The 72,089-nt window shown below is 43.5% G+C and overlaps 1 protein-coding gene across 1 annotated transcript; it reads right to left on the bottom strand.

The window, feature by feature from the left end:
- Window positions 1-15,892: 15,892 nt before the first annotated feature.
- LOC125448584 (sialic acid-binding Ig-like lectin 10) lies at window positions 15,893-50,422 on the bottom strand. Its single transcript, XM_059641421.1, has 11 exons — window positions 50,328-50,422; window positions 49,255-49,336; window positions 45,992-46,357; window positions 33,611-33,904; window positions 32,346-32,627; window positions 25,829-26,110; window positions 20,951-21,226; window positions 20,024-20,317; window positions 18,491-18,587; window positions 18,094-18,175; window positions 15,893-16,192 (listed from the first exon to the last, which is right to left on the bottom strand). The coding sequence occupies exons 2-11, from the start codon at window positions 49,292-49,294 to the stop codon at window positions 15,950-15,952; spliced, it is 2,256 nt and encodes a 751-aa protein (XP_059497404.1). The 5' UTR covers window positions 49,295-49,336; window positions 50,328-50,422; the 3' UTR covers window positions 15,893-15,949.
- Between the last annotated feature and the right edge of the window lie 21,667 nt (window positions 50,423-72,089).

The following is a 72,089-nucleotide window of genomic DNA, read 5'->3' as shown; positions in this document are numbered from 1 at the left end:
TGACCCACATAGCTTGTTTGTATTGATGCTAACTGCGAGATAGAAGCTTGCTGCAGGACACTTGTCCCCTGCTCCTTTTTCAAGTACGGCCATGAAATCTTTCATGTCCATGTCAGTAGCATTCCCTCAGTACTGACCACCCAACAGTGTGGCATTCCCTCAGCATCAACCCTCTGACAATGCAGCACTGCCTCAATACTGACATTGTGAAAATGCAGAACTCATTCAAAACTCACCTTCCAAAAGCACAGCACTCTGTTAGTACTGACCCTCTGACTGTGCTACACTCCCTTAGCACTGACTGTCCAACAGTGCAGCATTCCCTCACAACTGATCCTAAGGCAGCGCAAAGCTCCCTGAGTACTGACAATTTGATAGTGCAGCATACATTCTGTGCAACACTGATGGGTCAACTAGATTAATTTTGATAGATAATGCACTATTTAATTGTATTTGGATGTTTTGTAAATATGAGTTGCTGCTGCTGCATTTGAGTCAATTTTCATTCTGTTCTTCACTATGAATGTTTACAGAGTGCTCTTTGCAAAACATATACTCCAAGGAGAGCAGGACCAGAGCAGAATTAGACCATGCCAATATAATATTCTCACCACTTTACAGTCCAGCAGTCTTACCATATTCCCATCTGATAATTCCCATTTTGTATTGTCAGCCTTGTTTACAGAGCCAAACAAACAATAATCTAGAAGAAGGGAGATGGCATTGGTTGTGGAATTGGGACACTCCCTGCAGCATAGACTGCTTCAATACAGTGTGGAGCTGGAGGAACTCAGCTGGTCAGACTGCACCAGAGGAGCTGGAATGCCAACATTTTGGGTTTACACCCTTCAGCAGAAACCAGGAAAGCCGGTAGGGAGCTTGGAAATAAATAGACGGCAGGGTGATGGGGCCGGGGGAAGGTAGGTTGGATGGTGATAGGTAGATGTAGGTGGGGGGTTGTGGAGATAGGTCAAAGGCAGAGCGGGGCAGATGGTTGAGAAAGAAAATGGGCAGGTTGCGTCTGGTCAAGGGAGTGGTGATGAGCGGAGGGAGGACATGGGATGAAGCGGGTGATGGGAGATTTTGAAACTAGTGAATTCTACATTGAGGCCATCGGAGTGTAGGCTCCCGAGGCGGAATATGAGGTGTTGTTCCTCCAGTTTGTATGTAGCAGAGGAGGAGGCCGAGGATGGACACGTCACCCAGGGAGAGTTTACACTGGTTGGCAACCGGAAGGTGTTGTTAATTATAGCGTACAGAGCACAGATGCTCCGTGAATCAGTCACTGAGTCTGCGCTTGGTCTCACCGATGTAGAGGAGGCCACATTGTGCGCAAAGGATACAGCAGACCAGTTTGGAGGACAAACAGGTGAATCCCTGTTAGATTTGGAAAGATTGCTCAGGGCCTTAAACAGAGGAGAGAGGGGAGGTATGGGGGAGGTGCAGAACTTCCTGCAGTTACAGAGAAAGGTGCTGGCTGTGGTGGAGTTGGTGGGGAGTGTGGAGCCAAGTGAGCAGTCCCTGCAAAAGGCAGAGAGGGGTGGAGAGGGAAGAATATCTTTGGTGGTACAGTTGGATTGTAAGTGGCAGAAATGACAAAGGATGATATGCTGGATGCAGAGGTTGATGTGGTGATATGAGGACCAAAGGCACTCTGTCCTTATTTTTGTTTGGGGGAAGGGAGTTCAACGACAAATATGCAGGAAGTGCAGGAAGTGGAGTTGAAGGCATTATGAATCATTATGTGAGTGTAGTGATAGCTTTGCGTGTGTGTTTGTGTGCGTGTGTGTGTATGTGTGTGTGTGTCTGTGAGAGTAGTGTGTATGTATCTTGTATATGTGTGTGTGTGTGTGTTTAGTGGTATCTTCTGTGTGTGTGTGTGTGTGTGTGAGAGTATGTTTTGTTTGTGTGTGTGTGCGTGTGCACATGTGTGCAGTGGTATCTTCTGTGTGTGTGTATTGTGTGTGTGCGTGTGCACATGTGTGTAGTGGTATCTTTTATGTGTGTGTATAGTGTGTGTCTGTGTGTGTGCAGTGTGTATGTGTGTGTTTTGTGTGTGTGTGCACACATGCATGTGTGTAGTGGTATCTTTTGTGTGTGTGTGTTTGTGTGTGTGTGTGTGTATGTGTGCACGTGTGTGTAGTGGTATCTTTTGTGTGTGTGTATTGTGTGTGTGTGTGTGTGTGTGGGTAGTGTGTGCTTGTGTGTGTGTGTGTGTGCGCGCTCGAGTGTGTTGTGTGTGTGTGTTTTGTGTCTGTGTGTAGTGGTATCATTTGTGTGTGTATAGTGTGTGGGTAGTGTGAGCTTGTGTGTGTGTGTGTGTGTGTGTGTGTGTGTGTTTTTGTGTGTGCCTGTGTTTGTCTGTGTGTGTGTATACGGTTTGTATGTGCGTACAGTGTGTGTATGTGATGTGTGTGTAGTGAGTGTGTGTCTATGTGTGAGAGTGCGTGTAGTTGTGTGTGTAGTGTGCATGTGTGCATTGTGTGTGTGTGTGTGTGTGTGTGTGTGTGTGTGCGCGTGTGTGTGTGTGTAGTGGTATCTTTTGTGCGTGTGTGTAGTGTGTGTAGCATGTGTAGTGTGTGCATGTGTCTGTGTGTGTGTGTCTATGTTTGTGCGAGTGTGAGTGTCTGTGTGTGTGTGTGAGTGTGGGTGACCCAAGGATTAGAGAGATAAATGGACTGTTATTTGAGTGAGTGGGGATGTAAGTGTGATGGGGGAATGTCAGTGGGTGGGGAATGAGAAGGGGGATATTGAGGCCTAGGGACTGTGAGGGGAATGGGGCTGTGATAGGAGTGGGATGAGGGGAGTGAGCAGATGGGGAATGCATAGGAAATGTTAGAGGACAAGTAGGAGGAGGATAACGTGGTTAAGGTAAGCAAGGAGGGTTGTTGACCTTTTAATAAGGGAGGACATAACAACAGTGCTTATAGAGGGTATTCTATGTGGGTCGTCAAATGAGGCCGTACAGTTAGAACGTAGAAACAAGAAGGGGATGGTCATTCTATTGGGACAGTATTATAGATCCCCAAATAGCCACGGGTACTAGAGGAGCACATGTGTACAGAGATTGCAGGTACCTGTAGGAATAACAGAGTAGTGTTGATTGAATATTTTAATTTCCCTGGTATTGACTGGCCCACCCAGAGGGTAAAAGGCCCAGATGGGATTGAATTTGTCAAATGTGTCCAAGAAAGTTTTCTAAATCAGGATGTAGAGGGCCCTGCTTGAGAAGGTGCAACACTGGACATCCTCCGAGGAATCAAGGTCAGGCAAGTGTCTGAAGTGTCAGCTGGAGAGCACTTTGGGTCTAGTTACCTTAACTCTCTTAGCTTTAACATAGTTATGGAAAAAGGTAGGACATGTCCACACGCCAAGGTGCTGAACTGAAGCAGTGCCAATTTTGAGGACATTAGGCAGGATCTAGCAGCGGTCGATTGAGTGGGTCGATTTTTGCTTCATTTTAACTCACTGGTGAATGTTCCAGAAGTCTGGAGGGCAGCTAATGGTGCTTTATTTTTTAAGAAGTGTAGCAAAGACAAGCCAGGGAACCACAGACCTGTGAGTCTGGCATCAGTGGTAGGCATGTTAGTGGGGATAATGCTGAGGGACAGGATCAACCAAAGGAACAACTGGCATATGGAAGGTTTTTAGAACTGTGATATCAAGAGTCCAGGGACAGTATGCCCCTGTTAGGGCGAAGGTAAAAGCTGGCAAGTTTAGGGATCCCTGGCTGACGAGTGACCTTGAGGCGCTGGTCGGGAAAAAGAAGAACGCACACATTGCGTTTAAGCTATCGGGTTCAAGTGAATTCCTAGATAGACATAAAAAGTGCAGAAGCACATTCCAAAGGAAAATCAGAGGAGCAAAAAGAGGATATGAAATAGATCTGGCAGATAAGGTTAAAGATTATCCCAAGAGGTCCAATAGCTATGTTAAGAGTAAGAGGGTGTCTAGGGAGAAAATAGGTCCCCTTAAAGATCAGCATGGCCATTTATGTGTGGAGACACAGGAGCTGGGGGAGATTTTTAATGAATATTTCACCTCAGTGTTTACTGAGGAGAGAATAATAGATGCTAAGGAAATAAGGGAAACAAGTGGGGAAATTTTAGACTGCATACACATTACCAGAGAGGAGATGTTTGCAGCCTGAAAGCGCATTAGGGTGGATAAATCCCCTTGGTCTGATCAAGTCCGTCCTCGGGCCTCACAGGAGGTTAGGGAAGAAATTGCAGAGGGCCTTGCAAAGATTTTTGCTTCATTTTAACCACTGGTGAATGTTGCAGAAGTCTGGAGGGTGGCTAATGGTGCTTTATTTTTTAAGAAATGTAGCAAAGACAAGCCAGGGAACCAAAGACCTGTGATTCTGACATCAGTGGTAGGCATGTTATTGGGGACAATGCTGAGGGACAGGATAAACCAACTTTTGGTTAGAAAATGTTTGATCAGGGATAGTCAGCATGGGTTTGTGCATGGGAAGTGATGTCTGACAAATCTTTTTTAAGTTTTTCGAAGAAGTAACCTAGAGGGTGGATGAGGTTAGGGCAGTGGATGTTGTCTATAGGAGTTTAGTAAGGCCTTTGACAAGGTCCCGCATGGCAGGCTCATCATGAAGGCTAGTTTGCATGGGATCCAGGGAAAGCTAGCTAACTGGGTTCAAAATTAGCTCAATGGTAGGAAGCAGAGGGTAATGTTTATAGATTATTTCTTGGCCTGGAGGCCAGTGACTAGTGGTGTGCCACAGGGGTTGGTGCTGGGATCTTTGTCATTTGTTATTCACATAAATGATCTGGATGTGATGGTACAAGGCATGATTAATAAGTTTGCGGATGATACAAGAAAAGGAGGTGTTGTTGATAATGAAGAAGGTTATCAAAAATTACAAAGGGATCTTGATCAGATGGGGAAGTGGGCTGAGGATTGACGAATGCAATTCAGAACAGATAAGTGTGAGGTATTGCACTTTAGAAAGTCAAACCAAGGAAGGACTTACACTGTAAATGGTAAGGTCTTGGGGATTGTTGTGGAACAGAGAGACCGAAGAGTACAAGCGCATAGTTTGTTGAAAACAGCGTCACACGTGGACAGAATGGCGAAGAAGACATTCAGCATTCTGGCTTCATTGATCAAGGCACTGAGTATAGGAGCTGGGATGTTATGTTACAGTTGGTGTATAAGTCATTGGTGAAGCCACACTTGGAATATTGTGTACGGTTTTGGTCATCCTGTTATAAGAAAGACATAGTTGAACTGGAAAGCATGCAAAGAAGGTGGCTCTGGTTGCCATGGCGTAATGGTAAACAAAATAGTTTCTGAACCCTGTGATCCGAGTTCAAATCTAGGTGTAGCCTTCTTCCTGGTGAAGGGAGTGATGAGACTTGGAAAGTCTTGCTTTCAGGGTGGCACAATGGCTCAGTGGTTAGCAGTGCTACCTCACAGCACCAGAGACCCGGGTTCAATTCCACCCTCGAGCGACTGTCTATGTAGAGTTTGCACATTGTCCCTATGTCTGCGTGGGTTTCCTTTGGGTACTCCAGTTTCCTCCCACAATCCAATGATGTGCAGGTTAGGTGGATTGGCTAAACTAAATTACCAGTAGTTTTCAGGGGTCTGTAGATTAGGTGGGTTATAGGGGAATGGGTCTGAATGGGATGCTCCAAGGGTTGGTGTGGACTTGTTGGGCTGAAGGCCGTGTTTTCACACTGTATGGATTCTATGAAGATTTATGAGGATGTTGCCAAGTGGGCCTGAGTTATAGGAGGATGTTAGACAGGATAAGACTTTACTCCTTGGAACATAGGAGAATGAGGGGTGACCTTATTGAGGTGTACAAAATCATGGGGGCAAAGCCAGGATGAATGCATACAGTCTTTTTCCTAGGAATGGGGAATTGAAACCTAGATGACATTGGTTTAAGGTGAGAGGGCAAAGATTTAAGAAGGACCTGAGAGGCAACTTCTTCAGAGAGTGGTGCGTATATGGCATGGGCTGCCAGAGAAAGTGGTTGTGGCAAGTACAATTGTGACATTCAAAAAAAGCATTTGGATACATACATGGATGGGAAGGGTTTAGAGGGATATGGACAAAATATGGGCAATTGGAACCAAGCTGAATGGACACTATGGTCACCATGGACCAGGTTGGGCTGAAGGCCTGTTTCCATGTTGTATTACTCTCTGACTCTCTGACTCGGTGTCTTTGAGGGGATGGGGCTGAAAGGGAGGGTGCTGTGAGGTGTATGAGGTCGGGTGAGGGGGAAAAGAGGTTTGCGAGGATTAAGCTTATTGAGGGCTGGGTGCTGTTACTTGGGACGACTATGTGAGGGCGAAGGGGCTGTTTGAGGGGCAGGTGCTCTGTGAGGGGGCTGTGGCTTAATGATGGATTAGGGGCTGTGTGAGGGAGTAGGGTCTCTTTGAGGGGCTGGGGGCCCTGTGAGGGAGTAGGGACTCTGTGAGGGGGATGGAGGCCCTGGAAAGGGTGGTAGTCCTCCAAGAGTTAGGGGGCTGAGTGAGGAGCTAGATGTGTGTGAGGGTAGGAGATGGCAAATTACCTTTTTTTGAAACCGAAGTGTTACGGAAGAGGTAACTGTTCCCTGGCATTTTCTCTGTGGCAACATTTCAACGAGAGTAAAGTTGCCAACCAATCTGTCCCTGTTTCTCATGCAGTATAAATTGTTGTTCACTTTGAAATTTTGTATTCCTGCATTTGTCCTGTTGATAAACTCAATGCTTGTCACTTTTTTCAGCCAAGGAATATTGGGAATAGCTTTTGCTGGATGCAAGACTGTAGTAAAGAGAGAGCGCACTATGCGGCTTACAGTTAAGGCTCCTTTTTTAATTTGTCACTGTCCAGGCAGCATTTATTGCCCATCCCTAATTGCTCAGAGGGCAGTTCAGAGTCAACCATATTGCTGTGTGTCTGGAGTCACGTGTAGGCCAGACCAGATAAGGATGGCAGTTTCCTTCCCTAAAGGACAGTGAACTAGATGGGTTTTCCTGACAATCGATAATGGATTTATGGTCATCATTAGATTCTTAATTTTAAACATTTATTGGCTTCAATTTCGACCATTTGCCACATTGGGATTCGAATCTCAGTCCCCAGAACATCTCCGGATTAACAGTTCCGCAAGAAAACCACTAGACCATTGCCTCCCTCCTCCTTGGTGAAGTCCACTCAGCCTGGATTTATGAAGCTTTCCTTTTGCATTTGGAGGGTTTAATTATTAATTTGTATATGCTTCCGTATCCATAGTGATAAAATAATTTTGGAAAGAGTCTTGAAGAACTCATGGGTTTTTGCTTACATTGGGAAGTTTCGTGAGCGAGAAAAATATGGAGTGCATTTGATAGGGCTTGAGAATGGGACTAGCTGGGTATCTCTTTCAGGAACAGGTACACACACTTTTGGGTTGAATGACCTCCTTCTGTCCTGTAAAATTCTATGATTTGGTTTTCTTGTAGAAGATTTTAGATGTGTTTTTAAAAGAGTGTTCTTGGGTTTTGTAAAGTAGTGTTTTAGGGATTAATGGGATCATGCTTTAACTGTATTTATTGGATTTCAGAACCTTAAAAGACATGCTGTGTGTGATTAATAAACTTGTTAACACAAATCTGTAACATTGCATGCTTGTCTTTTACGAAGGCAAAATGTGGTCTGTCAAGCCAAGTTTCAAACTGAGATCTTGTGTTGAGTAATAACATCAGTTGGTATCATAAAAGCTTAGAGTTGAGACGTGGGTGTGATATCTTGGTGAATCCCATGGGGAAGGGACCGTTCAACTACCACTGAGAGGTTTCCCCAGTTCCTCTGTCTGTGCTTGAATAAAACTTTACTTTTTGGGACAACTCTAGGAATAGTGAGGTGTGATTTCCAGCCCTCCACTCCAGTAGGGCATAACACTTGGTTTTCATTTACTTCTTCATTGTAAAAAAGCTTCTGTTTTTAAGGCCAATCTGCAGTATTGTGTGAATAAGCACCACATTAATATACAATTTATCAACCCAGAGTGAAAGCTGGAATTGTCACATCAGTTGAGATCATAACAAGTTGGAGCTGTTTAACTAGTTCTGGATTTATTGTATTTAGAAGGAGTTTGTGCCCATCTTAGAGAAGCAGCTATGTGGAGGCTTTTAATGTAATAGGAGTGTTGTGGCGCAGTTTATTGCATGAATTGAACTTTTAAACTGACTTTGAATAATGCTAAAAATTTTTTTGAGAATATGAGCCTAACCCCTGTGCCACCACTTTCTTCTTTATTAATGTATGGCTTCACACTGGGCTAGAGTGTGACCCCTTCACCCCTATTCTACGTGCATGTACTCCCTTTATTCCTCCTTCATCCTCAAAGGGTATATTGCTCTTCAATGCAATGAGTATAATAGTTGCTGCAATTTGCTGTTCACATTCTTTCGCAGAATGTCGGTGTCATTGACAAAAGCAGTATGTGTTACTAATTGCCCATTGAGAAGTTGTTTGTGGCTGGAATTTCTAGTAGTGGTTGAGTAGAGCTAAATAGCTTGCTCGGCCATAGCAGAGGGCAGTATCAATGATATTGCACTGGGTCTGGGGGCATGTGCAGTCCAGCCAGGTAAGGGCAGCAGATTTCCTTCCCCAAGAGATATGAGTGAACCTGATGCATGTTTCTTGTAATGAATGATTATGGCCATCATCACAGAGATGAGCTTTCAATTCCAATTTGTTTGATTGAATTTAAATTCCAGTAGCTGGTTTGGTGGGATTAAACCCATGCCGTCAGAGAAGTAGCCTGATACTCTGAAATACATGTCCCATGATATACCATTACACCATTGTCCTGAGCCCCGATTGTACAGTTCTGAGTCATTCATGTCATGGATAATAGGAACTGCAGATGCTGGAGAATCTGAGATTACAAGGTAAAGAGCTGGATGAACACAGCAGACCAAGCAGCATCTTAGGAGCAGGAAAGCTGACATTTTGGGCCGAGACCCTCGGCCCAAAATGTCAGCTTTCCTGCTCCTAAGATGCTGCTTGGCCTGCTGTATTCATCCAGCTCTACACCTTGTTATCTCTCATTCATATCGTGATCTGGTTATAAATGTGAAGGTGATTCAGTGACCACTCCTCTTAATTTTGATTTCATAGAATCTCTACAGTGTGGAAACAGGACCTTTGATTCAACAAGTCCACACCAACCTTCAGAGCATCCCACCCAGACTCATCTCTCTATAACCCACGTAATCTACACATCCCTGAACACTGGGCAACTTAGCATGGCTAATCCACCTACCTTGCACATCTTGTGGGAGGAAGCTGGAGCACACTCATGCAGGCACGGGGAGCATGTGCAAACTGTACACAGACAGTTGCCTGAGGGTGGAATTAAACCCGGGTCCCTGGTGCTGTGAGGCAACAGTGCTATCCACTGAGCCATTATGCCACCCCATCCCTTGTGCAGATCTTTGCTAAGGTCCCCGTACAGATCCTTGGAACAATCCATTTGTCATAGCCTGTCAATCCTGAAAATGTCCCCTTTATTCATTATCTCAGTTTGTGCCCTTTGGCCAATCTTCAATTGATGGGGCACAGTGGCTCAGTGCTTAGCACAGCTATTTCACAGCACCAGGGACACAGGTTGATTCCACCCTCAGGCTACTGTCTGTGTGGAGTTTGCACATTCCCCTTGTGTCTGTGTGAATTTCCCCCGGCTGTTCTGGTTTCCTCCCGTGGTCCAAAGATGTGCAGGTTAGATGCATTGGCCATGGAAAATATAAGGATAGAGTCGGGTGGGTCTGGATAGGCTGCTGTTCTCAGAATTGGCCAATTGGCCTGTTTTCACACTGTAGGGATTCGATGTTAACAGATTCCTCCAGCCCCAGAGTCTCATGAAACCTTTGAGTGACAATAATGTGTCAAAATCCAAATATCTCACATCCTCTGGAGCAGCCAGTGTTGAAACTGCTAAATACAACCTCAGAAACATCAAGCTGATTTTTCAACAGAGATAGTAGGAACTGCAGATGCTGGAGAATCTGAGATAACAAGGTGTAGAGCTGGATGAACACAGCAGGCCAAGAAGCATCGGAGGATCTTTCGACTGCAGCTTCTCAGAAACCAAGGTGACTCTGTCAAATCAAGTTCTGCTTTTCATGCATAGTGGCAGAAGTGTGCATCATATTTATCAGAAATACAAACAGAAGTTGTTGGAAATACACAACAGGCCTCGTAGCATCTGTGGAGAGAAAACACAGTTAATGCTTCGGGTCCAGTGATCCTTCTTCAGAATTGTTTATAACTAGGAAAAGGTTGGTATGTATGCTGAAGATGGTGTGGGGAAAGTGAAGTGGAGTAAACATTAAATGGAGCCCAGAGAGACAGACAAACGGCTAAGCAGACAAACAAATGGGTAAAGGCCAGCTTTGGAGATTGAATAACTGCTAACAGGGGCCATTAGTAGCCGACAATGGGTTCTTTGTGTTGGAGCCCATGTGGATGGGGATTGAGGTAAAGGCATGACAGAAGGTGCTCAGGTCCCAAAATGGATGAACTGGATATTGAGTCTAAACAGATGAGATGTTGTTCTTCCAGCTTGTGCTGAGTTTCACTAAAACACTGCAGCAAGCCGGAGACAGAAGTGTTGGCCAGGGAGCGCAATGGTGAATTGAAGCAGCAGACAAGATTAAGGTCAGGATCATTTTTTTGCAGACACAAGGTTGGTGTTCTGCAAATGGTCGCCCAATCTGCGTTTCCTCTCACCTGCGAAGAGTAGATCTCATTGTGAGCAATGAATACAGTAGACTTGATTGAGTGAAGTTCAGGTGCACCAGTGCTTCAACTGGAAAGGGGATTTCAGCCTGGGATAACAAGGATGGACAAAGTAAACAGGCAGGTGTTACACCTTTTGGGGAAGGTGCTTTGGAGTCGGGGGTGGTTGGGAGTGAAGGAGGAGGTGGCCAGGGTGTCTCAGGGGAAGGTTTGTGGAGGCTGACAAGGGTGGGGAGCGAAATATATAACTGGTGGTAGCATCCAACTGGAGGTGGCAGAAGTCACAGCTAAAGACCCTTTGGATGTCAGTGGAATGGCAAGTGAGGACCTGGGAGGCCCCATTACTAATGTTATGCTCCAGGCCAAAACCCCTTAAAATGTTTCAAGGAGATAGCCTAGACCGTAACATACTTTAAAGGCAAGTGCTCGGTGTGGTGTTCAAAATGCAATTTGATTGGCCAAACTACCAGATTTCAAGCAAAATACACTTTATTTATACACTATAGTTAAGATCCAAAGAAAGAAAAATTCAAATAACAACTCTATTGGAAAACTTAACAGAATAATAGATTATTTAACAACTAAACAGTAATATACTAATATCCCATAAACACACCATTGGCAAAAGGCAAATTCAGGAAAACACGTTGTGCCTCACATGCAATTCTAGCAGCAGAAGAAGCCCTAGAATTTAGCAGTAACTGAGAGGGGAAAAACAACATCCACATACAGCTTCAAGACCCCAGCAGTCACTACTGAAAAACTAAAACTAAAGATCCTGATTTTGCGGGAGTTTGCTCCTCCCATTCAGGCTGCTTCTACTGTTCCAACATTACAAGAAATAAAGCTCAACACGTCATAAACTATTTACACTGGTGGCTCTGAGTAGGTTGCTCCATACTTCTCTCTCAACTTTTCTTCAGATTAAACAAAAGGACAAAATATACCTCCTAAAGCATAGTATCATCACACCTCCCCCTTAAAAAACACTGAATAACGTTATTAGTACCTTGAAATACTAGTACATTACAGTGACTCTAAGCAGTCAAACATTCACTCCTACAGTCCATTTCAATCCAATTGTTTTCCTCCACCATATGCTGCGTCTTCCTTCATCAAAGTCATGGCAATGCATAGGTAATTACATTCTCTTGTGCTGCCACGTGTATATTTTTCAAATAGAATGGCTGCAATAATAAGCACCATCTAAACAGTCTAGAGTTTTTATCCTTAATTTTTTCCAAAATCGTTTAAGGGGTTATGATCAGTTTATACAAATGTCTCAGATACAGTATTGGCAATATAAATGTTGCAATGCCAACTCAAAGCATAAGATGTCCTTCTCAGTTGTGGAATACTTCTGTTGATGGTCATTCACTTTTCTGGAAAAATACCCAATTGGTTTTTCTGTCTTCCTATTTTCATCTTGCATGAATACAACTCAACACCCACATTACTTGCATCAATAACCACCTTGAACAGCTTTGTGTAATTAGATGTAGCTAAAACTGGGATAGTGGTTAACACAGCTTTCAGGCTGTTAATTGCCTTCTGACATTCCTCAGTCTATTTAAATTTTCCACACTTCTTCAACACGTTCATTCAGTGGATAAGTCAGTCAGTCATAGTATTGTCACATCGTTGTGGGAGTGAAGAGAAGGAGTGATGACAAAAGTGCGGGAGATGAGTCGGATACAGCTGAGGGCGCTGTCAACCACAGTGGTGGGAAATCCTGAGTTGAGGCAGAAGGTGGAGTTCAGAAGCCCCTTTGCAGAAACTGGCATCATTGGAACATATGCAATGGATACAATGAAACTGGGACAATGGAACAGTGTCTTTGCAAGAAGCAACGTGTGAGGATGTATCGGCAAGTTAATTGTGGGAGATGGTAGGTTTGCAACGGAGTTTGGTGGTCAGCCTACCCCCAGAAATCTAGAGGAAGTGATGGGAGGAGCTAGAGATAGACCAAGTGAAGATGAGAACAACATAGAAATTGAAAGCAAAATTGATGAATTTTTCTAATTTAGAATGAGAAACAGAAAGTGTACTGACTGACTCTACCATTGATGTAACAGAGGAAAAAAAATTGTGGGTGGCAGCTCGAGTGGGAATGGGACAAAGAATATTCCAAGTCCCAAGGTGTGGCCATGGGTATCTGCATGACGTACACACCTCAGTTGTGCCTGTCTCTTTGTGGGGTATGTGGAACATTCCCCTCCAAGCCACTCACCATCCTGACTTGGAAGTGTATTGTTCCTTCAGTATCGCTGGGTCAAAGTCCTGGAACACTGTTGCACATTACTCTATGCCAAATAATTGCAGAGGCTCACCTCCACCTTCTCATGGTCTGTTACAGATAAATGATGAACTCTTTCTATGACATCCACATACTCATAATGAATTAAAAAGTCCCAATTCCTTCCTGCATCCTGCAGCATGAACTGATTGGTTTACCTGTATTCCCTGCACTGCTTCCGATGTCCCTTGTCTTGGCTTCTTTTTCTCTCTTTCTCCCCCCTCTTTCTGTTTGTCTCTCTGTCTCTGACTCTGAATCTCTCCCCATGTCTTTCTCTCTGTGTCTTTTGTTTCTTCCTCTTTAATTATTCCTGTCTCTTTCTCGCTGCCTCTTTGTCTCTCCCTCTCTCGTTCAGTTTATCTCGCTCCCACCCCTCCACCTCTCTTTCTCTGCTGGTCTAGCTCTGTCTGTTCTGACTCAATGTGTTGTGTATATTGTGACCCTGCCTGCAGTTAATCAACTGTGGGTCTGCACGAAGAAATCAGTCAATTGATAGTAATGTCTACAACAGATGTTTATAATGTGCTTTGTTGTTTAAATAAGCTAGCACACAGGGTTAATAAATCCTATACAAACAATTAATCATGAGAAGATTCTTGTTAGAATGGCAGGCACGAACAGCAGTAGTATATTGAGACATTAATCCAAGCTCAGTCTAGCCTCTTAGGTCAATATGAATGAACTGACAGTCATTGTTCCATGAAAGATCATGAGAGAGTTCTTCTTGAGACACAAGTTAACGCTGAAGCTTAACACTGAACAACATCAGTCAAAATAAAATGGCTGCACTTGTTGTTACGCTACTACTGCTGGGATCTTGCTATGCATTGTTTGACTGTCATATTTCCCATAATCCACCAGTGACATTTCAAATTTCTGCTTTCAAAACAAATTGTTTTGGATCTCCTAAGTTGTGAAAGTTGCTGTTGATGTGTAGTTTGACATAGAAGCTGAGATAACATTTTCCATGCGATAATTTTGCACATTGATTCTTTTTACAGTTTTGGTGCAGGAAGGATGTTTCGGGAGGCTGCTGCAGCAGCAAAGGTGATGCGGTTAGTTCCTCATGGCCATTGTGGCTGCACCCTGGTGGGTCACGCAATGTGGGTTCTATGTCGGCAGCCATGGTGGCTTCAATGACTTGGTGAGCCTGGCCTGGCATTCCAGCAGCCTGGGTCTGTAGCATCTTCAGGGATGGTGTAGGTTTGGCCTGGGATTCCTTAAGGCAGCTTCTAGGGTGTCTTCTGGCTCTGGATTCTAATGGCCGGTGTGGTGGTCTGCTTCGGTAATGAGGTCGGTCCTTCAGGTTGCTTCTGCAGTGCCCTTGGCAGCATTGGTGTTCTGGCCCGAGATTCGGCAGCTTCGATGTCGTCTTTCTGCAGCGATGATCAATGTGGTTCCTGTTTTTTTTCTCTCAGCCTTGGGAACCCATGGGCCGTGGTTTAAACAAAGATAAACTTTGTTTCAATGTTTTTTTTACATATGATTTCTGTTATAAATATAGGCAACAAAGTCAAACACGTTTCACTGTATTTTTTTGAGAAATGCAAGTGAGGGGAAATTACTATTCTCTAGATGCCAGTGTTGTAGTTGCACTGGAACAGCTTGGCTCAGGGTGCAAGTTTGCAGAATATTGTCAGGCCCATAGCCTTTGCAGTGTCCATTAGTGTCAGCCATTGCTTGATATCAAGTGGAGTAAATCAAAGTGATGTAGAACTGCCATGGTGATGCTGGAGGCCTCAGGGAGACGGAGATGGATCATTCAATTTTCACTGCTGACTGAAGGTTGTTGCACATCCTTCAGTCTTATGTTTCACATTGATATGCAGGGCTTCCCCATAATTCAAGATTGAATATTTGTGGAGCCTTCTCCTCCAGAGAGCTGTTTAATTGTCTACCACCATTCCTGGTTTGACAAGACTGCAACATTTAGACCTGATCTGTTGGTTGTGGAATTGCTAAGCTCTGTCTAATGTTTGCTGCTTATGTCCTATTTCATGCAAATAGCCCCGAGCTGTTGCTTCACCAGGTGAATGCCCATTTTTAGGTATGCCTGGTGCTGCTCCTGGCATGCTCTCCTGCATTCTTCATCAAACCAGGCTTGATCCTTAGCCAGCATCTCTCCAGCATTCTCCAGCATCTGCAGTTCCCATTATCATTGATAATGGCCTGATGTTACTACTAGAATGGGGGATTATGCTGGGCCATATGAGGTTGAAGATGTTATTAGAATACAATTCTGTTGTTGATAGCCCACAGTGCATCATGGTTACCGGTTTGAAGAGCAGTTTGAATTTTAACACAGTCTCTTCGAGGTTGGTTAGGAGGACTCTGCCATTCTTGTTTCCAGATTGGTGTCTGGTAGACTGCCTGATTTTGTTCTTTTTCTGAGTTGTTCTCACGGTTTAATACAACTGAGTAGTTTACTAGGTCATTTCGGAGAATAGTTAAGAATCAACCACATTGCAGTGGTTTTGAGCTTGCATCTATTCCAGTTCATTTCCTTCCCTAAAGGACATGATTGAGCCAGATGGGTTTTTGAGATAACGAAAAGGGTTAAACCACAAGATGATAAGAGAGAAGAGCAGAAGTAAACTTTTCAGTCCATTGCTGTATGGTCATCATTGGACATTTAAGTCATGTCATTTTGTCTGTTGAAGACCACTTTTGTTAGAATAAACCAAAGTTTTCAAATAATGATCACACATTGTGAAGCTTCATCATAACTACTTCTACAAATATCTGTAAAATTATAAATAAACTTCATACAATCTGACAGCATGAAAAAGATAAGATTTTGGAAAGCATATCCAGAACAAACAGCAAGGTTGAGCAATGCTATCTGCCTTTCATTATTATTGAACCACATTGGCTGCACATGACCCTCACACCCCTCTCCCTGTTTCTCTCTCAGTTTGGCTGGAATCTGATCAGTGCATATTCTGTGTTCTCACCCCTGTGCACAACCCCATCACTGCTGGGCAGCTTTGAGAAGTTGATGTTGGCATAGAGAATATCCTCAGTTCTATTGTGGTGTGCAGCATCTCCTCCCACTGGCCACTCGGAGACATCTTGGGGAGCTAGTGTCTCCCCTTCACTAGCTGTATCCCTAGTTGTGTTCTGAGAGTCAGTAACCACGATGTTCTGTGGATCCTGCAGAGAAATGGAAACAGAAGATGCTCTCACATCATTTATCGACAGGGATAGGTTTAAATTATTGCACAGCCTCGTGAAAGCCAGTCATGTTTCTGTGGGTTTAAATTTCTTTCCTTGACCTTGAAGGCTAAAATGATAAGCTCATTGTTCACATAGATTGAATGTCCCAAATTCTCCCCAGCCACTGAAAGACTTTATTTATTGAACTGTAGTCAGTGATGTAATATAGAAAACTCATCAGCAAACTTGCAAACTGCAAATCTCCCAACAGCTGTGTTGGAATAACTCACATCATTACATTTTTTAATGCTGTTTTGCTTGAGGGAGATAATGGTAGGTCCTAGGACAATGAGAACTGCTCTATACTTGTCTTCAAATAGTGGCCACAGGAATTTTAACACACCCCCCAACCCCCCCAGAGGGCAGACTGAGCAGTTCAATGTACCATCTGAAAGGAGGCACCTCCACAGAAGACGTTCTCACAATTTACTGGCATATTTGGGTTAAATTGTTGCATAGCGGTCACTGTCTCTGTCTCTCTTTCTTTGTCTCTCTTGCTCTCTGTATCTTTGTCCCTGTATCTCTCCCTCCGAATGTGTGTGAGTCTCTCTCTCTCTATGTCTCTCTCTGTCAATGTCTCCCTGTCTCTCTCTGTACCTGTCTCTGTCTCCCTCTGACTCTCTATGTGTCTTTCTCTCTCTCTGTTTCTCTTGCTGTCTCCCTCTCTGTCTCTCTCTCTCTCCCTATGTCTTTCTGTCTCTGTCTCGCTGTGTCTGTCTCTCTAATTCTCTCCCTATCTCTCTGTCCGTCTCTCTCCATGTTTCTCTGTGGGTGTCTGTCTCTTTGTCTCACTCTCTCTCTCTGTCTCCCTCTGCCTCTTTCTAAGTGTGTCTCTCTCTATGTATCTCTTTCTCTGTCTCTCTCTCTCTCTCTCCCTCTCTCTCTGTCTCTCTCTCTCTCACTATGTTTCTCTGTCTCTCTCCCTGTATGTGCATGTGTGTGTGTCTGTATCTCTCTCTCTTTCTATGTTTCTCTTCGTGTGTCTCTCTCTCTCTATGTCCCTCTCTGTCAATGTCTCCCTGTCTCTCTCTCTCTGTCTCTCTCTGTCTCTCTCTCTCTCTCTGTCTCTGACTCTGTCCATGTGTGTCTCTTTTTCTCTCTCTGTCTCTTTCTTCCATACCACCTCCCACTTTCTACTCTTTCTTACCTCGAAGTTAGAATAGTAAACGTTGACTCAAATTTAGATTTGAGCTTTCTTCTTTCCTCACTCTGAGCATTCCAAAATACACTCACAGCCAACACCTTCCTAAAGTGTATTTATGACTGTAATGTGGGCCAGGCTGTGGCAGTCTGTGCACAGAAATGTTCCACAAGCAGCAATACAACAATTAGTTGACATCAACCAACTTTGTAACAAGGTGATTGAGGGATAAGTAACAACTTCCTCAGTACTGACCTACAACAGTGTGCCACTCCCTCAATCCTGACCCTCTGACAGTGTACTACTTCCTCAGCACTGACAGCCCGAAGTGGCAGTGCTGTCAAATTATGTTTAAATTTACAGAGTTAGTTATGAAACTTATGACCTTCTGACTCTGAGAAAGGGAAGGTGAGAGTGCATGTCCACTGAGCCATTGCTTACTCCACAGATAGATATCCATGGATAATCTGTCTGGGAGTCTGGGACACATGTTGCCTATTCAACCATGTTGGCTGCACACAACCATCACACAGTCCTCACCTGATGTATGCCTATTCTGGTCCATGCCTCTATGCACAGTCTCATTACTGCTCTGTAGCTTTGGGTAGGTAATGTTAGAGTAGAGAACATCCTCAGGTTTGCTGCTTACAATGTGTGGAAATTGATTGTTTGAAATGAGTATACACAGCTTCTGTACCTGGTGTTTCTCAGACAGTCGACTGTAGATCAATGAAAGGTCACTGGTGTTTGAAACTGCCTCCCCTGTCGCTGTCTTTCTCCTGCAATAACCCAACATCACAATGTGGTTATGGTATATCAGAGAGTCAGTGCAGCATAGATACGGTTACACGTTTGGAAATTCTTGTTGAATCTGCTTTCACATGCCAATCAGGCAGTCTGTTCCTAATCACAATAGCTCGTAGCTATTCATCTGGACACCCATCAATGAAAGGCCCAGCCTGGATCATTGGGACATCAGGACCACTTACAGAAGGAGTGTCTGGTGCCTCACCCCAAGGGAACAGTCACCGACTGGAGGATAGAAAGTGGAAGCAAATATTCAGAGTAAAGTTGACTGAAGCATTCAGACTTACTTTTGCACATAGAGGAAGATTAAAATTCCAGCCAGGAAAACACTGAACAGGATTCCAGCCATGATCAGTCCCACTGTCCATTTATTGGAGTCTCTGTCTGACAAAACAGTCATAAATTACTGTGCTATAGTTTTAGAATGGTGTTCTGATGTATCTTGAGGGACAATATACTCCATTTTTACTCTCGAGCAATGTATTTATTGCCCCTTGAAAAGATGGTGGAACAGTTTCTTCCTGAACCATTGGCTGACACAAACCGAGAGAGGAGTTCAGAGGGACATGAAATGGTAGCCACATTGGAGGTTGAGCTTGGAGTCATCTGTACAGACTGACCAGGATAAAACAGCAGGTTTTCTTCACTGATGGGACATTAGTGACATACTTCATAATCTGTGTTTTTATTTTAATTAAGTTCACAAATAATTGATTATCACCTTATGGTCACATTGCTGTTTCTGGGATCTTGGCATGAACTAATTGACAGTCACAATTCCTATATTTGAGGAATTACCAACCTATGAAGCATAACAATGGCTGTAAACATATTCTGTCACAATCCGAGCAATGTCTTAGCCGATGTCTTCCTTCTGGATGTAATCTATGTATCATTTCTACCTACATTGGCCTGGACAGTTAGTTGTTGGAACATCACAGAATTGTGTGTCAGGACCCTGCAGGATCCAAAGCAGCTGCATCCTTGGGAATTGTCCAAGAAATTACAGATTCCAATCCTCAGTTCTGCTGCCTCTGGAAAGTTCTGACAGAGCCCATTAAAGTTGGAAGCTTTGGAGAAGACCATTTTCTTCATGTTCATAATTACCCAGGAAATGTCAGACAATTAGCAACCTAGTCTAACATGTGCATAGCTAGCAAACTGATTCCCTGACCCTCAACTGACCACACAGACCCCAGTTTCTCCTCAACCAAACCCTTCCATCCCCTGGACATCTGGCAATCACTCCTGCTCTGAGCAGGAATATTTCCACTCCCCAACAAGCCAATGTCATTCTGCTCCCGCCCCTGCTCCCCATCAACCAGAAAGCCCCACTCCACACAACCAGACATGCCTCCAACCTGCCAATGGCCTGAAACTCTGACAACACCCACCCTGTTACCAGCCTGAACATCTGACAGCCAGCCCTGCTCACCAACCTGAAGTACCCTTCTGCTGATGGTTGCGACACACTTATCTACTGGCCCTGATTGAACGACATACAGGGTCAGCATCAGAGCAGAGATATCCAACCTGGGCACCTTCTCCACCCAACACTGCTCTCTTTCACCACCCACATTCACACCAGCCCTTGCTGTGTTGTCTATGTTTGTGTTAAAGTGCCTTCTGATATCCAGATCCCCACCACTGACTGGCCTGACATGAATTGTGTTCAGTTTTGCCATCGTCACATGTGGAGGTATTGGTCCAAGAGGCTGGGTGTAAAAATCATCCTAAAGGAGATGAGAGTGGTGGAGTGGGTGAGGAAGAGGATTCTAGATTTAAGGGTAAAGAAGGCAAGCAGAGAACAATATTCTCACCTTTGACCCAAAGATACACATTGAAAATGGCTGCCCCATGCGGGTTTTGAACAAAGCAGGACGCTCTAACTTCTTCTTCATCCTCATGTCCCATCAGGATCAGTGAACCCTTCACCAGCTGCCCCTCCCTGAGCTGGTGTGACACAAAACCTCTGTGTGTTTGGTTACCGTTGATGATGGCATGGGGAAGGTGCCAGATGAGGTCTCCAGGAGGGTTTGAGTTGGCCACACAGACGCAGGTGATCCCCTCTGCCGTCTGAGCACATTCTGACTCCTGGGAAATCTCCGGACCATCTGCGGAGGGAATGACAGGAAGTGGTCAAGAATGGTAGAGTTACAACCTTAATACTGAAATCTTTGTCAGGACCTTGCTTCACTCCAAACTCAAGTATCTCAATCCTCTCCTTGTTAGTCCCCCATCTCCTACATCCAAAACCTTAGATCTCCCATGTGTGAATTGGCATCACATTGTATTCAGTAATCACACTAACACCATTGTCACTCAGTCTGGGCGCACCACTTCCTCCAGATCCCATACTCTTCATATGTCTGTAACCTCAACCAGCCCCCACTCCTCTCCCTATCCATGTAACGTCTGAAGCCCCTGCTCACCTTCAAGGTATCTACCCTCCTCCAATTCTAGCCTCTTGAACAATCCCCGGTTTCCCTCCCTCCTCTACTGTTGGCCATGACTACAGCTATTTGGGATTCTAAACTCTGAAATTCCCTCCTGAATCCTCCATGGCCCTTTCTCTCTTCTTAGGAATGTTGGCTACCTACCCTGGTATGGGTCTCTGTATTTCAGTGAGGCATAAGTTACAGCAGCAAGAAGGTGGCCCCTCCTTATTCTAAATGACAGTGAGTCAGCTGCCCTCAGACAGACAATTCCTGAGTTTTAAGAAGATACAGACAAAGTAAAATGCTTACATTCCACGTTCAGGTGGATCGTGTCGGAGCTGCTGTTACCCAATGGGTTTGTCACTGTACAGTAGAAACTGGCATCATTCCCACGTGTCACTGGAGTGAAGGAGAGAATCCGGCTGCTTGTGTTTAACCGGGCGCTGGTGTTTCCCTCAATCCTGAACCAAGTGTAATGAGATATCGGTGGGACACCTTCACTGGAGCAGGTTAATGTGACATTGTGTCCTTCTCTGATCCCACCTGAGGGTCCACTGATGGACACTGTAGTCTGCCGTGGGGGATCTGGAACAAGAGAAGAGAAGAATCAGCAGGTAATCCCTGTGGCCTGTAACTCTCTGAGATCTCTGTACTTCTCCAGTTCCAGCCTCTTGAGTATTTCCTGATAGCCATCCCTCAACCTTCAACTACCTGGAGCCGAAGCTCTGGAATTCCCTTCCTCATTTTTCACCTCTTTCAGACAAAACATGATCCTGACCCACATAAGGATATCTTCAGTCACTGACCAGAAGTACAGTCAAAGCGGTTTAACTTAAAAAGCCCCTGAAAAGAGTGTGAAAGTGTTTGTATCTGTGTTTGCACACATCCTCATGCCTGTCCTAGACACCGTAGAGCTGACAGGCTCTTGGGGATATTAATTTGTTTGCAGAGATGTGGCTGTGGAATCTGTTGTGTGCAGATGATGTCACACACAGAACCAGAATAAAAGAGGAGCTGGAGAGTGTGATATTCCCAGACAAAATACACAGAGAGTCATTTGGATTGAACATGAATGAGGCAATGACCAACAAAATGGCCCTAAATGGTAATGAGGATATCAAGATTAGGTGCACGGATGTAGGGCAAGTAGACAAATTCCAATGATAGTGCTCAATGATAAATATCAAAGTTACATCCAGGACTGAACTGTGGCTTAGAAAAACACAGTGTAAGCACAGTGGCCAGTGACTTAAGTCCATGAAGCCGAGAAAACATTGGGGCAGTCACTACTGCTGCATGTTGTACTTGATGGATGTGAGAGTCAGATGCTGAAGAAATTAGATGAGAGGAGGGTAACAGCTTTTGAAATGTATAAATGCCTAAGGATGCTCAGATTCAGCTGCTGGAGACCAAGACAAGCAAGTACCTTATTGAAAGATTAAAAGATCAGGAACCAAAAGTGCTGTTATGTCTCGTTCGAGTGAAATGGACTAATCAGTTCAGACATAGAAATGGAGAACTGTCTTTGTCTCAGCAACAATTGTTGCAGAGTGTCAGATGGTGGACAACAGTGGAGACGCGGAATAAGGAAGTGTTGAAATCCAGAGAGGAAACAAGACAGTGCCAGCAGCTCCTCTAAACATATTGTAACAATGAACAAATGTACCAGCTGTCTCACATTGCACAGTGTGATGGTTATGGAGCCCTCCACTGCTCCATGGCCATTCTCTGCCACACACTGATAGGATCCAGTCTCCCTGGATGTAATGTGAGAAACCTTCAACCACAGCTCATTGTTGGAATTTGTTATGTTCATTGTGGCATTAAGACGTCTCCATGTCAGGTTAGAAGCTGGGAAGCTCTCAACAGAGCAGATTATCACTGCAGCTTTCCCCTCAGTAATATTGACTGATGAATCTTTAATCTCAAAAGAAGTAATTAACAGATTCCGTGGTGTATCTAAAAACAAATAAAGATTAGTCAACACACATTAGCTGTGAAACATTTTGAAAGGCCTGAGAATGTGAAAGGTGTGAAATCTATAGGTTCCTTTGACACAAGCAAATGAACCTGGTAAACACTACAGTTTAGTACCAGAGGGTACAGCAAACTAATTGGGTTAATAATGATGGTGTGCAACACTCAGGGTCAGTACTGGACAAAGACTCACTGTCTGTGGATCAGAATTGGGGCAAGTCCGCACCATCTGTGGGGCAGTACTAAGGGAAGGTAGCACTGTCTGTGGGTACATGTGGTTGTCAGTGCTCCCCAGGGTCCTACAGTTCACTATGCATTCCCTTGACATTTTTATTGTTCAAACACATTACCTCACATTTATCTGTGTTGAATTCTATTTGCCACTGATCAGCCTGTCTATATCATTCTGTAATCTAAAGCTATCCTTCTCACTATTTATTAGCTCACTGATTTTTGTGCCATTTACGACCTGAGCTGACTGATCAACCCTCCTACATTCATGTCTCAATCTTTTATATGCACATCGATCAGTGAGATCCCAAAAGTGATCCCTGTAGAATCCACTAGACACAGGTTTCTGGCCACAAAAACACCCTTTGAAAATCACCCTCTGCTTCCTGCCACTTGTCCAGTTCTGGAATCAATTTGCTAACTTTCCTTGGATTCTTACTCCTGTCAGTCCCTTCAGTGTGGTCTTATCAAAAGCATTGCTAAAGTCCAAGCAGACAATGTCAAATGCATTGGTTTCATTCCTGAACAATAGTAAAACATTGGCTGTCCACCAGTCCTCTGGCACCTCTCCTGCTGCCACAGAAAAAAATGAACATATTTGCCAGTACCCCGCTGTTCCTTCCTTGCTTCATTGAACAGCCTGAGATATATTTCATCTGGTCCTGGAGTTTTCGACCTGCCAGACCATCAGAGCCTCGTCTCTGTTGATGCTGATTTTTAAAAAAATTCCTCCCCCCGAATTCTATAACCACATTGCCAATCACACGAGTGAACACCAGGACAAAAGGTTCATTCAGAACCTGACCTCTGTCCTCCAAATCCACACACAAACTAACGCTGGTTCTTAATGGGTGCCCAAATTATTCCTTAATCCTTGTAAAAGAAGTTAGGATGTTCCTACATTTTATCTGCCATTACCCTTTCATGCCCTCATTCTGCTCTCCTCATCATTTTCTCAATATCTTTCTTACATGTATCATATTCCCCTAGATCTTTTGTTTAAGCTCCCAGTACTTACTTCAAATTCCTCTTTTCTCTTTATCCAGTCTTGTATATCCCTTAATGTCCAGACTTCACAGGATTTGTTGGTCCCACCTTTTATCTTCCTAGGAAATTGTGCGCCTGTACTCTCCCTAATCCCTTTTTGAATGTTTCCCACTTTTCTGACACAGAATTACTGAAAATCATGTCTCTGAGTCCACTCTAGCCAAGTCATATCTGATCTTATTAAAATTGGCCTTCCCCAGGTTTAGAACTTTGATTTCAGGTCCATCCTTGTCCCTTTCCATGATGAGCTTGAATCCAGCAGAGTTACAATTGCTGTCTACAAACTGTTCCCCTGCAGGTATTTCAACCACCTGTTCTGCTTCATTGCTCAAAATTAAGTCTGGAATCATCACATCTCCTTTAGGGCCTTCACTGTAGTGGCTTTAAAAGTTGTGCTGGATGTATCCTAAGAATTCTGTTCACTCTAAGCCTTCCATACTATGATCATTTTCGTAATATTGGGAAGGATGACATTTCCCACTGTTACTATCCTATTCCATTTACATTCTCTGAAATTTGCCTAACATACCTGCTCTTCTCTTTCTCTCTGACTGTTTGGGAGTCCATAGTGTACACTCAATGGTGTGATTGCTCCATTTTGGTGTCTAAGTTTTATATGATGACTTCACTTGAGAAGCCTACCTACAGTCAACCTTCCTTACAGCTGTAATTGATTCCCTGATCAGTTTTGCAACATCTCCTCCTCTTTATCTCCTTCCCTGTTCTAGCTGAAGATCCTATATTCTGCAATATTGAGTTGCCAATCTCGTCCCTGTCTCAACGATGTCTCAGCGACACCAAACGCAATATACCTTATATTTTTATGGCCCTCACCCATTGTTTGTTTGACACTTTGCAATAAAGTAAATAGCATTCAGCATTGCCAATCTCCATGAGCCATAACTGGGCCATACTTCCTGTCTGCTCCTGATTCTCTTGCTGAACCATCCCTCAGGATCTCAATCCACTACCTAGTTTAAACCTTGCCTAGTAGGATCAGCAAACCTCCCCATAAGGGCGCAGGTCCAATTCTGGTTCATGTGCAACCTGTCTGCCTTGTACAGGTCCTACCAGCTCCAAAGAGTCCCAATGTCTCAGAAATCTAAAGCTCTCCCCGCTGTAACATCTCTCCAGCCTCGTATTAACTTGGATGAACAACCTATTTCTATACAAACTAGGATGTGGCAGTGCAAATAATCCAGGGATTATGAATTGTGAAATCCTTTGTTTCCAGTCTATATTCTAGTACCCCCAAATTCAGCTTACAGCACCTCACCCGCTTTTGTCCTGATGTTGTTGACACCAATATCTTCCACAATCTCTGCCTACTGCCCTCCGATGCAGATGTTGAACGCTGAGTACACTCTCATTGTCCAGTGATGTTTATGGGCTCCGCCACTACTGCATGGTCATTCTTTGCCACACACCAAGTTACTCTGGATGTAATGTGAGGAATCAACAACTGCTCATTATTGGATTTGAGCATATTCTTTTCTCCCTCTCTGTCTCCCTCCCCCTCACGCACACACATTCTCACTCACTCTCTTTGTTTCTGTCTCTTTCCTTTCTTCATTCTATTGAATTGTCTCAAGCTCAAACTGACTCTGAATCCTTGGATCAAACACAGTGACAATTTGAAAACTTGGGAACAAGCGGCATGCTTGTACTAAGGCATGTTTGACAGCAGAAATCAACGCAATGTCAGGATCCCTGAAAGTTGATATATTGTCTGATTGTTGTCGTATTCAGGACAAATGGTCCATTAAAAAAAAATCCCTGGGACAGATCTGTGCAGATGCTGTTTGTTGTATGGGTGTCTGGAATTTGCATCATTAATTTCCTTCAACACAGTCTGAAGGCTTGTGTGTGTGTGGGTGTGCTGTGTTCTTGTGTGTGTACACCTGAGAGATGTTGAAGTCTGTATAAACTCACATTGCACAGCAATAGTTATGGAGCCCTCCACTGCTCCATGGTCATTCTCTGCCATACACTGATAGTCTCCAGTCTCCCTGTATGTAACGTGAGGAATCTCCAACCACAGCACATTGTCGGAATTTGTTCTGTTCATTGTGGCATTAAGATGTCTCCATGTCAGATTAGAAGCTGGGAAGCTGTTGACAGAGCAGATCATTACTGCAGCTTTCCCCTCAATTATATTGATTGATGAATCTTGAATCCAATCAAGGGAAGAAATTGAAAGATTCTGTGGTGGGTCTAAAAGCAAACAATGATTAGTTCATTACTTTGACAGCGCAGCATTTTCCAGACCCCGACAATGTGAAAGTTAAGACAACAGTGTTTTCTTCCTTCTTCGTACATCATGTAACAGAAGCAGACACTTCAATTCAGTACTGAGGGAGCTTTTGTCTGTCAGAGAATCAACACGGGAATTATTGCCCGATTGGACCATCAGTACTGAGGGAGTGGCACACTGTTGGGTGGCTGGCACTGAGATTGGCCGCACTGTCAGGGGTCCAGCACTGGAGGATAACTGCACTATTGGGGTCCAGCGCAGAGACAGTGCCATGCTATTAATATTGCCATTTTTAATACGACTGTTCAAACATGCCTGTGCCCTCAATATTGACTCATTACTAATACTGAACATGCCAGTGCAGCACTGCCAAAGGATACGTATTTGCAAATGTGCACTAGTTTTTAGGGATGTGTGTCCTGTTGTGTATATATGAGCAAGAGGCAAAGTCACAGTCTTAGAGATCTACAAAATGAAAAAAGGCCCTTCAGCCCAACCTGTCTATACTGGTCAAAAATGAGCACCTAACAATTTATTTCCTTTTACTAGCTCTGAGCTGACAGCCTTGTGTGCCTTTATAATGCCAGTGGACATCTAAACATGTAAACGTTTTGAGGGTTTCTGCCTCTATCACCCTATCAGGTTGTGAATTCCCAATTCCCTAATCCCTCTGGGTGAAGAAATTTTTTTATATCCCATGTAAACTTCCTGCCTCCTATCTTAAAAACATACCCCTGGTCATTACAAAAAATGGAAAAGTCTCTTCATGTCTACACCATCTATTTCCACAGTGAATTTAAACTTTTCAGTCACATACACCCTCAATCTCCCTTCCTCCAAGGAAAACAAACCCAGTCTATTCAATCACTCTTCACATCCAAAATTCTCCAGCACAGGCAACATCCAAGTAGATCTCCTCTGTACCCTCTCCACGCAAATCACTTCCCCCATATAATATGGATTCCAGAACTCTATACAATACTCAAATTTTGGCTGTGCATCTCAATGTGCTGAGCCAATCATCCAAGAGACCAGCCTCCTGCTCTTTCCTAACAGTACAAACAACACCGCACCCCCAACCAGAATGCAGGTTCCATTCCAGTTCAGGTGCAACCCGTCTCTTGTTGCCCCCTAAGAGGGTTCCAATGTCTCAGAAATCAAAAGCCCTACCTCCAGCACCATCTCTTCAGCCATTTATTCAAATGGAGGAACCTTGTATTTCTGTACTCATGAGCACGTGCCACTGGAAGCAATCCAGAGATTAGTAACTGTGAAGAGCTCTTTTATAAACTACTCCCTAGCTCCACAGTTTGTACTTGCAGGACCACATTCCTTTTTCCTATCTTTGTCATTGGTATTAACATGTAACACAATTTTTGATTGTTTGCCTTCAAAAGTAGGTGTTGATGACTGTGTAGAGTCACGTTCTACAGTAATGGTGATGGAGCCCTTTACTGTTCCATGTTCATTCTTTGCCACACATTGGTAGTCTCCAGTCTCCCTGTATGTAATGTGAGGAATCTCCAAATACAGCTCATTGTTAGAACTTGTTTTGTTCATTCTGACATTCAGATGTCTCCACATTAGGTCAGAAGCTGGGAGGCTCTCAACAGAGCAGATTATCACTGCACAATTCCCCTCATTTATATTGATTGATGAGTCTTTAATTATATGAGGAGAAGTAATTGAGAGATTCCGTGGAGCATCTAAAAACAAAGGAAGATAACATTGTAACAGAACAGTGCACAGCAAGAACCGACACTGATTTTAAAGCGTTTGATGACTCTCCAGGTAGGCAATGGCCTAATAGTATTATCGCTTGACTATTAATCCAGAAACCAACTGATATTCTGGGGACCCAAGTTCAAATCTCACCACGGCAGATGGTAGAATTTGCATGAAAAAAAGTCTGGAATTTACAGTCCTTGGCCACCTTGAAATCATTGCTGATTGTCATAAAATCCCATCTGGTTCACTAATGTCCTTCAGGTGAGGAAATCTGCTACACTAACCTGGCCTGGTTTACATGTGACTCCAAACACACAGCAATGTCGTTGACTCTCAACTGTCCCGTGAAAGCAAGGCACTCAGGTGTAATCGCTACGAAGTCTCAAAGAAATGAGGCGGATCTCCTGGCATTAATCTAGGCACCAGAAAAGGCAACGGCAGAAACAGACCTGTCTACCTTGCAAAGTCCTTATCACTGACATCTGGGGGACAGTGTCAAAATTAGGAGAACTGTCTCACAGACTAGTAAACAACAGCCTGACAAAATGATCAGTACAGAATTATACCTTACAGACAATGTCCCAGACATCAACATCACCATCCCCGGCTGTTCCTGTCCCATGGGCAAGACAGGCCCAGCAGAGGTGGCAGCTTCAAGTTAAAGATGTGTAAGGAAACCTCCAGCTGATTACCACTCACCATCCTCCCTCAGTTGATAAATCAGTACATCTCAACCTTGACAACACTTAGAGGAAGCACTAGGGATGGCAAGGGCACAAAATGTACTCTGGGTGGGGGATTTCAATGTCCAGCAACATGAGTGGCTCAGCAGCAGTACTACCGATCAAGCTGGTCTGGTCTTAAAGGACAGAGCTGCTATACTGGGTCAGCGGCAGATGGTGAGGGAACCAACAAGAAGAAAATCACACTTGACCTTATCCTTACTAATCTGCCAGCTGCAGTTGCATCTGTCCATGGGATCAATAAGAGTGACCATTGCACAGTCATTGTAAAGATGAAGATCCGCCTTCACATTGAAAACACCTTCCATTGAGTGTGTTGACACTATTACTGTGCTGAATGGGACAGACTTCGCACAGATCTAACAACTCAAGACTGGGTATCCATGAGGCACTGTGGGCCATAACAGCAGCAGAATTGTACTCCAGCACAATCTGTAACCTCACGGCCAAGCATATCTTCAACTCAATTATTGCCATCAAGCCAGGGGACTGACCCTGGTTCAATGGAAAGTGCAGGCTGACATGCCACGAGCAGCACCAGGGATAACTGAAGATGAGGCATCAACCTAGTAAAGCCACCAAACAGCGAAAGCAGCAAGTGATAGACACAGCTACATGAGCTCACAACCAACAGATCAGATCTAAGGTCTGCAGTCCTGCTACATCCTGTTGTGAATAGCAGTGGACACATTAAACAACTCACTGGAAGAGGAGAAGGCTCCACAAATAGCCTCATCCCCATGATTGAAGAGCCCACTATATCAGTGCAAAAGATACGGCTGAAGCCTTTCCAGCAATCTTCAGCTAGAAGTGCATGATCCATCTTGGCCACCTCCAGTGGTCCCTAGCATTACAGATACCAGGCTTTAGCCAATCCAATTCACTCCACGTGATACCAGGAAACAGTTGGAGACACTTGATATTGCAAAATCTACAGGCAATAGTACTGAAGGCATTTACTCCAGAACTTGCCGCTCCCCTCGCCAACCTATTCCAGGACAGTTACAACACTGGTATCTACCCGGCAATGTGGAAAGTTGCTGAAGTGTGTCCTGTACACAAAAAGCAGGACAAATCCAATCTGGCCAATTATTGCCCATCAATCTACTCACAATCATCAGTAAAGTGATGGGAGGTGTCACCAATAGTGCTATCAAACTGCACCTGCTCAGAAATAACCTGTTCAATGATGCCTGGTTTGGGTTCTGCCTGGGAATCAGTTCTTCACCTCATTACAGCTTTGGTTCAAACATTGACAAACAGCTGAATTCCAGAGGTGAGGTGAAAGTGACCGCCGTTCATATAAAGGCTGCATTCAACATAGTGTGGCATCAAGTAGCTGTCGCAAAGTTAGAATTAATTGATACCAAGGGGCAAAATCTTTAGTGGTTGGAGCCATCCCTGGCACAGTGCTTGTTGGAGGTCAATCATCTCAGCTCCAGGACATTTCTGCAGGAGTTCCTCAGGGTAGTGTCCTAGGCCCAATCATCTTCAACAAAGACCTTCACTCTATCATAAGGTCAGAAGTGAGAATATTCGCAAATGATTGCACAATGTTCAGAACCATTCGTGATTCCTGAGAGGCTGAAGCAATCCGTGTTAACATGGAACAATACCTGAGCAATCTTGGCTGACAAGTGGGAAGTGACATTTGCACCACACAAATGCCAGACTATGACCATCACCAATAAGAGACAAGCTAACCACCGTCGCTTGATGTTAAGTGGTGTTACCATCACTGAATTTCCCACTATCAACATCCTGGGGGTTACCATTGACCAGAAACTCAACTGGACTCACCACATTATCACAGGGCCTACAGGAGCAGGCCAGAAACTAAGAATACTACTGTGAGTAACTTAACTCTTTACTCCTGAAAGCCTGTCCACCATCTTCAAGGTACAAGTCAGGAGTGTGATGGAATACTCCCCCGTTCCTGGATGAGTGCAGTTCCAACGACAATCAGGAAGCTGACACAATCCAGGAAAAAGCAGCCTGCTTGATTGGCCATCTACAAACATCCCACTCCCTCCACCACTGACGCTCAGTAGCAGCAGTATGTACTATCTGTAATATGCACTGCAGAAAGTCGCCAAATATCCTCAGACAGCACCATCCAAACCCCTGGCCACTTCCATCTAGAAGGACAAGGGCATCAGACATATGGGAACACCACCTCCTCCAATTTCCCCTCCAAATCACTCACCATCCTGATTTGGAAATATATCTCTGTTCCTTCACTGTCGCTGGAATTCTCTCCCTGATAGTATTGTTGGGTCAATCCACAGTAGGATGACTGCAGCAGTTTAAGAAGGCAGCTCACTGCCACCTTCTCAAGGGCAACTAGGGATAGGCAAGAAATGCTGGCCAGCCAGCAACACCCACATCCCACAAATGAATGGAAATTAATTTCCATTCACTTTCCCCCATGCCAATTTCCATGTCATGTTTCTAATGGATGTTACTTGTGTCAACCATCATTCTATTCCCTTGCCACTGAAGCTGCTGTCCATCTTGAGGGAAAGAAAGCCACTTTCATCTCCTCAGTATGTCCCCAGGCACATGTCAGCCATTGGTCAATATTTGATCTTTGGATTATTAAGTTACATGGTATGTGTCCAGTCCAGACCAGGTCAACATCTGCCTGCTGACCAGTCAGTTTCTTTCAGAAAGGAGGCATCTTTTGATCAGTCAGATACTTGCTAAGAGAATAAAAACACCTGATTCAATGGTTTTGAATAATCAGAAATAAGATTAAAATAGAAAGGTGACACAAGACTATAACTCGCCAATGTATGTACCACATATATTCAAACATCCAGAATTAAAACAAGTTCAGTAAGAGCAACTGGCATCTGTGATTAAGGACTCTGAAGAGCGAATTAAATGAAAAATGAGGTGAAGTCAGATCCCAAAGATTTTGCAGCAAAATCCTAATTTTGGTGATGCTGTGGCTCATCACATCTCATGAAATATTCAAGTGGAATTTTGATTAATCTCTTTCTGACTTATTAATGTCTTTGTTCTGAGGCCCCAGTCATTTCCAGGTTTTTTTTCTGAGTCCTAACTCCAACCATTAGTGACACCTTCTGGCTCCCTGGACTACTCCTGGGTCCCAACTACAGCACATAAGCTGCAACAACTGGTCCCCAGGACCTGACCTGAGTCCCAACTGCATGGAACAATCAAACAACTGCTTCCTGTGCTGCAAGCCAATGGAAAAAGTGGCCTTCAGTTTGCTTTTGAGCAACAGCTTGAACAAATCTGGTCCTGCATAAAGCTTGTTAATTTTCTCTCTCTCTCACTCTCAGTCTCTTTGTCATTGTCCCTGTCACCCTTTCTCTTTGGCATGCTCTAACTGTCTAACTGACTCACACTCAAAGTAACTGGACCCTTGGGACTAATCTGAGTGATCTATTGTGAACTTGGCAATGAGCAAGCTTGCACCGATGTATGGTTGACAGCGGCAACTAATGGAATGCCATGCTCCCTGAATGTTACAATATTCTCGGATTGCTGTTGTACACAGTACAAATGGATGCAATGATATAGAACAGAAAAATGTGCAACTGTCCATGCAGGGCTCTGCTTGTTAAACAGTGTTTTGGTACTCTGGAGTTTTGGGGTTTGCATTTCTTTAACACTGAATGAAAGCTGGTAATGTGTGCGTGTACATGTGTATTCTGTGTGTACCCGAGAGATGTTGAAATTTGTGCGCACTCACATTCCACGGTGATGGTTATGGAGCCCTCTACTGTTCCATGTTCATTCTTTGCCACACACCGATAATCTCCCGAATCCCTGTACGTAACGTGAGAAATCTTCAACCACAGCTCATTGTTGGAACTTGTTCTGTTCATTGTGGCATTAAGATGTCCCCAGATCAGGTTAGAAGCTGGGAAGCTCTCAACAGAGCAGATAATCACCACAGCTTTCCCCTCCATTATATTTATTGTTGAATCTTTAATCCCATCAATGGAGGTAATTGAGAGATTCTGTGGTGGATCTAAAAACAAACAATGATCAGTTAATCACAGTGACTGTGAAACATGTTGACAGACCTTGATAATATGAAGGGCGACATATCAATGGAGTTTCCTTCTGCACATATAACACAACTGAGGCAGATACTTCTGTTCGGAGTGAAGAAAGTGGCTGATAGAGTTGTACAACTTGGAAATAGGCCCTTCTGCCCAAGTTATCCATGTTGAACACATATCTTTGGTTCATCTAATCCTGTTTGCCAACATTTGTATTCCTCTAATGCCTTCCTATTCCGATTCCCATCCAGATGCCATTTAAATGTGATAATTATACCAGCCTCCACCACTTCTTCTGGCAGCCATTCCGTACATGTACCATGCCCTGCATGAAAAAGTTGGCCCTTTGGTCCCTTTCAAATCTTTCCCCTCGCGCTGTAAGCCCTTACCCACCAGCTTTGGACTTTCCTCCCCTGGGAAAAGGCCCTTGGCAATTCACCCTATCCATGCCTCTCATGATTTTATAGACCTCTGTAAGGTCACCTCTCAGTCTCTGATGTGCCAGGGAAAACAGTCCCAGACTACTAAGCCTGTCCTTGTAGCACAAGCCCTCAAACCCCGAAAACTTCACTAGGAAAGAGTCAGTACTGGTGGTGAGATGTGCTGCCGGAGGGTCAGTATTGAGAGAGGGCTGTACTGTGAGACGGTCAGTACTGAGGGACTGCCATACAGTCAGAGAGTCAGTGCTGAGGAGTGCCACACTGATGGATGGCCAGTCATTGACAGGATGTTGCATATTGAAGAGTCAGTGCAGAAAGAAAGCCTCACAATCTGAATATCGGTACTAAGGGAGTGTAACACTGCCATTTTTAATATGTCAAAACTGTCTCTGCTGTTTCAGTCTGAAATTGCTCAATGGAGCCCTGGTGTGCAGTATATTGGGAATTGTGGGATCTTGCTGCACACAACACGGCCTATGGAAAGTTGAATGAAGGATGTCTATACTTACATTGCACTGTCAGTACGAAGGTCTGCTTTGATGAAACAGTTGGATAACGCACTCTGCAGGTGAGAGTTTGTCCGTGGTGTCTGAGTGATGGTGTCAGGCTCAGAACAGAAGTATAGGTCAGAGTGACACCACGCTGAGTTACAGTGTTTGACACTGATCCGGGTACTGCAGTGGGAGTGTCCCAGGTTAAGGCAGGAGCTGTTCCATTGCATGTTGTGTTGAAGGTGCAGCTCAGGTTCACACGCTTCCCTGCAATAATTTCCACCGGAGATATCATGGGTTTATCTGTGAAATCTATCACACACAGAATGGACGTTTTTAGATAAATGTAATGTGGAACATCAACTCAAATAGAAACCTCGTCCTGCATGGGAAAGAATGTTTACCCAGATGACCAGATTTACTGAGGGCTAGCTTTGGGGCTGGAGGAGTGCACCCGATATGTAATCCCACCTCTCTGGGTCACAGCATGAAACAAAAATACTTTTGTCACCAAAATGGCTAATCAACTCCCTTCGGGACCTTTGGTTTTAAATAAACAGATCTATTTGACTGAAGCTGTCTGCACTGGCCCTGCGAGCATTTTGACCTACAACCAAACTTCTGCTTTTTCCCCATCACTCTGTGCACTGTTTCTGCTTAAATAACAATCCAGTTTCCACATGAATGCTTCAATTTAACCCTGACCCCACCACCCTTTCGGATGGCGCATTCCAGACCAAACCACACTCTATGTGAAAAAAATGGTTTTTTTCATTGCACGTTCATTTCTTTTGCAAAACATTGGAAAACTGTGAACTATAGTTTTTGATTCTTTAATGACCATGACCAGTTCTCACTATCTGCTGTGCCCAAATCTCCCCTTAGCCTTTTTCTCTCAAATGAAAGCAGCCACAAGTTTTCCAATCTGTCCTCATAACTTAAGTTTCTCGTACCTGGAATCATTCTCATAAACCACTCCCACATCGTCTCATTGTATTCACATATTTCCAGCAGTGCGGGATCCAGAACTACACACGATACTCCTGCTGATGTGTAAACACTGTGTCTTTATGACTTCATCATAACCTGCTTGCCCTTTAATGGAGCCCTGTTAATGAAGCCTATAATAGTATATGCTTTATTAACGGCTCTCTCTACCTGTCCTGTCCCCTTTAATATCTTATGCACATACATGCTGTGGTCTCTTTGCTCCTGCTCAGCCTTTTGATAATTACATTTGTTCTTCACTGTTCCTTCAGTTTTTATGTGTGTTCTTTGTACTAAGTGTTTGCCACCTCATCCTCTCTGTGTTGAAATGAATCTGCCACCTTTGCACCCACTCCATCACCCTTCCAATGTCCTTTTCAATATCTACACTGTTCTCCTTTCAATTCTCACAAGTATTATCTCATTTTCAAATTTTGAAAGTGAACTGGTTGTGAAAACTCAAAATATTAATCTGCTTTCTCACCATGCATACTGCCAGGCATGTTGAGTTTCACCGAGACAAAACCCTTGTTCTTCTTACTTTATTTTGAACTCTTTGTCTTTCAGAGAGATTAGGATTTGTCTACCTTTCCCTCTTGAGGGAATATTCTTTTACTCAGGTCAAGTCATCTCCTGTTTAAAGGTAGCCCATTATTCAGCTCATGTTCCTTCTGTTAGTCTGCAGATCCAGTCAGGGCCATAGCCTTGCAGTATCCTTGACCTTGTTAGGGACCAGACCAGGCTCCCTCAACACGTATTAACAAGGTAGCCTGGGCCCTAACATTTTCTGATTTTAAGCATAGATGTGAAGTGTATGTTCCAGATGTGATGCAATGGCCAAGCTACTCAATTTTAATCAGAACACAATTTATTAAATGCTACAGTTAAAATACAAACAAAAGACTGAAGAATGAAGAATTTAGAATAACTTCACCATTGGAAAGCGCAACCAAATAATACATACAGTAATTATTATGAATTAATTCTTCCAATGTGGCAACTCCATCACCCACTCCCATGAATACACCCCTTGGCAAAAAGTTAAATTCAGACACAGATTATGACATGCAATTCTCCAATCCAGGAAGAAACAACATCAAGAGAGATTTCAGAGAATGTAGCAATTTGGAATAATTTTACAGAAGCTTTAACTCTTCTGGGACACAATTTCTGACTGTGACAGCTAAAAAAACCTGGAAAGTTTGATCTGAGAATTGGCCACTTCCTTTCCTTTGTTACAACATTTTTCGTAAAAATCTCAAGGCCTCTTAAAGTATTGACTGAAGCCATATCGAGTGGTCACATTCTTACCTCTCATTTTACAATCCCTCTTCAAAAATAACATAGGATAAAATAACCTTTTCAAGTATCGTCATACTTCCTCCCTGACCTTAAAACAATGAACCATCAATATACAACATGGCTTCATTTTAAAATCCTGTGTATTACTCTATTAATATGCTAAAATACATATACACTATATTGACTCTAAGCATGCAAACATTCACTACTACTTTCTATTTCATTCCATTTACTCCCATCAACAAGCACCTCCATCTTTCTACATCCAAGTCATAACAACAGTCAGCAATTACTTTTTCTTATCCTGCCACATGTATAATTTTCAAATTGAATAACTGCAATAATTAACTCCATTTAAACAGCCTGGAATTTTTGTCAAATTTCTCCAAAACCTTTAATAGGTTACAGTCAGTATAGACAATTGCTTCAGGCACATTACTGGTAACATAAATGTTGAAATGTTTTAACACCAACATCAAGCTCAAGGTTTCCTTCTCAATCTCGGAATATTTCTGTTGATAAGCATTTAATTTTCTGGACAAATACTGATAGGTCTTTCTATCTTCTTGTTGTCTTTTTGTAAGAGTACAGCACCAATAGTCGCATCATTCGCAACAATAGCCACCTTGAATGATTTTGAATAATTAGGTATAGTTAGTACTGGGGCCATGGTTAACACAGCCTTCAGGCTGTCAAATGCTTTCTGACAGTCAATAGTCCACTGTAGTTTTCTGCACTTCGTCAATGAGTCAGTCAGTGGAGTAACCACATTGCTAAAACTGGGGAAGAATGCCAATAAAACCCACTCAATTTCAGCAATCGCAGTGTTACTCTCTTCATGGATGGCATGGAAAACTTCCTAATAGACTTTGTTTTCACATTCCTTGAGGCAGGTTTATCACCGAGCCTGCCTCCCAAAGTTGATCAAATAATTCTGATAAATACTGCAAATGTTCCTTCCATGTGTGGCTAAAAATCACGCAGTCATTGAAGTATACCACAGGATTTGTTAATCCAGAGATGACTTTATTGGTTAGTCTTTGAAATGTGGCTGGTACATCTTTCATAACAAACGGCATGATTTTAAGTTTGTATATTTGGTGATATGAAAGCTGAAATTATCTTCACTCTTTTGGATAGAGGCACTTGCCAGTATACTTTGTCTAAGTCCAACTTAGAAATATAATTTGCTTGTCCTAACTTCTCAATACAGTCTTCTAAATGTGAAATGGCCTATGAACCAGACTTTGTAACTGCATTGACTTGGCAATCGTCCGCTCATAATCATTGGGCACCATCTGGTTTTGGCATCATTACTATGGATGAACTCCAGTCGCTGCAAACCACATTGATTATGTTGTCTTTGAGAATGCGTTCAAAGTGTTTTTGAACTGTGCCAACTTTAGAGGGTTAAGACTACAAGGATGTTGCTTAATTGGAACAGCATTTCCTATACCTGCATCATGCATAATTAAACTAGTATAGCTTGTTCCCACATGTGATAGTAATAACTCTTTCTGGCCATTTCAATTTTCCTCTGGAAAGTAACTTAATAATTTGGCCCAATTTTTGAGAACTTCCTCATTGCTAATCTTGCTGTTTTAACTCTCTGCTTTTCCATTTGAGTGTTCACTACTTCAGGAATTGAATTTTTGAACTCCTCCAAAATAATCATCTCTCTTAGAGCATCATTTGCTTGATTGATTTTCAATGCCCTCATCCACCTATCAAAATTACTTTGTTTGATCATTTCACACTCAATGCAGGTTTGACCAGATCCCTCCTTAGATTCCTGAAATGTTGTCTGTAGGCTTCTGGCACTTGCTCATATGGACTTGAGATGGCTTTTTTTCACCTCCTCATACTCACCAGATATCTTCTCTGATAGTGATGCAAATGCCTCACTTGCTCTATTAACCACCTTTGTTTGGATCAACAAAACCCACATGGTCATCAACCACTGCACTTATTTAGCCACTTTCACAAATGAAATGAGAAGGGCTTCTACATTCTTATCATCAAATTTAGGCAATGCTTGGACATATTTAAGTAGATCCCCACCAGGCCTTTGTTACGGTGGGTTCGCTCTTCATTGCTGTTCTCCTCGCTCAGCCTCCTTCTACCTTCACCTCTGTTGTTTCAATTCAATTTTCCTCTCTAGTTGGCAACTTCTGAATTTCAAACTCTCTCTCTTTCAGCTTTACTTCCCCCTATTTCTCCCTTTTACTCTGCTAGGATCTTAATCTCCTTTTCTTTGTCCTCTGCTTTAAATCGTAATTCAAACTGTTTCCTTTCTTTTTCATGTTCAAGCTGCTTCATCTATAATAGAAATCTAGACATTCCAAAGATTCTGATGGGATTTCCAGCAAATTTAAATGTCAAGCTATTGCAGTAATTACCTCCCGCTTTCTCACAGATTAAGGTAATTCCAATGCCACCTTGTCGGCCAATTCCAACAGCTTTGCCTTGCTCAATTTTTGTAAAAATACCAAAGTCTTTTCTTCCACCTGCAGAAAACTCTTACTGACTGGAAAAGACATTGCTGCACACAGCATGTCCTATTTAAACCAATCGAATTCAACACCCGAAACAAAAGACACTAAAACTTACCACTCACCGCCTTTAAATACAACAATCTGAAATCCAAAATTGGAATTATAAAATGTTTTCCCGACAAGAGCTACCAATTTATTATAGACCAGATAAGAACACCTCAAAATATCTCAAGAAGGTAACCTGAACCCTAACTTATTCTGTTTTTAAAGATACATGCGAATTGTGTGTTCCAGATGTGACGTGACTGGACAAATTGTTCGATTTAAAGCAGAACACAACTTATTTAAAGGCTGTACTTAAAATACGAACAAAAGAAAAAGGAAATTAGAATAACTTAACTCTTAGAAAACTTAAATGAATAACAGAAACAGTACCTATTATGACTTAACTGCTCAAACATAGTAACATCCCATAAACATATCCCATGGCAGAAAGATAAATTCAGACACAGATTCTTGCATGTAATTCTCCATTCCAGGAGGAAACAACATCAAGAGAGATTTCAAAAAATGTAGCAACTAGAAATCATTTAACTGAAGCTCCAACTCTTCTGGGACCCAAAGAGCTTCTCTCTGCTACAGTTGAAACAAATCAGAAAGCCTGATCTATGAGAAATAACCAGTACTCTTTGATTGTTACAACTGTGTTAAAAACAAACCTAAAGGCTTCATAAATTATTGAATTAAGATGTCTTGTGTAGCCACTTTGGCAGCTCTGCATTCACAGTCTCTCTTCGAAAAATAATCTCGGATAAAATCGCCTTTTTAAAGTAACAACATCATTACAGTCCCATTGAAGCCTGCGCTCCACCAGTTGATTTTTCTTCCTCTTGACTAATCTATCTCACTGACACACTTCCATCCTAAATCTGATGATAAAATGATCACTGTCCCTTAAATGCTCCCACATGGTCACTCTGCCTCCTTGGACACCTCATACCGAAGAAGCAGGTCCAGCAGTGACCCCTTGCTTGTTGGACTGGACACATACTGCTGTAGGGAATTGTTCTGAGAACAATCTATGAGCACTTATTCCTCACTGCCCATTTTCATTGCTATGATCACAGTCTACACAGAGATAATTAAAGTCCCCCTTTATAAATACTGTATGCCATTTCTAACTCTCTATAACTGCCTCAGAGTTTTATTCCTCTATATCCTTCCCAGTAGCTGGTAGCCTGTGTATCACATGGAGTGACAGAATGACATCTTTCTTGTTCCTGAGCTCCAGTCGATGTGATTCTGTCATGGAACCCATTGAAAGCTCATCCTTCTCCAGTCCTGCAATGCTCTCCTGAAACAAACATATCACCCCTCCACCTTCTTATTTTCTTTCCTATTTTTGCTGAAAACTTTGTAAGCGGTGACACTGAATCTTTAGATATGTCTTTCCTTGGACAAGCTGTGCATTATTGCTGGAGCATCATGATCCCACATGCAAACCATGTCTGTAACTCCCTGGTTTTATAAACTATACTCCATGCATTCACATACATCCAGTGTAACCATGCTTCACAATTCCAAATGTTCTCCCTCAATCTGACTTCACTTATTTATTAAGTAATTTATATTTTAGAGCCATCTGCCTTTCCTAGTATTTATGCACACAGGGTTTACTATTTCATATTCTCTCCTAGTCCCAACTCCTCAGCTCAGTGAGTATAAACCTTTCCCAGCAGCACCTGCAAAATGCACAGCTTACAAATTTACACTTTTTAGCATGAACTGGTGTTGAAACATTGGCCCAAACAGCAGCTTAAGAACAAACAATTCACTGGTGTCTCCCATGTAGTGTCATCCTGAGACTTTTTTTTTCCCAGAAGCAGCCTAGCTCCCAGAATTGGTGCTCCTTTGTAGGTCTGACCTCCAGCCACTTAAGGTGGCCATCATTTATACTGGGGAATGGTGCTTGTGACTTACAGTTGAGTGCAGATTTGTTGCAGAATGATAGCTGAACGTAAGAAAGCCATTAGAGCACACTTTTCAGAAAAGTAGAAAAAGAAAATCCTGTCTTTTACTGGCTATTAAACATGTCAAAGTTTATGTCCACCATTACCACAAAGTATAAAAACTTACCTCGTGCACCAAGCGGCCTTCTTGTTTTCAGTGGCAGGTATGTAGAGAGAACGTGAGCCAGGAAGGAACAGATAAATTTGGGCATTGGCTAAACCTGAAACATGACACATGTCGTGTCTCCCACCCGTCCTCCTCCTCCTCTAACCACAAGAAATTGTGTGGAGGCTCAGTAAGGAGACCCTTTTTGAAATTCTTCTTCTGGAAATCTCGAGTAGAGGGAATGGAAGCTAGTTGCAGTAGCATGCTCCTCTTGCAATATGTGGGAGGTAAAGGTGACCCCTCTGGCTTCACCTGCGAGAAGTGTATCCAACTCCAGCTCCTCAAAAACCATGCCAGGGAACAGGAGCTGGAGCTGGATGAACTCTGGATCATTCGGGAGGCGAAGTAGGTGATAGAGAGGAGTTACAGGGAGGGGGTCTTACCAAAGACACAGGAATAAGGTAGCTGGGTGACTGTCAGGAAGGGGAAAGGGAATAGGCAGGTAGTGCAGAGATCTCCTGTGGCCATTCCCCTCAATAATAGGTGCACCATTTTGGATACTACCTGGGGAAGATGAACTACCAGGCGAAGGCCATAGCGGACAGGTGTCTGCCACTGAGCCTGACCCTGTGGCACAGAAGGGAAGCGGGGAGAATAGGACAGCAATTGTAGTGGGGGATTCAATAGTAAGAGGCACAGACAGGCGGTTCTGAGGACGCGAACGAAAAGAACGGATGAAATGTTGCCTCTCAGGTGCAAGGGTCTGTGATGTCTTGGGTCATGTCTTCAAGATCCTTAAGGGGGAGGGTGAGCAAACAGCAGTAATGGTACACATCAGTACCAATTACATAGAGAGAAAAAGGGCTGAGAATGTGAAAAAAAGAGTACAGGGGGTGAGGTGGGAAGCTGAAGTCCAGGAAAACAGGGTAGTTATCTCTGGATTACCACCAGTGCCACATGATAACAAGGTAAGAAATAGGGAGAGAGTGCAGCTAAACACATGGCTACAGGGCTGATGTAGGAGGTAGGGTTTCAATTATGTGGATAATTGGAGCACATTCTGGGGAAGGTGGGACCTGTACAGTAAGGGGGTTTGCACTTGAACCAGAAGGGCACAAATATCCTGGGAGGGAGGTTTGCGAGAGGTGTATGGGGTGGTTTAAACTAGATTGGCAGGGGGTGGGGAACCAGATTTCTATTTCAGAGGATGAGGTATTTGGCCTTCTAACAGACACAACAGGGAGTGAGGTGGTTTGTAAAGAAATGCGGTTGATGGAGCGTAATTGCTGGCACTGATATGGTTTGAGATGTGTATATTTCAGTGCTAGAAGTATCAGAAATAGAGCAGATGAACTCAGAGCAGGAGTTGGTACTTGGAACTACGATGTTATGGCCATTACAGAAACTTGGGTAAATGAGGGACAGGAATGGTTGTTGGAAGTTCCGGGATTTAGATGCTTTAAAAGAAATAGGGAGGGTAGAAAAAGAGGTGGAAGAGTGGCATTGCTAGTCAAGGTGAGTATAGCAGCTACTGAAAGGCAGTTTGAGAATGATATGTCTACAGAGTCAGTTTGGGTCGAGGTCAGGAACAAGAAAGGAGCAGTCACTTTGTTGGGGAATGTTTTACAGATCCCCTAATTGTTACAGAGAAGTAGAGGAGCGGATTGGGAGGCAGATACTGGAAAGATGCAGAAGTCACAGGCTTGTCGTCATGGGTGACTTCAACTTTCCAAATATTGATTGGAAACATTTTAGTTGTAATAGTTTAGATGGAGCAGATTTTCTCCCTTGTGTTCAAGAAGGATTCCTGATGCAGTGTGTAGATAGACCAACACGAGGAGAGGTCACTTTGGATTTGGTGCTTGGCAACAAATGGGGCCAAGTTTTAGACCTGTTGGCAGGAGAACATTTTGACATAACTCTGTTTCTTTCACGACAGTCATGGATAAGGGTAGGTACATACGGCAGGGTATGGTTTATAATTGGGGGAAGGGTAATTACAATTCAGTTAGGCAAGAACTGAGTAAAATAAACTGGGAACAGATGCTGTCAAGGGAGAGCACCACATAAATGTGGAGATTGTTTAAGGAATGCACACTGCATGTGCTCGATATGTTTGTCCCAAACAGGCAGAGAAGATGCGGTCAAGTGAGGGAGCCATGGTTCACTGGAGAAGTTGAATGACTGGTTAAAAGGAAGAAGGAGGCTTATGTAAGGTTCAGGAAAAGAGGAACATCAAACGCTCTAGAAGGGTACAAGTTAGCCAGGAAGGAACTGAAGAAAGGACTGAGGAGAGCTGTAAGGGGGGTATGAGAAAACCTTGGCGGATAGGATCAAAGAAAACTCCAAGGCTTTTTACATGTACATGAGGAATAAGAGAATGACCAGAGAAAGGGTAGGGCTGATCAAAGATTGTAAAGGGAATTTGTGCGCAGAACATAAAGAGATAGGAGAAGTCCTTAATGACTACTTTTCTTCAGGATTCACAACTGAGAGGGAACTAGTTGTCGAGGAGGACAGTGTGAAACAGGCAGGTAGGCTAGAGGAGGTTAATGTTAGTAAAGAAGATGTGCTAGGATTTATGAGGGAGTTGAAGATAGTTTAGTTCCCTGGACCTGTTGGGATTTATCCAAGGATTCTGTGGGAAGCAAGGGACAAGATCAGAGGGACTTTGGCGTTGATCTTTCCGCCCTTACTGTCCACTGGCATAATTCCGGAAGATTGGAAAGACGCAAAAGTCATTCCCTTGTTCAAAAAAGGGAACAGGGATAACCGCAGAAATTACAGTCTTACGTTAGTGGTGGGCAAATTATTGGAAAGGGCTCTGAGAGACAGGATTTATGATGACTTGGAAAGGCACAGTTTGATTAGTGATAGTCAGCATGGATTTGTGAGAGGTAGATCATGTCTGACAAAACTTATTAAATTCTTTGAAGAGATGACCAAACACATGCATAAAGGTAGAGCAGTGGATGTGGTATACGTGGATTTCAGTAAGGCATTTGAGAAGGTTCCAATGGTAGGCTCATACAGAAGGTAAGGAGGCATGGGATGGGGAAATGTGGCAGGTTGGATTCAGAATTGGCTGACCTGTAGAAGACAAAGGGTGGTAGTGGACGGAAAATTGTCAACATGGTGCTCAGTTATAAGTGGTGTACTGGGTCCTCTTTTATTTGTGATTTTTGTAAATGATTTGGATGCAGGAGTGGAAGGGCAGATTAGCAAGGTCGCGGATGATACAAAGGTGGGTCTCATTGAGGACAGTGTGGAGGGCTGCACTCTGTTGCAAAGGGACATTGATAGAAAGCAGAGATAATGGGAACTGCAAATGCTGGTGAACCCGAGACACCAAAGTGTAGAGCTTGATGAACACGGCAGGCCAAGCAGCATTTTAGGAGCACAAAAGCTGACGTTTCGGGCCTAGACCCTTCATCAGAGAGGGGGATGGGGAGAGGGTTCTGAAATAAATAGGGAGAGAGGGTGAGGCAGATCAAAGATGGATCGAGTAAAAGATAGGTGGAGAGCAGACAGACAAGTTAAACGGGTGGGGATGGAGCCAGTGGAGGTGAGTGTCGGTGGGGAGTTAGGGAGGGGATAGGTCAGCCCAGGGAGGATTGCAGAGCTGGGCTGAGAAGTGGCAGATGCAGTTTAAGGCTAAAAAGCGTGAGGTGATTCATTTTGGAAGGACAAACTTAAAAACAGAATACAGGGTTTACAGAAAGAATCTTGGCAGTGTGGAGGAGCAGAGAGATCTTAGGGTTCATGTTCACAGTTCCCTGAGAGCTGCCACCCAGGTGGATAGAGTTGTTAAGAAGGCGTATGGTGTGTTAGTTTTCATTAAAAGAGGGATTGAGTTCTAGAGCCATGAAGTTATGTTCCAGCTATAAAAAAAGACTGGTTCAACCACATCTGGAGTATTGTGTCCAGTTCTGATCACCTCATTACAGGAAGGATGTGGAAGCATTGGAAAAGGTGCAGAGGAGATTTACCAGGTTGTTGCCTGGAATGGAGGGAAGGCCTTATGAGAAGTGACTTGATAGAGGTGTACAAAATGATCAGAGGTACAGATAGAGTAGACAGCCAGAGACTTTTTCCTAGGGCAGAGGTAGCTTTTACGAGGGGACATAGTGTTCAAGTGAAAGGAGGTAGATATCGGGGAGAAGTCAGAGGTAGGCTCTTTACGCAGAGAGTGGTAGGGGCATGGAATGCATTGCCGGAGAGGAGAGTGGAGTCGGCCTCATTAAGAGCATTTAAGTGGCTATTAGATAGGCATATGGATGGTAGTATAAGGTAGCAGTGGAGGTTAGATAAACCTTAGGTTTCGGGTAAAAGTTCTGCACAATATCGTGAGCCGAAGGACTTGTACTGTGCCATACTCTTCTACGTTCTATGTTCTAAAGAAACACTCATAATCACTGACCATAATCCACTGATATTTTTTAGACAAATCTAACAATCAAAATGTCCATCGGATTCAGTGGGGTTTGCTCATTTAACTGCATAAACAATTATTTCTATGCCCAGCACAGATAATATTGACCAATTTTGACGAGCTATGTGACTTTTGGGAATTGCTCAGCATTAATGTGAGCTTTGACTCATCTGATTAGTGTTAAGAAAATTTGGAAAGGAGAGAAGTAGTTATTTTAGGAGGGACTGCTGAGAAGGTTCATGGCTTGAATTGCTAGGCAAACATTAGTTGTGACAGATGGAATATCTGTGCGGATGGTGATTAGCAACGCTATTCTGATGTTGATTCCTTATATTTCCAGGACGACTGTATGTATAACTTCGAGAAATGATCTGAAAGTATGCAAAGGGCAAGAACCTTTTTCCTGAAAAGATAAGAAGATACTTTATATCAGGAGAAAGTGTACAGATCCCTGTCTCAGTGGGAACGTGAGTATTTCAGCAACTCTGAATACATGGAATCTTACTTCTCATCAAAGACCTAACTCTAACTTACTTTTCTATCTGTCTGAAGATATTCTATCAATCTAAGGTGGACAGTATTTCAATATCATCAGTATGAAACACACTTTATCCTTTGAGTATGGATGCTTAGCCTGTGGGTGTTTTGTATCCCCCTTTGGCCTTTCAAGTAAGATGATCTCTGTCAAATTGGATGCTGTTTATCACGTGAATGTTTTTGTTTGGGATTAAGAAGGCATTGTTTAATTACAGAATGTATTTTAGTTGGGAAACAGTTTGTCACATTATTTAAACCATACAGTCTGCTGACAACAACCAAATAATTTTTGAGTGACATTTCAGAAAGCTGTTGAAAGTCATGAATGGAAGTGAAGCAATATGTTGATGAGATCAAAACCAGATTTAGGAGCTGGTGGAGGAGCTTGTGGAGGAGAGTGATAATCAAGTCATGAAATGTACTGACTCTAAGAAACACACCCATAAGACTCATGAAGCCAACACGAGGCTGTACAGTTGTTCACTGAATGTTGGATGTGAACTGTTGAACAATTAAGAGTGTATCACTTACCGGAAACATGAAGCTGGGTTACGCTTCTGTAGCTGAATTTATACTCTCCCTCAAATTCTACTCTGAAAAAATAAGGTCCTGCATCTTCCCACCCGATGTTGTTTATAATCAGAGAACAGTCTCCATCTTTCAGGCGTCCAAACAGTCGGGTCCGATGGTGGAAATGTGGTGCCTCTTGACTGTGATCTTGGGAGTGAAAGGCTATTGATGATGTGACTTCTTTCTTGTTATTAAACCAGATTCCATTTCGATGTTGGTCTACCAGTTTTGAAGGATACCTATAATGACATGGAATCTGTGCACAGGAACCTTTCTGTGCTGTCACCTCACGTGGTGTCTTGGCTTCCCAGTTTTGTGCCAGTCCAGCTGGGGAGAGAAATATCAGTATTTAGCACTGAATATTCTGTAGATCATTAGACTCGATATCCACTCCCTCCATCACTGGTGCGTGGTGGCTGCAGTCAGGACCATCTACAGGACACACCAGGGAATCCCCAGGATCACACAGATGGAGAGGAATTCTGGATACAGGAGTGGACAAGTTCATTCTAACTTAGCTCGTGGTAATTACAGACTCCCAAACTAATTTATAACACGAGGGTGCTGTGCAGAAGGACTGTGTTAATTAATGTGATTCAGGAAGCAGCAATTCACTTAGAGAATGGTATGAGAACAATGACAAGACAGACCAGAGAGACGATGGATAAAGAACAGAAATGAATCTATTGGAATAAGTTGGATACAGGACACAGAAACAAGCCATTCAGCCCAACTAGCCCATGTTGCTGTTTGCACTGCACCTGAGCCTCCTGTTTTTCTTCATCCCTGAGCAACATTGAAACCCTCTCTTCCCTTCTCTCCCATGTGTACATCCAGTCCCCACATTAAATACATCGACATGATTCACCCTGACAACTTCCTATGGAAGTGATTACCACATTCTCCTCAGGCTGAGTTATGAGGGTTCTCCTGAATTCACAGTTGGGTTTCTTGTGTCTATCTTATATCAATAGACCTCAGTACTTCCCCAAGAGAATGCATTCTTCATGAACTCACTGTGTCAAAACCTTTCAGAAGTTTTACAGCATTGTTAAGGTTACCCATCAGCCTTCCATTTCTGCAAGAAAAGATCAGTCTGTCAGTCCTTTCCCAATGCATCGATCCATATATTTCTGAGATACACTGTATTCATCTCCCCATAGCCTCTCAAATACTGCTGGCTCCATTTCATAGTGTGCAGATCAGGATTGCATGCAGTACTGCAGTGTGGTCTGACCAGGATTCAATACAAGTTTAACAAAACGTTTCTCCATTTCAATTGTGCTCCTGCAGAAATAAAGTGCTGTGTTTGTTTTGTTACTGTGTGGCTTTGCACATCCATGGAGCAGCAATTAATGATTAATGCATTTGAACAACATGAACCCTGCGTTCCACAACTCCAGCTGACTCACATCTTCCACTCAAAAAGTGACTAGATTAGATTCCCTACAGTGTGGAAACAGACCTTTCGGCCCAACAAGTCCACACCGCCCTGTGGAGCATCCCACCCAGACCCATCCCCCTATAACCCTTACACCCCTGAGCACTACGGGGATTTTAGCATGGCCAATCCATCTAGCCTGCACATTTTTGGACTGTGGGAGGAAACCGGAGCACCCAGAGGAAACCCACGCAGACACGGGGAGAATGTGCAAACTCCACACAGACAGTCGCCCGAGGCTGGAATCGAACCTGGGTCCCTTACGCTGTGAGGCTGCAGTGCTCACCACTGAGCCACCGTGCTGCCCCAAATGACCTTCCCATTTTCCCTGCCAACGTGTATTCATTGTTGTTTGTTGGTTGGAACTTGGTTATTGCTGAAAAGACAGCTGTGCTTTTGAAGTATTTCATTTTGCACCAATCAGAACAGATTCAAAAACGTAACTTTCAATTTGGACCGCAATCTATCCCGCATGAAGAAAGGTTCCCATTTCATTGTCCAGCAGAATCTGGTCATGCCATGCCATGGAGAATTTACCAGGGAACATTTAGCACCTCAACAAGGAATGGAACAAATGTGGATGCTGTAAATCAGAAACAAAAACAGAAATTGCTGCTAAAGCTCAGCAGGACTGGCAGCATTTTTGGACCTGAGGAACAGTGACTTGACCCGAAACATTAACTCTGATTGCTCTCCAAATTTATCACCTCAAGCTTCTGCCTAAAATTAAATCAGTCACCTTGACACTGACTGTTCATGGTGTTTCTGGAGAGTGAAGGGAAAATAATGCAGATGCTGGAAATCTGAGCTGGTTGTGAGAAAGCTGGATAAATTCAGAGAAACCTTGTGGAGAGGAAATCAGAGTTCACAAAGTAGTCAGGAATGACTGTTCAGAACTAAAAGGTGTTGGAAAAGAGGGACTTTTAAACAAAAAATGACATAGGTGCAGAGGAACAGATGGCATAGAGACCCAGCGCATTGAACAAAGGGGTTGGTAATCACGGACAAGAAAAAAATCAAAAAGGTGTAAATTGAAGTGTGAAAATCAGCGAATTAGTCCATGCTCTACATTGCTGTATTGTTGATTCCGATGCAGCATTGGAGACTGATTTCTCCCCAAGCTCAGCCCTGACCCTACTCTAGCGGAAACTCTGGAACACTTGAGCAAAGTGCCTCTAGCCTGACCTCTGCATGTGCTGAGAACAAAGATAAAAATGGAACTGAGTGTTTGACATTTTCTTCCTTCCTCTATTGTTTATCTTATTGAGGTTTCTAGCGCAGTAAGAATGAACGGGAAGTGAGATACTAAACTGGCTACTTATTTTAGGAGATGTGGTTTGCCTTAATGGGCAATTGTGATGAAAATCAACAAAATGCATAAATTTCAGAAAATTTCAATTGAATTTTCAATTCACTTGAAAGTAAACATACGTCTTTAATTTTTGTCAAGGCTTACCACCCAAGACCAGATCAGATTCAGTGACTTCAATTGGCTGACAAAGCCGCAGTTTTTTGATAATCCCCAATGACTTCCCATCCCTATCTCACCTCTTCAATATCTACCTCTGTTACCTGCTCTAGATCTGCAATGTGCATTGTGAGATCTCTGTGCTCCTTTACCACTGTTGTCAGATTGAGTGCCAGTGCATATCAGCAAGCACAGGATGATCTGTGACCGGGACTTGTTGTCAGTGTGTACACTCACTCACTGCTGAATTGGGTCCTCATCAGAGAACAATAAGAAAGTCTCTGTAAAGTTTAATCAAATACAACTCTGTCTGACCTTGGAGCAGTGACAGCAGGAAGTAAGATTTCCCAATCATTTTCCTCTCCCAGATATTTCATCAGCTTCTCCTTCTCAAGCTCTGAAAGAGAAAAGAGTTAATGAGACCTCGCTTCTGATGCGACATCTTTCAAGAGATTAGAACAACTTTGATACAATGTCCTCACAGGCTATTTTGACTCTCTGTGGGATGATAGGGCTCAGCAGAGAGTTACAAGTCTGCAATAAACTATCGCAATGAATGATTTGAATATCTCAGCATCTGCCAAATCTCCTATCTCTGCTCTTGCCTTGTCCGTTGGTGGAGAAAAATGTTCATTTTGAGTGACTTGAGCCTCACCGCCTGATCTCAGTGAACAGAAATCTTTGGAGGCAACAATCACTGGAATATGCCCTTACAACATCACAACGTCAAGGACAGAGAAAATAGATTGTGGAAGTGATTCCTGTTGTTATATTATTCGCCCTGGACCTGTCGAACTGCTGGCAGGAGGCTGAAAGAGCCAACAAACTCTGCTTGATCTGTATGGACTCTTCCTATGCTTCACACCATGACATTTAATTAACATATTCAGTGTCGCTGTGAGTGCAATTGCGAAGTTGGTTCAAAGTGAGAAAGCAGCAGATTTCCTGGCATTACAAACAAACTGTTAACCCTCTATGTGACTGTGATATTGTCTCTGTGCTGACCTGGGCAGCATTTAACATGGTTTGATGGAGTTGAATGGGCCTTCTCCTGTTCCTCTGTCGCAAACCTGAGGGGCTGAATGGACTGCCTCTTATTCGATATCACAGGCTCGAGGATCTGATTTGGTCTCATCCTGTGTGCAACAGGCTCAAGAGGCTGAATGGACCTCCTGGTCCTGTTTAAAAGGCTGGAAGAAGTGTGTGGACCTCATTCTGTTTGTGTCTAATAAGGATTGAGAATTGGTCTTTGTTCGAGTCACAGACCCAGAGCTCAGTAATAAATAGAAATCTATTGAAGGCACCACCATTGCAATCTGTATTTGTGAAGTCATAGCATCATCAATGATATCGCAAATCACTTCAAAGAAAATTGTTTCATTACTTACCCACGACTGGTCCAAATGCTCATCTGGAGAGTAACTGCCGGGACCCTCTGCTTGTACTGAATGGCATCTTCCTTTGCTGTTGTCCCCTGTGTATTTAATTATGAAGTGCAGTTGTGTGACTTTGTGTCAGAATGAGGAAGTGGGGAACCGGTGAGAAATTCCACAAAATGTTGCTTTCGTTGCAAATAGTTGACCATTTAAACCCAATTCTGTGATGTTTCTGTTCAGAGCCAGGCTGCTGATCACATGCAGTTTCTACACTGGCTCTGGGGCTTTAGACTTCTCTCCCTTACTCTGAGATAGGAAATCAGGAGATGGAGACCCTTTTACAGAATCTCTAACCAATATTCTTGTACAATTATGTCAGCTAGCAGCAAAATCAGGCTGTTCTGCCGCCTGATCCTGCTCTCCCATCCAATATGAACATGGCCGATGCATTTATATGCTGAATTATAAAGTCCCATCTATTCCCGACAACATTTAATTGCCTTGTCTAACTATATTCTATCTTCTTCTGCTGAAAAGTATTCAATGACCCTGTCTCAAATGCCATCTGAGGCTGAATTCCAAAGCTACAAAACCTACTGATGAAAAAAATCGCAATCTCTGTCCTGAAAGAATGACTGGACACAAAACAAAGTTGCTGGGAAAGCTAAGTAGGCCTGGCAGCATCTATGGAGGAGAAAACAGAGTTAACATCTAGGGTCTGGTGACCCTTCCTCTCGAATTAAATGACAGCATTTCATTGAACTTCTTAATCATTCCAGTAGCTGCATGCTGACACTTCGGACTTAAGCCCTACTCAGTAATTCCTTAGTTGCTGTCCACTTTTTAAAAATTTTTCTTGCTGAACTGAACAACAACAAAATGAAGACAATAGTAGACTGAGAGTAATGTGGGCACCCTCATCGCTTAACAGAACTTGGTTACCCTGAACAACTTCTCCTTGAATTCCTGCCACTTCCGACAAACTAGGGCGGGGTGGGGGGTGGGGGGGGGGGGGGGGCGCGGCGTGTGCGGCCAAGGCAACCTGTTTTGGTCAGAGCTATAAGACCATAAGACATAGGAGCACAAGTTAGGCCATTTGGCCCACTGAGTCTGCTCCGCCGTTCAATCATGACTGATATGTTCCTCAACCCCATTCTCCCACTTCCTCCCTGTAACCCTTGATCCCCTTGATAATCAAGAACCTATCTATCTCAGTCTTAAATGTACTCAGTGACCTGGCCCCCACAGCCTTCTGTGGCAGTGAATTCCATCGATTCACCACTCTCTGGCTGAAGAGGTTTCTCCTTATCTCCATTCTAAAAGGTCTTCCCTTTACTCTAAGGCTGTGCTCTTGGTTCCTAGACTCTCTTACAAATGGAAGCATCTTCCCAACATCCACTTTGTCCAGTCTATTCAGTATTCTGAAAGTTTCAGTCAGAGTCCCCCAATCCATCTAAACTCCAATGAGTAGAGGGACAGAGTCCTCAAACATTCTTCATATGTTCAGCTTTCCATTCCTGGGGCCATTCTCATGACCCTCCTCTGAACCCGATCCAGGGCCAATACATCCATTCTGAGATATGGGGCCCAAAACTTCACACAATACTCCTAAATGTGTCCTGATCAGACCCTTATAAAGCCTCAGTAGTACATCCCTGCTTTTACATTTACCTTGCTTAAGTTTACCTTGCGAGGATCCGAGACTCGAACTTGCAAGTCGCTTTGCACTTCAGACTTCTGAATTTTCTCCCAAAGTGCATGACCTCACACTTCCCATGTTGTGCTCCATCTGCCACTTCTTTGCCCACTCTCCTAACTTGTTCAAATCCTTCTGCAGCCTCTCCACCTCCTCAATACTACCTGCCCCTCCACCTATCTTTGTATCATCTGAAAACTTAGCCAGAATGCCCACAGTTCTTTCATCACGATCATGAGTGTACAAACTGAAAAATTGTGGTCCCAACACTGACCCTTATGGAACTCCACTTGTCACCGGCTGCCATCCTGAGAAAGATCCCTTTATCCTCACTCTCTGCTTTCTGCCAGACAGTCAATCTCCTATCCATGCTAGCACTTTATCTCTAACATCATGGGCCCTTATCTTACTCAGCAGTCTCCTGTGTGGGACCTTGTCAAAGGCCTTCTCGAAGTCCAGGTAGATAACATCTATTGGTTCTCCTTGGTCTCCCCTGCTCATTACTCCCTCAAAGAATTCTAGCAGATTTGTCAGGCATAACCTCCCCTTTTTTGAAACCATGCTGACTTTGCCCTATTTTACTACGTACTTCCAAATATTCAGCTACCTCATCCTTTACAATGGGCTCCAAAATCTTACTCACGACTGACGTTAGGCTAATGGGCCTGTAATTTTACGCCTTTTGCCTTACTCCGTTTTTAAGCAGGGTGTCACACTATCCATTTCCCAGTCCTCTGGGAACATCCCTGCCTCTAGTGATTCCTCAAAGGTCACCACTTACACTTCCACTATCTCTTTAGCTATCTCCTTTAGAACACTGGGGTGTAGTCCATCTGATCCAGGTCATTTGTCCACCTTCAGGCCAATCAGTTTTACTCGCACCTTTTCCTTGGTGATGGCCACCATACTCAGCTCTGTCCCCTGATTCGCTTGAATTTTTGGGATATTACCTGTGTCTTCCACTGTGAAGATTGAGGCAAAGTAATCATTCAGCTCCTCAGCTATTTCTTTGTTCCCCACTATCATCTCCCCACCATCATTTTCCAGTGGTCCAATGTCCACTTTCCCCTCTCTTTTGCCCTTATGTACCTAAAGAAACTCTTACAGTCTTCATTTACATTACTGGCTAGCTTACCCTCATATCTAATATAAGTGCATTCAGATATAACACCTTCAGTCATGTACTAACACGCCCTCTTCTCATTTTCATTCATTTCCCCAATGTTTAATTGCTAGCATTTTCCAAACACTCTGTCTTATTTGTGTCTGTGCTGGAGACGTTAATAGTTGCTCTTGAATATTCCTTCCCTGTCATTTCTTTCATATTTTCCACTTAGTTGTATCCACCACTACAGATGTTAACCTGCTGCTTTGATTCCCACCAGGGGTCAAGTTTTACCATTCTCTTCACTTCGTAGGATATGTGGAACAGTTCCTTTTTCACTTTTACACTGGCACCATCCTCCATTTCTTCCTTCGTTATATCGATGACTATATTGGTGCTGCCTCCTGCTCCCATGAGGAGCTTGAACAGTTCATCAATTTTAGTAACACCTTTCATCCCAAAATTAAATTAACCTGAACCATCTCCAATACCTCCATCGCCTCCTTGGACTTCTCCATCTCCATCTCTGATAACCGCCCCAGATATCTAAACCCACCAACTCCCACGTCTACCTAGATTGCACGTACTCTCACCCACCCTACTGCAAGAATGCGATCCCATTCTCCCAATTCCTCTACCTCTTATTGATCACCAGAGGGGAGATGTTGCAGTCCTTGAATTAGGAGGAAATCTGGATGGTCTGGAAGTGGAATGTCAAGACAGAGCATTCCACTTCCAGACCATCCAAATTTCCTCCTAATTCAAGGGCTGCAACATCCCCCTCTGGTGATCAATAATACCTCCAACCGCATCTCTTGCATTTCTCGCACTTCTGCCCTCAAGCCCCCTTCCCCCAACAAAAATAAAGACAAAAATAAAGAAAACCACTTGTCCTCACATAGAATCCCTCCAACCTCCCCTTCCAGTGCATCATCCTCCGCCATTGTCGCCATCTACAATCCGACTCCATGACCAAGGAGATATTTCCACCACCAACCCACCTGCCTTTCACAGGGATTGCTCATTGCATGACTCCTTCATCCGCTCCACACTCCTCACTAACCCTACCACACCCAGCACCCTTCCCTGCAACCACAGGAAATGATACACCTGCCTCTATACTCCTCCCACACCTCCATCCCAGGCTCAAAGCAAACTTTCCAAATCCAGCAGGGGCCCACCTGGACATCGTCCAACCTAATCTACAGAATCCATTGCTCCTATGTGGCCTCCTCTACATTGGTGAGACCAAATGCAGACTCGGGGGTCATTTCATGGAGCATCTGCATTCTGTATGTGATAATCAACAACACCTTTCTGTCGCCAACCATTTTAACTCCATCTCCCAGTCCCTTGGTGACAAGCCCACGCCGGGCCTCCTCTAGTGCCACAATGATGCCACATGCAATCTGGAGGAGCAACACCTCATCTTCCACCTCAGGGGCCAATAGCCAAATGGCCTGAACAGTTTTAAAATCTCCCCACCACCGGCCACGTCCATGTACAAACCTCCCTCTCAACCCTGGCTCCTTGATCTGACACAACCTGTCCATTTTCTTCCCCACCTATCCACCCTAATTTTCCCACTACTAATCCCCACGACCTCTTACCTGCATCCAACCTACCACGGCCCGACCTACCTTTCCCCAGCCCCATCCATCCTCCCTCCTGCCTCATTGACCTGACACACTCTGTCCATCTTTCCTCCTGCCTATCCACCCAACCCATTCCATTGATCAATCCCCACACTTCCTACGTACATTCACATATCACCATCCCAACTATCTATCCCCAGCCCCATCCCTCCTCCCTTTACTTATTTCTCAGCTCCCTGTCCCCTCCCCAGTTCTGAAGTAGTGTCCTGACTCCAAACTTCAACTTTCCTACTCCTCTTATGCTGCCTGGGCTGCTGTCTTCCATTCACTCCACACCATGTTGTCTTTGACTCCAGAATCGGCTGTTCTTACTGTCTCAAAGTGAGGAAAATGGTGGAATGTGGATATTGCTGCTGCTCCTGAGATTGCAGGTTGACTCCTAACTTTATTATTAGTTATTACATTTCAGTCATTTAAGATTTTTAATTTGATTCTTTTTGGATTGTTGATACTCAAAAAAATGTAGAAAGAATGTTTTTTTTAAACTTTGCTGTACTTACAGAGCTTTTGCAGAGGCTGACGTTGATGGCTTAAGCTTTTTCTAATTCTCTAAGATAAAATTATACAAATAAAATGAGAGTTTCTTTTTAACATCTATAGAGAGATTTTGTTTTAGAATCACAGAGGACGTTTTTTTCTAAATGGAGTTGTGTTTAAGCTTGAAGAAACCTTCATCTTGCTGTGTTTATAATTATTTTATTTGAGGATTTAAAGCTGTCTGCTGGACTACTTGAGGATACATTTTTAATTTGATTGTTCAGATAAGTGGTTCATTTTATTTAAGCTTTATATGATTGATTTTGTTTTGCATTCTTAACAATATTTTCTGTGGGTAAAGAAAGGTCATTTAGTTTAGGTATAATGTGCTATTGAAAGCTTCTTTTTAGGCCTAATGTCTTTGGGGGTGTACCAGGGATGCCATGAGATATCTGGGGTTTTAGAAAAGAGGTTAAACAGCAGGGTCAATCAGATAGATGGGTGACCATCAGGAAAGGCAAGAAGGTAGGTCAGAAGTCTCCTGTGGTTATTCCTCTCTCAAACACATATTCAGTTTTGGGCATGATTGAAAGGAATAGTTTTTCACAGGAAAATAGAAGGGGCAATCTGAAATTGGGTACTGAGAATTAATTTTATGTTGGGTGGCATTTGACAAAAAGCACAAGAATAATTGATCTTGAGGACTCTTCTTTCAGAGGTACAGACAGGAAATTCTAAGGCATTTTGCGTGAATCTAGGATGGTGTATTGCTTTCCTGGTACCAGGATTAAGGACATCTCAAAGCGTTTGTAAATATCATGAAAAGGTAGAGCAAGAAACTAGAAGTTATTGTCCACATTAGTATGAATGATATTTTCTCAGAAAAAAGGTTAGAGCTTCATAGAGTGAATATAAGAGTTTAGGTAGAAGATTTTAAAAAAAGACCTCAAAAGTAGGAATCACTCATTTTCTCCCAGTGCCAAGCCTGAATGAGGGGGAAAATGAAAAGATAAAGTAGATAAATTGATGGCTAGAATAGTGATGTAATAGTCAGGGATTCAGGTTCTTGGATCATTGGGGTTTCTTCTGGGACAGAAAAGACATGTTCACTTCATTGTTAGAGATAGTAAGAACTGCCAGTTCTGGAGACTGAGATAACACAGTGTGGAGCTGGAGGAACCCAGCAAGCAAGCAGCATCAGAGTTGCAAGAAAGGTGACATTTCGAATGAGGAATTATCTGATGAAGAGTCCCAACCTGAAACATTACCTTTCCTGCTTCTCCGGTGCTGCCTGGCCTGCTGTGTTCCTCAAGCTCCACACTGTGTTATTTCTTCACTTCATTGCTGTTCACTTTAGCAAGAAAAAAAATTAAAACGATTTAGATGGAGAACAAGTCAGGAATTCTTAGGTAGGGCATAAGTCACAAAAAGTTAGCACACAGCTGTCAGATTGATTAAGATGTTCAATGAAATTTTGTCCTTTAAAGGGACCTATACCCTAGCGGGGAAGTTGCTGGTTCTATTAAGGAAGCTATTAGATAGGGGGGGTTTATTTCACTGCAAGGGATCTTACAGGAATGGGCAGGACTGGCAACTTAATGTTCAGGCTTTCAAATGCTTTTGGGAGGATAGAATCGGAGGTAAAAGAGTAAGGGGAAGGGTGTTTGTGATTAAGGGAAACATTACTGCTGTAACTAAAGAAGATACTTTTGAAATATCCTCGAGGTTAAAATTATAAATAAGAAAGAAAAGATCACCTTGATTGGTTTATATTGTGGGCCCCCCAATAGTCAGAGAGAAGGTGAGGAAAAAATATGATGAGAGATACTGAGAGGGAGGCACGGTGGCTCAGTGGTTAGCGCTGCTGTCTCACAGCACTAGGGACCCGGCTTCAATTCCACCCTCAGGCGACTGTCTGTGTGGAGTTTGCACAATCTCCCCATGACTGCATGGGTTTCCTTTTGGTATTCTGGTTTCCTCCAACAACCAAACATGTGCAGGTTAGGTGGATTGGCCATGCTAGATCTTCTGTCGTGCTCAGGGATATGTAGCTTAGGTGGACTATAGGGAGATGGGTCTGAGTGGGATACTCCAAGGGTCAGTGTGGACGTGTTAGGCCAAGGGACCTGTTTCCACACTGTAGGGATTCGATGCTTTATGTAAGAATCATAAGGTTGCAATAATAGGGGGTTTCATTTATTAAAAAAATATTGACTGGGACTTTCATACTGTTAAAGGTTTGGATGATGAAGAATTTGTTAGACGTGTTCGAGAAAATCTTCCCTATCTATATATAAATATTCGTACAAGAGAAGGAGAAAACCTTGACCTTCTTTTGGATAATAAGGCAGGGAAAGTGACTGAGGTGATAGTATGGGAACACTTTGTGTCTTGTTTAAAATGATTATGAGAATGGATAAGTTTCCATAAAAGTGAAATAAAAAATAATTGCAGTAAGGCATATTTTAATGGTATAAGACAAGAAAAGTTGATTGGAGTAGACTGTTCACAAGTAAAGTCATAGATTCAGAGAATAGTACAGCATGGGAACAGACCCTTCAGTCCAACTCGTCTATGATGAACAGATATCTGAAATAAGCCTAGTCACATTTGCCAGTATTTGGCTCATATTCATCTGAATCCTTCCTATTCATGATCTCATCTGGATGTCTTTTAAAAGTCATCATTGTACTAGACTTCACCACTTCCTCTGGCAGCTTATTCAATACAGAGACCACCCTCTGTGTGAAAAAGCTGTCCGTTAGTTCCCTCTTATGTCTTTCTCCTCTCACCTTGCGATATGTTCTCAAGTTTTGGTCTGCCCTACTATGCGGTAAAAACCTTGGGTATTCACCCTATCCATGAGCATCATGATTTTGTAAACTTCTATAAGGTTGTGCTTCAGCCTTTGATGCTCTGGGGAAAATAGTCCCAGCCTATTCAATGTCTTCCTTTAGCTCTGACCTGGCAACATACAGTGTAGAGATTGTGAGGAAGGGCTGTTATCCAGATAATGATGTTGAACTTACTGCCTATGACATAGAGGAAGTGGAGACGCTTAATGATTTCAAATAGAAATTGGATGGACACTTGTGGGAAATAAACTCTCAGAACAATGAGGAGAGATTGGGGAAATGGGACTGACTGGATTGTTCTACAGAGAGAACCAGTACAGCCTTAGTTGGCTGAATGGCTGCTTTCTGTGCTGCAATAACTCTGTGACTGTCAGATGATCCTCACCAGTGGCATTCACTGGATTCAGTGCAAGTTAACCTAACTTCACATGTGATTTAGTTACACCGACAAAGCTGTAGAAAGTTTGAAGCAGCCTTTCAGCTTCCTTTAACTGTTTGCCGCTCGCAGACACAAACAGCAGCAACAGTGAGAACAACAGCCACCACGAATATCACGGCTCGTATTCCCAGCGTCAGGATCACATGCTGACTCTCTCCTCTGCTATCTAGAAAACACAGAGAAAGAATGAATCACTTTGTGTCCATTTGCAATCTGGGTGAACACTCAAACTTCATTTCACTGTAACACTTCCTGCAATATTGGTGGTGGTGCAGTGAGAATGCCACTGGGTTAGTAATTCAGAATCCAAAGCTAACGTTCTGGGGGCATTGACTCACATTGCACCATGACAGATGGTGGAATTTAATTTCAATTCATAATCTGCAATTAAAAGGCTCGTCCAATGGAGATCATGTAACCATTGCTGATTGTTTTAAAATCTCATCTGGTTCACTTCAGGGAAGTAAATCTGCTTAAATCTTACCCAATCTAGTCCCCATATGACTTCAGGTCCACCACAGTCTGATTGACTCCGGAACTGCCCTCTGAGCAATAAATATTGACCCATCCAGTGACACTCACATCCCATGAATAAATTTTATTTTTAAATTGGCTGGAATGAAATATGAGTCTAACTTAATTACTAACGGCGTTTCGGGAACCTCAAAGTGTCCCAGACCTTTTGGCTGTAACCTCTCTGCAAGTGTCAAATCTGACCTTCACCTTCAGTGGGGAGCAATGGCCTAGCGTCATTATCACTGGATAATTCATCCAGAGAGACAGGGATTGTGTTGAGTTTTAATCCATTAATTCAATTAAAAATCTGGAAGTCAGCACCCAATGATGACTGTGAAATTTATTGAAGACTGTTGGCAAAACCCATTGGACTCACTAATGTCATTTAGTGAAAGACAGTACTGTCATTATCAGGTCCCACTTACCTGTGACTCCAGTCCCACAGCGGGTGACTCTTAACAGTCCTTTGTGCAATTAAGGTTCGGTATTAAATGCTGGCTTCATCTGTTCCAGCTGCAACTGGCAAATGAATCAAAGTGTAAGACATTGGTGCCAATACATCTTTGGCTAGTTTGATTCCCTGTCAAAATTTACTCCCTTTCCTGCAAACAGGATTGTGTTGCTGTGGACTGCTGTAGCAAAAATCTGGAAATATTGACTACAGAATGTGAAAACCATCTCAGTCTCCAATGTAATTCAGGCATGACCTCAATGGAGCCCTGCAAGGAATTATAGACTCTGCGAAAGAAACAGTTCCAGAGACTGGAGGAGGATCCCACAGGGGACCATGTGAGAACCCTCCTTATCTCTATTGCCTCAACTAGTTCCAAAACCCTTCTCTATTTCAAAAACCACCTACAGCCCCCTACAACCCTCTCTATCTCTGTAACTTCCAACAGCACATACGCCCCTTCTTATCTCTGTAACCTCTTCTAGCCCCTACGCCCTTCCCTATTTCTGTTACCTCTTCCAGTGCCTATGCCATTCCCTACCTCTGTAACCGCCTCTAGCCCCATGCCCCAACCTATCTCTGTTAGCTCCTCCAACCCCATACCACTCCCTATCGCTGTTAACTCCTCCAGCTCCTTCGCCCCTGCTTATCTCTGTTAGCACCTCCAGTGACTTCACCCCTCCTTATCTCTGTAACCTCCTCCAAACCCTACACTCCTACTCACCTCCGTAATCTCTCCAGACCCTACACCCCCTCCCTATCTCTGTAACCTCCTCCAATGCCTACATTCCCTCCCTATTTCTGTAACATCCTCCAATGCCTACATCCATCCCTATTTCTGTTAGCTCCTCCAGTGCCCACGCCCCTCCTTATCTCAGTAACCTGTCAGAGCAGTAGTGCAAGAGGAGGAGAATGGTTGCAGCCTTCACTGGATCCAGAGGCAGAGTTCCTGAGGTGACATCAGGGTTCAAAAAGTGATGCAGGGCAAGCGGATTGGCTGCTTAGGAACTAATTTTATGGACTCAGAGTAAAATCAGTAAGGAGACAGAATGTAAAATCCTTATTTTTGTGGTTTATGGTTCTGTAGGAAGAGAGGGAGTACAAGAAATCTTATTTGATGAGTAGTGGGTAAGCTTCAGTAATTTGTTCCTAGTTTATTGTTTTGTAGTTGCTAAGGTTCACAATGGCAGGAGAACGCTGCCTTTTGAAATAATCCTCCTGCAATATGTGGGAAATCAGGGACACTTCCAGTCTCCAAAGTAAATACATTTGTAAGAGGTGTGTTTAGCTGCACCTCCTGATCTGGCAGATGGATTGGCTAGAGCTGTGGACGGACTTACTATGGAGCATCCCTAAGGCTGAGGACACTGTGGGTAGCACCTTTAATGTGTTGGTGGCACCAAAGTTAAGAGCTACACAGGCACCAAAGCGCTGGGTGCCCATCAGGAAGACAACAGGTAGGCAGTGTGGAAGCCCCCTTTGGCCAATCCCTTGCAAACAGATGTACCATGTTGGATACTGTTGTGTGGAGTGGCCTCTCAGCGGAAAGCAGCAACAGCCAAGTTTGTGGTTTCACAGTTGGCTCTGCTGCGCAGGAAAGGAGGCAAAAGAGTCAATGAGATTTAGTGATAGTAAAGGTAACTGACAAGTGGGTCTGTCACTGCAAACAAGATTCTTGAATGGTATGTTGCCTCCATCCTCTGTGGGATGTCTCAGAGTGGCTGCACAGGATTCTGAAGGTGGAGGGTGAACAGCCAGCAGTCATGGTATATATCAGTAGCGATGATACAAGTCAGCAAAAGTGAGGTCCTGCAATAGCAATTAAAAGAGTTAGGTCATAGATTAAGGAGGAAGAGGTTGAAATCTCTCGATTGTTTCTACTGTTGAATATAGAAATAGGAAAATAGATTTGGTGTATGTGCGGCTAAAAGGCTGATATAGGAGGGAGGGCTTTAGATTTTTAGACCATTGGCACAGTTTCTGGGGTCAGGGACCTGTGCAGCTGGATGGGTTGCAAGTGAACCAGAATGTGTCCAATATCATTGTTGAGAGGTTTGTTCATGCTCTCGGGGAGGTCATATATTCATTTGGCAGGTAAATGGAGCAAAGAGTCTATGTAAGTTCGGGAATAAGGTTCAATCTGATATAGAATGAATACTAGTAAAGTCCAGAAGATGGAGGTGACAACTCCATGATAAGGCACATGTGAAGACCATAAACCTAAACTGTGTCTATTTTAATGGGAGGATCCCTGGTAAGGCAGATGACCTTTGAGCATTTGATGGGAATATAATATTGTTACAATGACTGAGAGATGGTTGAAGGAAGGACGGGACTGGCTGCTCAATTGTCAGGTATGATGGGGGTTGAGTGAAAAGGAAGATTAATGTCAGAAAAATGGGGGCACTGCATTATTGATAAAGGAAAACCAGTCTTGAGTAATGAGGGAGAATATTTGGAAAGCTCTTCAAATGAGGCTATCTGTGTAGAGATAAGATATATAAAAAAAGTTGATTGCTTTACTGGGATTATATGACAGGCCTTCCAGCAGTCAAAGGAAGATAGAAAAGCAGATTTGTGTGAATATCACAGAGATGTGAGAGGAATAGAGTGAAAGTAGAAAGGAAATTCAATTTTGTTAACATTAAATGACATTGCCTTTGTGTGAAAGGATTTGATAGGGTAGAATTTTTAAAGTGCATCCAAGCCCCTTTTTTGAGCTAATATGTAGATAGCCCTACTGGAGATGTCTTAAATGAGTAATTCTCATCTGTATTCACAAAGGAGAAAGATATTGTAGCTGGAGATTTCGTTTGGAATGGTGAGGTTCCCTTAATTTTAGGGAAAAAGGCTGGACATGTGGTTGGGTGTCAGTGGGGTAGCGTTTTGGGAATAGTGACCACAACTCTGTAAATTTCAAAGTCAGCATGCAAAGAGGAAAGAATAGTGCAGCAGTTAAGTGCCTAAATGTGAGGAAGGCCAATTCCATAACCATCAGACAGGATCTGGCAAACATCGACTGGGAAAGGCTACTTGCAGATAAGTCTACATTTGAAAAGTGGAAGATTTTTAAAAGTCATATTGTAAGAGCTCAGGGTCATTATGTTCTCGAAGAGTGAAGGGCAAGGGCTGCAAGCCCAGGGAGCCCTAGATATCAAGGGATATCTAAAGTTTGGTAAAAAGACAAGAAGCATATGTCAAGTACAATGCATTAAAAACTGGAAAGACCCTTCTGGGTATGGAGAGTTTAGGGATGTGCTTAAAGAAAGACGTTAGGAGGCCAAAGAGGGGCCATGAAATATCTTTGGCTGACAGGATCAAGGAAAACCGTAAGGCTTTTTAGAAGTACATTATGGGTAAAAGGATGACCAGGGAAAGAGTGCGACCTATTAGACTCCAAAAGGGTGATCTGTATGTGGAACCAGAGAATGTGGATGAGGTTGATGTCTTAAATGAGTAATTCTCATCTGTATTCACAAAGGAGAAAGATATTGTAGCTGGAGATTTCGTTTGGAATGGTGAGGTTCTAGAGGATGTTAAGATTAATATTGAGGAAGTATAATCCTCAGGGCCTAATGAAATGTATCCTAGTCTGCTTTGGGAGGCAAGAGAGGAAACCGTTGGGCCCCTGGAGCAATATTTATTTCTTTGCTGGCCACAGGTGACGTGCCAGATGACTGGAGGATAGCTAAGGTAGTTCCTTTGTTTAAGAAAGTCAGCAGTGAGAGGCCACGTAATTACAGACCAGTTAGTCTTTTTTATTCATTCATAGGATGAGACCAACATTTATTGCTCATCCCTCATTGCCCAGAGGGCAGTTCAGAGTCAATGACATTGAGTCTGGAGTCTGGAGTCACATTTAGGCCAGACCAGGTAAGGGCAGCACTTTCTTTCCCTGAATGACATTAGTGAACCAGATGGGTTTTTGCAACAATTAACAATGGATTCACAGTCATCATTAGACTCTTAATTCCAGATATTTATTGAATTCAAATTCCACCATCTGCCTTGGTAGCATTTGAACCCAGGTCCCCAGTACATGATCTGAGTCTCTAGATTAACAGGCCAGCGATAATACCACTCGGCCATCACCTTCCTATAGGTGAGTCTGACGTCAGTAGTGGGGAAATGATTGGAAAAAATTCTGAGGGGCAAGATTAATCTACACTTGGAAAGGCAGGAATTAATCAGGGATAGTCAGTATGGATTTTTTGGAGGGAGATCCTGTCTGACTAATTTGAGTTGCTTGTAAAGGAGACTACTTATATTGATAAGGTTAGTGCAGTTGTTTACCTGGATTGCAGTAAAGTCCCACGTGGAAAACCTGTCCAAATGGTGACAGCACATGAGATCCAAGGCACATTGGCCAACTGGATCCAAAATTTTCATAGAAATAGGAGGCAAAGGGTAATGGTGAGAGAGTTGTTTTTGAGATCGGATATCTGTGATCAGTGCAGTGTCATAGTGATCGGTGCTGGTACCCTTGTTGTTTGGTATGCATATGAATAACTTAACCGTGACCATAGAAGTTAAGTTTGCAGATGATATGAGAATTGGTGGTGTTGTTGATAGTGAGGACACAGTCTGATAGCAATCAATTGGTAAATTGGGCAGAGCAATGCCAGATGGAATTTAATTCTGGTACGTATGAGGTGATACAATTTGTGAGGTCTAATAAGAGAAGGGTATACACAATGAAAGGTAAGCCCTAGGGAGTATTGAGGAACACAAGGGCCTCGGTGTACAAGTCAATTGATGCCTGGAACCACAGGTAGAGTCGGTAATGAAGAAGGCATACAGGATGCTTGGGGATTAGAAAACAGGGGCAAGGAAAACTTGCTATAAGTTTATAAACCACAGACAGAATACTGTGTAGTTCAGAAAGGTGTAACTGTACTGGTGAGGGTGTAAAGGAGATTCACGAGGATGTTGACTGGGATGGAAAATCTCAGTTATGAGGAGTCACTGGATTGGTTGGGTTTGTTTTCCCTGGAGCACAGGAGGTTGGTGAATTGGGTGGCGGATTCGGATTGAGGTATACAAAATTGTGTGAGACATAGACATGGTAGATTGTGAGAATATTTTCTCCATAGAGTAGATGTTTAAGGTGAAGAGTTTTAAGTGAAGGTTTAAGGAGATCAGAGGAAATTATTCTCACCCAGAGACTGGTAGAAATTTGGAACATGCTTTCTGAAAAGTTGGTTAAAGCAGGTAAGAAGCACCTGGATGAGTGTTTAAAATGCCAGGGCGTAGTCGGCTTTGGACCAAGTGCCAGTAAATGGGACTAGTGTGTTTAGTTTTTATTAGTTAGCATAGACATAGTGGGCCAAAGCATTTGTTTCTGTACTGTATGACCTGATTTATTTACATCCGTCCTATAGCGTGGGACCCAGAGCAATACACAATCCTCTACATATATACATTTCCATGATACACAATTACTGAAATCTAATCATGTATTTATTAGTTCATCATAACCTCCTAGCTCTTGTATGTGACCATAAATCAGAGGAACATAAGTAGGTCATTCAGCCCATTGAATCTGCCCTGCCATTCAATGCATGGCTGAACTGATAATTCTCAACTTCATTTTTTCCCATAACCCTGAATTCCCCCTAATGATTAAAAGCCTGTCTACCTCAACCTCAATAGTCCCATGCGGGAAAGAATTTCACAGATTCATCTCTGTCTTGAAAGGGCAACCCCTAATAACGTCATTAAGCTCTCTCGTCTGACTCTCCCACAAGGGTAAACAATCTCTCCACCAAGAGACATGACCAATTCCCTATTCTGTCAAGTCCTCTAATAATCTTGTACATTACAATAAGGTCACCTCTCATTCTTCTATATTTCCATGAATACTGGCCCAATCTACTCAACTTCTCCACATAAGACAGTTCCTCCCTACCATGTATCAGTGTAGTGAATCTTCTCTGGACTGCCTCCAATGCCAGTTTATCTTTCCTTAGATAAGAGACACAAAAATATTCATTGTATTCAAGCTTTCATGTGAATGGTGTCTTGCACGGCTTTAGCCAAAGCTCCCTACTTTTAGATTACATTTCCTTTGAAATAAAGGACAATATTGTTTTTGCCTTCTGTAATACTCAGTGACCTAGTTACCTATTTTTAATTTGTCCCCTTGTCTTTTTAAACAAAAGTATTATATTGGCAGTTTGCCAACCTTCTGTGACATGTTGCAGAATCAAAGAATTCCTGGAAGATTACTGCCAATGCTTCCACTATCTCTGTAGTGTTATGACATAGAGACAAACAGTAGAAATGAAATTAGACACAGTAAGAACCGCAGTTGCTGAAGTGAGGGATAATAAAGTGTGGAGTTGGAGGAACACAGCAGGCCAGGCAGCGTCTGAGGAGCAGGAAAGTTGATGTTTTAGGTGGGGACCCTTCTTCAGAAATGGGGAGGGGGAAGGGAGCTGGGAAATAGATAGAGCAGAGGGGTAGGGCTGGGGCAAGTAGGAGGATGGTGATAGGTGAGTGCAGGTAGGTAGTGATGGGGATTGGTCAGTGAGGTGGGAGGGTCGGATAGGTGGGAGAGAAGACGGACAGGTTGTGTCAGGTCAAGGACGCAGGGATGATAGGGAGGCTTGGACATGGGATGGGGTGGGGAGACTTTAATCTGGTGAATTCCATGTTTAGGCAACGGGCTGTAGGCTCCTGAGGTGGAATATGAGGTGTTGCTCCTCCAGTTTGTGGGTGGTGTCATTGTGGCACTGCTATACAAGTGCTGTGAGAAACACTGCATAACGAATTGACAATACAGACACATGAACACCAACTAGCCACCAAGAGCCATGACCAAGTCTCACGTGTCTCACTAAACATAGACAATGAGAGACACAAAGTTGACTGGGTAACACATCGATAATTGCACAAGTCAAACAGAGACAGCAGGGAATTCCTGGAGGCTTGGGGTTCCACCCAGAACTCCATCAACAAACACATTGAATTGGATCCTGTGTACAAATCACTGAGAAAACCGGAAATACTACCAACCATCCAGCAAACCGAGGCATATAAATACAAGTGGGACAGAACACCGAAGCTTCATCGGAGGCACACTGATGATATTATCGAGCAGGGTGATAAAACGTTTGCAAACAAACCCATCGTCTCAGCGAATATGTCCACAACCTTGGACTTTGTTAAGAGCCAACTTCTGGTATCTGTTTAAATAGAATGTTCTTCCTGGCATCACTATGTTTGATGAAAATGTTTTAATATAGAATCAGCCTCTTGGCCTGGCTTCATTAACAAACAAAAGCTTGTTGGTCGGTTCTTTCCCTTTTACCACAAGCTATCTCAAACTCCACAAGTTATTTTCAGCACAACTCCCAGTTGGCAACTCCTACCATGACTGATAAAAATATAACAATAAAAATAATGAAAAATCAGCAAACAGTAGCCTCTTTCCTTAATACCCAAAGATGCGTCCCATCAGATCCAGGGAGTTTATTGGCCTTTTGGCCCCTTAGTTTCCTGGGTACATTTCCCGAGTGAATAGTATTTGTATTGTATTTAATTCCTCTCTGACCCTTTGCCCCTTGCTTATTTCATAATTCCCTGGAATGCAGTGGGTAACCCCAGAGAATATCTGCCTGATTGATGTGGTGTAGCAATTCAGTGGTTTGAGCCAGAGTCCCAGGTGTAATTCCAGCCTTGTGTGACTGTCTGTGTGTGCATGCTCCCCACCATATTTGTGTGGGTTACGTCCAGGTGCTCTCGTTTTCTCCCACAGTGCAAAGAGGTGCAGGTTAGCGTGGTTTGGCCACGTTAAGTTGCCCATTGTGTGTAGGGATCTGCAGACTGGCCGGGTTAGCCATGGAAAAAGCAGGGCTACAAGGATATGATGGGGATTTGGGTGGACTACTCTTCAGAGGGTCAGTGTGGACTGAATGGGCTGAATGGCTCTTTCTGCACTGCAGGGATTCTATGACTGACTGCATCTCCTAGCCCCATATTCTGAGATTCAATTTTGTGAGACTTCCAGTGCTCACCAGAAGAAGACGAGGAAATCCTCCATCTGCTAAGGAGACCTGCGCAGTAAACTGTGCATCAAGTGTGTCCCCATCAAAACTTCCCAGTGGTCATTTTGGGGCACTTTATGAATGACAAATTGCCAGCAAATCAAGCAGTTCATAAGGCCCCCTTGATTCTGGATGCTTTGGGTCAGATCAGAGGGTGCCAGACTGCCCTGGGACTGTAGCAGTGTTAACAGAGAGAATGATCAGGATGAGGACGGGGAGGTAGAGTTCAATATCGGGGCTGCATACTTACAACCTCGATCTTGCTTCCCTCAAACCTATTCGCACAGACAGTGTTTCCAGCCTCACAGAAGTGCAGGTATTCATGTTTGCAAGTCATTCTGTAAAAGATCAGGTCTCTCCTGGATGTCTGCAGAGGAACTACCTCCTCTTCCCAACTCCGTGACCACTTGAGCCAGCTGGTTGGGGGGTTGCTGTCACTGATGCAGCTCAGTATGACATTGTCACCTTCAATTATCGCACTCTTTGTTGGGGAGATCAAAGTCTTCGTGTTTCAAGTGGCATCTTACAGAAAAGACAAAACTCTCAGTAGGAGGCAGCATTTCTTGAGCACCACTCAATCAGTGAGACATTGTGAGGAATGGAATTGCAGAAAAATCAGTCACAGATCCACAGAGAGACACAATTAACGTTTTGGATCCGGTGACCCTTCCTCAGAGCTTCGAGTTCTGAGGAAGGGTCACCAGACCCAAAACGTTAATTCTGTTGCTTCCTTCACAGATACTGCCAGACCTGCTGAGCTTTTCCAGCAACTTTATTTTTTGTTCCTGATTTACAGCATCCACAGTTCTTTCGGTTTTTACAGGCGGAATAATGTTCAGCTAAAGAGTTTGGCTTTTAAGGAGGAAAAAGAGAGGGGGAAGAGTCACAGAGAGGTTTCATGACAGAACGCCAAAGTTCAGGGCCCCGTGGTCGAGGTTACAGAGATAGGAACAGGGACTCAATTCAGGCCAGGGAGAGAGATAATACTGTGGAATATCACGATACATTCTCCTAATTCCTGTCATACATGCTACCTTGAGTGTTAGATTAGATTCTGTACAGTGTGGAAACAGGCCCGTCAGCCCAACAAGTCCACACTGCCCCTTGAGCATCCCACCCAGACCCATTCCCCTATAACCCATGCACCCCTGAACACTACGGGCAATTTAGCATGGCCAATCCACCTAGCCTGCACATCTTTGGACTGTGGGAGAAAACTGGAGCACCTGGAGAAAACCCACACAGACACAGGGAGAACGTGCAAACTCCGCACAGACAGCTGCCCAAGGCTGGAATCAAATCCGGGTCACCGGCACTGTGAGGCTGTAGTGCTAACCACTGAGCCAATGTGCTGCCCAGTATTGACAATGCTTCAGAGACAGAGCACCAGAATACCTCAGAAATCAAATCATGACTCAGGCCATTCAGCTCCTCTGCTTTGTTCCAGTGTTTCTCATTTTCACTACATCCTCCTCTGTAATGCCTCACTAACCACCCACAGTATGGAGACCAGGGAACTGGGTATAATGCTCTGAGTATAGTTCTAACTGAGAGTTTAACAGAGCCCAGAACTGTCCACAGTGGTTTGAATGTGGTCTAACTGAGGCATACAGAGCTTAGAACTGTGCACAGTGCTCCAAGTTTGGTCTAACTGAGGAATATGTAGGGCAGCATGGTGGCTCAGTGGTCAGGACTGCTGCCTCATAGCACCAGGGACCCAGGTTCCCTTCCAGCCTACAGTAACTGTTTATGTGGAGTTTGCACATTCTCTACATGTCTGAGTGGGTTTCTGCTGGGTGCTCAGGTTTCCTCCCACAGTCCAAAAATGTGCAGGTTGGGTGGGTTGGTCATGCTGAATTGCCCTTAGTGTTTAGGGATGAGTAAGTCAGTTGGGTTAGCCATGGGAAATGTAAGGGTAGTGCTATAGGTGTGGATGGGATGTTTTTTGGAGGATTGGTGTGGACTCGTTGGGTTGAATAGCCTGCTTCCACACTGTATGGATTCGATTGTATTCTATTTTACTGTCCGCAGGAACTGTGCACAATGCTTCAGGTGTGGTCTAACAGAGGGATAGCGAGACGAAAACTGTGCACAGTGCTCTGAGTATGATCTAACTGAGGGATATGAAGATTAAAACTGTGCACCATGCTCCATGTGTGGAACTGAGAGGATACTGCCAACATACCACATGCCCTCTTTACTGACATTGTACATTAATATGTTTGGATTGAGAATCCCAGGAGATGACAGAATTCTGTGCTGCACAGGATGAATCACCCCTCATCATTAAATCCTAATTGAGGCATTGTATGTTGAAGTGTTGTCTGTTGTCTGTCGCACATAATCCCCCAGCTGCACCTATAAACTGGATATGTTAGCATGGTCTTGGTCCCCTTCTTCACTGTATCCACAGAAATAATTTCCACATTTCTCGGTTCCTATGTACAGAGAGTCGAATTTCCAAGATTTCAGAATCCCTCACATATCTGGGCCCACAGGAAACAGGAGGTGCCATAGGAGGGGGAACATCGGAAAGATTGCTGATCAGAAATGAAAACAGGAATAGTGATGAAAAATACTAACAACGCACAATGTGGACTTAAGCCATGCCTGAGGTGCGTCAAGAGGGTTGAAAGAACAATCTGCCTCCAAGCTTCCTCAACAAGGAGCTGGGGCAGGTGATCAAAAGTCAGGAAAAAAGGTCAGTTTTTAATGAACATCTTGGAGGAGAGAGAGAGGTAGATAAAATGGTTAAAGGAGGAAATTCCTGAGCTCAGGGACACAGGCAACTGAAGCACAGCCCACAAAGGCAGAGCAATGAGAAATGGATGATACTTGAAAGGCCAGATTGGAAGGCATTAGAGACATAGGGAAGGGTGTAGGGGCTGGAGGAGTTTTCAGAGATGGGGAGGATTGTAGGGATTGGAAGTAGTGACAGAGATGGGGAGGGGTGTAGAGGCTGGAGGGGGTAACAGAGATAGGGAGGGGTGTAGAGGCTGGAGAAGATTACAGAAATAGGGAGGAGATGTAAGGGCTGGACAATTTGACAGAATGGGAAGTGGTTTTGGGGTGGAAGTTGTACTGAGCCACTTCATACACCCTTCAACATCCCAACTAGGTTAATTCCACTCTTTGCCTCACTCTCCTCACCCTTTAATATTCCAAATTGCCTAATCCCACATTTCCCCTCACTCTCTGCACCCTTTAATATCCCATCCATTCTCATCTCACTTTCCCCCTACAACTCCATGCATTCTTTAATATCCCCGTCAGTCTGATCCCACTCTCCCACATACTCAAGGCATTGTTTAATATTCAATCAAGTCTAATCCCATTCTCCCACTCACTACCCACACCCTTTAATGTCCCACCCATCATAAAATCTCAGTATCTCTAGATTCCGTCTTCTGATTAGGATCTCTCTTTGTAACTGATGTTTCTTCATCCTCTGTGCAGCCCTTGGTTCTCTCTCTCTCACATATAATGATTCTTCAGACTTTTGCTGCAAATATACTTTTAGGAAGACACATGCTTTAGGCTGAAGACAGGAGCATTGACTGGAGGACTTCATTTTCAAAAATCTAGAGTAGAATGGAGACAGTTCATGGTAGGGCAATGAAATCAGCAGAAACATGAGAATTGGAGAGGCGTAGAAACCTTGGAAACTTGCAGGGACTGTAGGAGGTTACATTGATATGGAAGGGTGGAGGGGCTGGAGGAAGTCACAGAATCAGGGAGGGTGTGTGGGAGCTGAAGGAAGTTACAGAGGTAGGCAGGGGTGCAGAGGCTGGAGGAAATTACAGAGATAAGGAGGTTTGTAGGGGCTGGAAGAAGTTACAGAGATAAGGAGGGATGTCGGGGCTGGAGGAGGTTACAGAGAGAGGGAGGGGTGTATGGTCTGGGGGAGGTTATAGACCTAGGGAGTGTTGCTGGAGCTGAAGGAGTTACAGAAATTGGGGGGTGTGCAGTGTCTGGACAAGATGACAGAGATAGGGAGAGGTGTAGGAACTGCAGCAGGTTAGAGATAGGGAGGCATGTAGTTATTGAGTTTTTCAGCATGATGCGGAGCCCTTCAGCCCATCATGTCTGTGCTAGTGATCTAGCACCACTTTACTCCAGGCCCATTTTCCAGAAATTGACCCAAAGCCCAGTAGGTGCTGGCATTTCAAGTGATCATCTCGACACTTCATCAATGTGTTAAGTGTTCCCACCTCACACTCTGTTTGGCACTGCACTCTGCATGAAAACCTCTTGCTCTTTCTCTTAAAACTGTGTCTCTTGGTTGTTTAGCCCTGCACAAAGGAGGAAACTTTCTTCCTACCAACCCTGCCTGTGCTCCTCAAAACTTTGTGCAAAGCAATCAGATGCCCCCAAAACCTCCCCCGCTCCCTACCCTACCCCTACACCCCCAACCCAAGTCATTTCTGTTCTAAGTAAAATAACATGACCTGATCTCATTTCTGTTCATAGCTGAACCAGTCCATCCTGCTGACTCTCCTCTGCACCCCCTCCACTGCAATTACATCCTTCCT

Source organism: Stegostoma tigrinum, chromosome 41, assembly GCF_030684315.1.
Source record: "Stegostoma tigrinum isolate sSteTig4 chromosome 41, sSteTig4.hap1, whole genome shotgun sequence".
NCBI classification, from domain to species: Eukaryota; Metazoa; Chordata; class Chondrichthyes; order Orectolobiformes; family Stegostomatidae; genus Stegostoma; species Stegostoma tigrinum.
The sequence above is the reverse complement of the archived record's forward strand: the minus strand, read 5'-3'. Positions and strand labels throughout refer to the sequence as shown.

Excerpts from the sequence above, each read along its gene's own strand:
- LOC125448584 (XM_059641421.1), bottom strand. The coding sequence starts at position 49,294 with ATGATTGGGAAATCTTACTTCCTGCTGTCACTGCTCCAAG. Across the intron at positions 33,905-45,991 it reads AACCCAGCTTCATGTTTCCG|ATTTCACAGATAAACCCATG; the intron begins GTAAGTGATACA and ends TGTGTGTGATAG. Across the intron at positions 18,588-20,023 it reads TGTGTATCTTTGGGTCAAAG|ACAGAGACTCCAATAAATGG; the intron begins GTGAGAATATTG and ends CTGTTTTGTCAG.